Below are 72,089 nucleotides of genomic sequence, written 5' to 3'. Positions count from 1 at the left end.
AATGCTAAGTGTCATTTCTTGATTGATTTTGATAGCCAAGATAAGCAAATTTTACTTATCAATTTTGCCTTTGTGTAGGACTTTTAGAAATTTCAGTTGTTAAGTTTGTTGGTCCGTAGTGGACCCTAAAGATATATAGACTATATTCAACGCACGATGGTTTACTTTTATAGTCAATAGTTATATCCATGACATCATGTGAAAAATTTAATAGTATAAGAAATTGAGAAGAAAAAAAAGTGGGTATATATAAATTATTGTAAAAATTTATTATAAGAATAATAGTATTTATAATATGATAATAATTATTAATTATAGTTTAGAAAAATCAAATTTATTAAAAATTGTCTTATTTTGTATAAAGAAACTTTATTATAATTAAAATGTTATACAACTGATTTAATTAATAAATAAATCAAACATGTGAAATAAACAATTGAATACAATATGCAAAATAGATAACCAACGGAGCACAATCTGGAGACTATAGAAATGATTTTTTCTTCTTCTTCTTTTTCTGCAAGACTTTCAAAGTGAACAAAATTGGAACGTTTAGCAAACGAATACACTATACATTATTTCCAGATTCATTTTCCAATTATCTGAAAATGACATCTACCATCAACATAAAGAAAATAAGAAGGAAAACACTTGTCATAAGAGGTTATTATATAACATATACGCACAAAAGCAATCTTTTTTTAGGGCACAACCACGTTGAATTTAGACTAATATGACATCAACTTAACCTGCAATTATCTTTCTGAAGGTATCTTCAATTAATATTTAAAAATTTCAGTCAGAGAAACACACTGATGAAGATCGAACACTTGTCATGTGTCAGACATAATATTTTACGTCTTATTTAATTTTTGTCTGTTATTGAACCAACGTGCATTCACATTTGCAGTTGAATTTTACGCATTAATTGAGAATTGAGATTATTCAACGCCTCGGTGTGCGGTTCATTGGACTTAAAGTACTCATAAAAGCACCACTATGAGGACAACACCGTTCGAAGTTTAAGTGAGACTTCAGTGGTCACAACTAAATTCAAATTCAAATTCATTTAATATTTCTACACTTCAACTCGTCCCTTTGCAATTGCTTAATTTACATTTATTTTTTTCAAAATGATTAGGTCCTCCTTCTCACGTGTCAATGGTGATGATACATGCAATTGATAAGTTCAAACCATGACATAACCATATAGCACCGAGACTAATGACTGTTCTTAGAGTTATTAATTACAAACAAGAAAATGAAAATTGTCAAAGATTGTCTTCAAAATGAAAGAGTTTAGTTGCTGAGTTTAAGGAATGCTACTCATAATTTTCTTCTCCATACTAGATTTATTTATTTGTTTGGTGGTTACTTGAGAGTATAGAGTTCGTTTGAGTCGAATTTTCTTTTCATTCACACAGGTTTGGTGTTCGTTTGGACAATACCTTGGTTTGTTGGATAACCCTTGGATAATGTTATTTATTCCTTAAAAATATTACACCTTTTCATATTAATGTAGTTTGAAGAAAACAATAAGAGATTATTATCCTAACTTTATTTTATTCAAATATCAATCAAAGTATATGTTCACTACAATTTACTTTGTTAAACATGGTGCGCTATGAAATGTTAGGGAGTTATTTAACTTAATTAAAGATCTTGAATTTGAATTTTTAATTATTTAACTGTTCTAAATATTTAAATAGAGAGCTTTGTCAAGTACCGATAATAATTTAATTAGATTCAAAAATAAATTTTTCTTATACATATAACAAAATTTATCAAGTCTTATTAATATATAATTTATCTAAAAAATTGACATTATCATTTACACAAATATATACTAATCTAACATTAAATCATTAGTATATGACTTTAACACATGTAATAATGATTTATATATATATATATATATAGAGAGAGAGAGAGAGGTTCCGTTTACGGTAAGTTTATCAAGACTTATTTTGTTCAATAATTTATATTCTACATTAACTTTTAATGATTAAACAGTTGAAATTAAAGTTCTTAATATATATATCAAGTTTGAATTTTTTTTTTAAAAATTGAGAATTATTTGATACTTTATTTCATTAATTCAAATTAACGTATAAAATGATTTTATAATTATCCACCAATTTGAATTAATAAAATGAACTATCAAATAATTTTTAATTTTTTAAAATTTACAAATTTAATCTATACATTAATTTCAACAGTTGAATCGTTAAAATTTGATATAGAACATAAATTATTGAACAGAATAAATTTCGTTAGATTTACTAATAAAATAAACGAATCTCTTTATATATATATTTACAATCATTATAATTAAATACTAGCATATAAAAGATATTATGTGCTTTTGTGAATTATTTTTAAAAAAATACAAATAATAAAATATTATATGATAACGAGTGATTATTCAAAATATAGATAATTATAAAATAAAATTTATAAAAAAATTAAAATTAAAATTTATAAAAAGATAATTATAAAAGTAAAGTTGTCCAAAAATATAGATAACAAGATAATTTATTTTATTAATAATATAATATAACCATGACTCTTTGTTTTCAAGATAGCATGAAATACTACGAATAAGGACAGAAAGATGAATTAGTCTAAAATTTTTAAGAGTATAACCAATCTCTGAATTTCAATTTTTCATGCATAAATTAGTCTTTCTTCCTAACCATTTCATCAATGAAGCGTGACAAGTATCATCTATACCAATAATAAAAAAATATATATATTTAGTGTCCCACTTTTATTTATTTCTTTTCATTTTGTACTTAATAATTATATATAATTTCTAATGATTATATAAATTATTAGAATAGACCTTCTTTTTTTAACAAAACACGTAATACCTTTTCTCATGCAATCCTAGACATGCATATTATTCAAAAATATTTCTTTTTACAGAATTTAAACTGAATATCCCAATAAAATGTTGAATAATAGTAGAAAGTAAAAATCTGCATGATTGGCAATTGATTCTTCGATCGGAGTGAGTTGGCATTGTTATTATTAAACTTTGAATGATTGAGTGGTCTTGGACAATAAATTAGATAATCCCGACTTTAATTTTAAATCTTTAAACAAATTTAATTAAATTAAACACTTTGCCTACTTTATTGACTTCATAACATTATATTACCTTGTTTAGTATACAAGAAAAATATTCATAAATATTTGTTTTGATGTATGCAAAAATAAAAGTTATCTGATTAACTTTGTTTAATATATGTTGTTCTAAATATTAGTTATTTAATATTTGAATTACATTTTTTTTAAATATTTGTTGATATTTTTAATTGAAATTGAGCATTAATAGGCGTAACAAATACTATAAAATAAAAATTAATGAAAAAAAAATCATGCATGTATCATGCTTCAACAAATTAATTGGTGGTGATGGGTTCAACCACTCGCTCCTTAACTCTAAATAAATCTTTAATTATTCAAATTTTATTCGAGTTGATATCGAGGTTATTAATTTGGGTCTCGTTTGATGGGTCGAGCCAACTATCTTGTAAATAATGTCAAGTTAGATCTTAATTAAAGGGATGGTTTAATAGAATCAGGTTATTTTGTCTCAACTCATTAAGTCTTATAGGTTAAATAGACTCAAATAAGGTTGATCTGTAGGCTTATCACATTAAATTAATAAGTGAAATAATTTGAACTATCATTAATTTTTAAATTTGTAATGTATTATAAAATAATATAATAAAATAAAATATAATAGTAATAGTAATAGTAATAGTCTTTCACTATTTAATGTTCACTTACAGAATTATGATTACAAACTTTGTGTTATGTGGATTGAGAATTGTAAACTGAATTTTTCCTTGTTATTTTATTGTTTGGTGTTACTTTATTGATTGTTGTTGTTACTTGTGAACTAAATTAACAATTATGTTGACTTGTTATTGCTTTATAACTCATTGTTGGAATTGTGAACTAAATGAATAAACTTTTTTAATTTAAATATTGCAGTCATGAATGTTGATAATATTTTTTATAGCGTGGAGGATGATTTAGATATAATGAAACTTCACCTAACATAAAGATTAAAGAGAGACTCTATTATTATTACTACTAATTCTTTTGTCACTAGTATTGGTAATAAAAGTAAGAGTAGGATTATTAATTAATGACTAAGACTAAGATACCGAAAAGATTAAGAAAACTAAACCTAGTACCTTTGTGGTATAAAGTTATTATGAAAAGACTGATCTAGTTGATAAGGTGAATAAATACAAATGTAATGGTTGAAGGAAATTTTATACATGTAAAATTATTAGATATTTCATGACTATATAATATCAATTAATCACTTGAATTTTTTCTTTTTTATTTTTTATAAAAAATATATAATTTTTTAATTATACCAATTTGACTTGATGACCCGACATATAAAAAATGACATCCCAAAAAAAATATAGATCACATAAACTTAACTTTTTTTTTTTTTGAAGGGAACATAAACTTAACTTTTAAAACTTAACTTTCAACGTTCAATGTGGTTATTTTTAAGGTAACTTTTTTTATTTTATTTAACTACCTTAAGAATTTATTTTATTAGACTTGTTTGGTGAAGTAATTTATTTTCGAATCTAGCTTGTAACATTTTGGTAATACTTTTTTATCTTATAATTTTTTTCCTATTTTATTCTCTTCATCTTATAATAACTTTTTTTATTATGTTATTTTGGATCCGGTTTTGTAAACAATTTAAGTAAAACCTTGTTACATAAGTATATGTTGCATATGCACTCGTGTTATGTTCTTGCATCTATAGAGGTAATAGGGTACCGGTGAACAAATTTCAAATAAGCTGTAAATTGTTTTTATTTATAAGCAACTTTAGATGACTTTTTAAAATAAATTAAAAATAACTTATGAACATATCATATGCTATTTTCATAAATTATCTCAAATATACTTATATAAGTACTTATAACATAAGATAAGTTTAAATAAATTATAAATAAATTTTTCCAAAATCTAAAGGGGTCTTTATCAATTAATTTAGTAAATAATTTAACTTTAGTTCAATTGATTATTTTGTTAGCTTTTGATTAATTTATATGTATTTTTTTAATAAAAGGTTTAGCGTGCTAACCATCACTATAAAATTAAGACATCTTAACAAGGTTGACACCTTAAAGTCTATCAATCGTCTCACTAATATATATATATATAAAAGAGGAAAATAGTAACAATAACATGGGGGACCATACTAAAATTCATGTAGGAATCAACAAAAATGAGAAAAAAGTATACCAGATCACGAAAACAAAAATATCTCCCAAACAAAAGAAGACAGAATAAGCCACCATTTATAAAGAATCTTATGTTTTAAATCAAAATCAAATAATTTTTCTATACATATTGATTTTTCTCCTATAAATATGAAAATGAAAAAAATAAATATGTGAACAAAATGAGAGACAGTGTTGCTATCTGTCATAGATGTCCCAACGAAACACTTTGAATGTTTCCAAAAAAAAGTTTCCAAAATAAGCTTAGAATCACACTCTAACCAAAGCTTGCATCGCCCACCATGCGCATGTTCAATAGCACACATAAAAACAATAACCTCAACATGCAAAGTGATCTTAATACTAATGTAGGATACAAATCCACCGAAAAAAAGTTATGCTACTACGATCTCTAAAAAGACCACCATATGCAACATGATCAAGGGAACCTTTAGTACCACCATCTGTGTTACACGATATAAAATTGCGAGATAGAGGGTGCCAATTGACCTATTTGATCAAAGTGGACTTTAACAAATGAATAGTGACCATGATGCATTTCAAGAGATTGAAATCCTCCATGGAGCGAGAACCCGAACCAATTGAAAATTTACCTATCAAAAAAAGGGTTGAGATAGCCACTGAAATCGAGTGTTGGAACGAAAAGGCTCTATTGTTGAAGCGCAAACAATTTCTCCCTAACCAGATGATCTAAATGACATGCACCACCACAGAGGGCAAAACATCCGTAACCTAACTATTCCAACTTCTTTCTAGGAAACGAAAAACAAGATGGTGGATGACAAATCAATGGTAACCTGTATCATGTCTTGCAACCAAGATCATAAAGTTTTAGCAAAGCTGCATTGAAGAAAAAATGATCCATGCTCTCATCTAAAGACCCACAATAACTACTCATAGAAACTATGATAACACCCCAAGATCTGAGATTCTCATCAATTGGAAGCTTTTTGTGCAACAATCTCCATAAAATGCTAGACCATGAGGTGGGGATGACATTAGACCAAATGAATTGAGTCTAAAAGACTTGTTGCTTTGGTGACCTAACATAGTGAAAAGCATACTTTAGAGAGAGGACCTCATTACTAGTAGGACACCAAATCAGCTGATCTTTTCCAAGTCCACAATGGGTATAAAGATTCGGCAAGGCATAAATCAAAACAAAAAGACTGTTAAAGGATTAATCACTACAAGAAAATGACAATTTTGCGACGGTTATATGGCCTACATTGCAACGGTTAGAACTGCCGCAAAGACAACATTGCGACGGTTTGGGAACCGTCGCAGAATTGTCTGTCACCAGGCAATTTTGCGACAGTTATCAGAACCGTTGCACAAACTGTCGCAAACTTGGAATTGCGACCCTTTCATCAACTGTCGCACCAACTGCTTCTATATTAACATTGCGACCCTTTCATCAACTGTCGCACCAACTGCTTCTATATTAACATTGCGACCCTTTCATCAACTGTCGCACCAACTGCCTCTAAATTAATATTACGACCCCTTTTTTACCCATCGAAAATTATAATTTTTTTTAATTTTAATAAATTTATTAATGTAACAATCCTCATATTTGGTCTCTCAAGGGTTCTATTCCACGATATTTCACTATTTAGCGTGTTTTATCCTTACTTGTGCAATTTCTGGGAAACTTCCCAGAAGGTCACCCATCCCTGTACTACACCAGGTCAAGCACGCTTAACTGTGAAGTTCTGATGAGTAGGCTACCGAAATGTATATGTATGTTGTCAGTATAACTTGTACAAATTAATTCATTTAAGTCATCCTCAAATATACAATCTCATATTTGTACTATAATAATAATATATAATAATTTTATATTACAAATAATAATAATAATAATAATAATAACAACAATAATAATAATATATTTAGTTATTCTTTATTTATATGTACTTACTTTTATAATTAACATCTACTTATTTCTATTTAAAATTATAATTTAAATTATTTAATTTTATAATTTATAATAATAATATAATTTATAAATTATAAATATTTATTTATTACATACTTATAAATTAAATTTTAATATTTTAAATAATTATTAATTAATTTAATATATTTATTTACCTTAAATCAAACATATAAAATTCAAAAAAATGTATTTATCCTTGTTTTATTTTTTAATTATCAACTATTAATAAAATACTAACTTAAAATCTTATCTAATTATATATAATATTCTCATATCAAATTTAAAACCAGATATTAGTTAACAAAAATATTAAGATCATATAGTAAATTGTCAATAAGATTTTAGTGAAATAATTTAAAATAATTAATGTTTCAATTATATTGTTAATTAGCAAATAATTTATTCCAAAACTAATTAACTTTTTTATATTAATTATTAGTAAAATTTAATAACTTTTAAATTAACAATTAATTGGATCGATGAAATTCAACACACACCATGAGTTATTGAGCGGAATAACTTTACCAAGAGTTATTTTGTAAGCTATCTTAAATCAAACATATAATATTCAAAAAATATATTTATCCTTGTTTTATTTTTTAATTATCAAGCATTAATAAAATACTAACTTAAAATCTTATCTAATTATATCATAATATTTTCATTTCAAAATACACTAAAATATAAACACTTTGATTACCTTTCAGTTGTTCAATTTTAACAAAATTTGATATACAATTATAAAGTGATATGAACTTTCAATTTAACGGTTAGATTTACAAAATTCACATTTAATATAAAGTTATTGAGAGACATAATACTTAGTGAAAATTACACCGATATAATTATAACCCCCTATATATATATATATATACAAGGACGGATGCACGTTTGGAATAGTGGGGCACTTGCCCCCACTACTATTTGACATATACATAATTTTTTATCTAAAAAATAATATATTTTAAAAAATAAAAATTATATTCTAATAAAATAAAATACAGATTCATAAAAAATGTTTATTTATTTGATATCTGTCAAATTTTTGAAAGAAATTAATTCTCATGTGATAAAAAAAATTTCTTAATAATGAATTAATTTTTTAAAAAGTTTAATTATAATATATATTGATATATATATATATGTATATATATGTCTTAATATTCACATATATAATGTATTATATTAAAATAAATAATTTTTTGATAAAATAAAATTTGTACCATGCATGTTTCTCTTTTGTGTTTTTTATTTATTGTATACGTTGATTGAAAAAATCAAAATAGTAAAATTGTATATATTGATTAAAAAAGTCAAAATAAGAAAAATCAGAAGATTTATGTTCCATTTAGAATTGTTATTATAAGATATATTTTAAAATAAATTATCATTTATAAATATATATTAGATATTAAAATCATATTTATATCATAAATAAATTAAACTGGATTTTTATAAAATTTAACATATTTATTTTTATATTTTTAATAGTGTTAAAAAGATGGAATTTAAAATAAAATTTATAAAATTTAACATTGTAAATTATTCTATAATATGTGATCTGATAACTCAAAAATTAAGTTATAAAATGATAATTATATTTATTTATATATTCTAACACATCTTACATACAAGATAAATTCATAAGTTTGTTGAAAGATAAATTTATATTCTAGTCACAATTTTGAAATTATATAAAGAAAAAAAAATTGTGTACCTCATGTTTAAAGGAAGTATATATAAAATTGTTAATAAAATATAAGTTTATTAAGATAATATACATAATACTTCAAAAAAAAATTTAATTTTAATAAAAAAAATTGTCTTGTAGATTGTGACGGTTTATAGTAAACCGTCGCAATGCTGAAAATTTTGCGACGGTTTATGACTAATTGTCGCAATGTTAAAAAAAATTTGCGACGGTTTATCATAAACCGTCGCAATGTTCAACAAATTTTGTGACGGTTTACGATAAACCGTCGCAATGTTAAACAATTTTGCGACGGTTTTTGATAAACCGTCGCAATGTTAAAAAAAATTTGCGACGGTTTATCATAAACCGTCGCAATGTTCTACAAATTTTGCGACGGTTTACAATAAACCGTCGCAATGTTGAACAATTTTGCGAAGGTTTTGAAAAACTGTCGTATGAAGGGTCATAATATTAAAGCGACGAAGGTTTCTAGATAACCGTCGCAATTTATCCGTCGCAATTTATCATTTTCCTTGTAGTGAATTATGGAATAGTCCAAGTAGAGTGTTAAACTTATATGCTCATTTTACCTAATAGTGTTAGATTGTGTGAGAACATAGAGAGAGAGAGAAAGATAAGGGTTTAAACGACATTAATGTAATTTTTACCAACTATTACATCATTTAATAATTTTTAATTAAATTTGAATTTTTTAAAACTTACAATTAAATTGAAAGTTCCTTACTACTAGATCATATATACAAATTCAAGATGATTTGATATCTCATTGTTATAGAATAAAATCTATGTAATATATATATTTCAAAATATACTAAAATATGAATACGCTAATTACCTTCAAATTATTGTTCAATTTTAATAAAATTTGATATACATATACAAAATGATATGAAATTATAATTTAGTGGTTGGATCGACAAAATACACATTTGATTAAAAGTTACACCAATGTCGTTTGAACCTTTCTTTTACACACACATATATATATATTAAATAACTTTTAGTTTTAGAGAATAATATTATACGTCTTTAGAAAATTATATGATTGATTTTTCGATTTAGGTTTTTTTTATAAATGTTATGTTAGTAGAATCTCAACTTTTGCTCCAGATTGTTAGAAGTATTGGAAGATATATAAATAAAGTGATACTAGAGTTTACATTATTAAAATTATCTAATTCATGAATTTTTCCTTATTTTTTTGTTTATTTATTCTCATAGATTAACGGATTTACATGATCAAGTGATATTTGACTCAACTCTTTTTAGCTTGGTCTCAAGCTTAGTTTTGTGAATGAAAAAACAAATGTGTTTGGAAGAAAAAATTTCACTAAAGGTGATTAGACAAATTTCTCAACAAAAATTAATCATTAATAAAATTTGTATTTTGTACCAATAACATGGTTATAAAAAAAAACTATTGGATTCACGTGTTCAAATTTGGTTAGCCATGTTTAAATCCCTAATATGCATGGAGAAAATGTGGTGAGCCTTGTACATGACACACATACATGCATGCGCATGCACCCACACGTACACGTATATGCGCGCGCACACGCACACACATATATATATGATGTATGATGTATATGGTAAAAATGACATTTTTATGTGAGAATTAGAATTATCACTTTTAACTATCAGATTAAAAATAAAATATCATGATTAAACACTTATTAATTATATCTTAGTCTATTACTTAAAAGAATAATCTTTCAACTTGTTCTGTGAAGAAGGTAACACAACTAGTTAAGTTCTTTTGCTGCTACTAGCTAGGACTTGCAATCAAATCTGACTTCTCTTGTATTTTATATATTTCTATGCGAACATGTGTTGGAGATGGGGTAGGCGGTAGGTGATCCCACTGAAAATATTCAAAAAGGTTGGTAATTAACTCTAGCCTAGCATGGAGTTGTGTTTTACCCTAATATAAACTTTTTGTAACAAAAAAAAGTCTTTCAAATTTCTCTTACTCCCTTACCCTTCCACTATCACCACTGTTGTCATCATTATCACAACCGCCGCCACTAGCAATGGTGGTAATGATGATGATTGTTCCAATGATAGTAGTGACAACAACAATGTTAAAGATAATTATGATGGTACCGATAGATAGTAACTTAATTTTTAATCATTTAATCTAAGTCATTTATTTTAATTTAAAGGTTGAGATTAAATTTTCTCATTATAAAATTGACTTTTTTCTTTTAATATACGCTTCATATATGATAAGTGAATTTTTTCGATCCAAATGTTGAATTATAACTTCATGTCACCTTGATCTATGTATTAATAACTTTTTATTTATCAGTTGGATTGTTAAAATTTAATTTAGAATATGAATTATTGAGTAAAATAAGTATATCAAATGTGGAAGAATATATGCATAAAGTTTTGATGATGCCAAAGTATTGTAGAAAATAAAAGGTCAAGTTAAAGCAATTTGATCAAGAAACAAGATCTCAAAAAGTAACTAGATAAGTCTTGTCAACTTAGCCTAATATGTAAAATTAACTTTTAGAAATTTCAAAATTTACTTGGCCATTAAAACTATAATTTCAAGAAAACCTCAAATAATCTTTTTGAATATAAGAGTAAGTTTTTATATCTTTTTGAAAAGAAAGTAAAAAAGAGTGTTCAAAATTTTACAAAAATATTTTTGACTAAAAATTAGAAGTTTCCTATAATCAAAAGTTTGTGTAACAAATATAGTAATATTTGTCTGGTAACCGATTACCAGCCTAAGTAATCAATTACTAGAGCAAGGAAACTTCAAAGTTCAAATTTCAAATACAAAAATGTATTCTGGTAATCGATTACCAGATCTTGTAATCGATTACAAGAAGAGGGAATTTCAAAATTTGAATTTAAAGATATAACGTTTAAATTATTTTGAACTTATAACCTTTGTAATCGATTACCAAACCCTTGTAGTCGATTACAGTGTATATTTTTTGAAAAATTATCAAGAGTTACAATTTTTCATGAGAAGACACAACCAGAGGGATACTTCTCTATAAATACCTATAATTTTTCAGAAGAAGGTGATGAACTCTATTGTGAAAAAGATATATACAAAACTTCTTGGCCAAAATCATTTGCATTATTCTCTAAAGAGTTCATTAAGATCTTCAAAGTATAATATCTACTCTTCAAAGAGAGTTATTCTGTAATACCCACTTGATCATTTGATCTGTAAAGGAGAAATAGTTTTTCTCCTTGTTGGTTTTTGAATCTAAACACAAGGAAAGGGAGTTCCAAGGTGTTGGAGGATTCAAGTCTTGTAAGAATTACAAAAATAGTGGAAATCTCAAGTTAGAGACTTGAGGAATCCAAGGTAGGATTGGTCAAACCAGTATAAAATGAGTTTGCAATTTATATTTCCCTACACTTTTAATTACTTGTTATTAATTGTGCTTGAGTAGTTTGCATCATCATTAACTTATACATACAAATTTGTCTAAGTATTGAATTTATATGAAAGTATTTCTAAAAAATTATAAAGGAACAAAAATTGATTAAGTTAATTCACCTCCCCTCCCTCTTAAGTTAATTGAGGCTACTTGACTAACACTTCTAATATATATATATATATATATATATATATATATATATAGATAGATAGATAGATAGATAGATAGATAGTGTTTCAAATGAAAGCACTTCTTATATTGTGAAATGAGAACAACTAATAACAACCATTAAAGTAAAATAGACAATTTTAATTAAAAGACTAAACAAAAACTTCCATGTAGTACCACCATTTTAAATGTGTTTATCATTGTCATCATTATCATTACACCATCATTAGTGCCACCACACCATCATTGTCATTACCACTATACCATCATCACCACTACTTTCACCACATCATTGCCTCCACCACCACTATTATTGCTATAAATATCACTATTTCTGTCATCGCACCATAGTCACTATTGCCTTTACAACTACCACTACCACAATTGGTGGTGGTGGTGGTGGTTGTGGAAGTGATGATAGTGTGGTGGTGGTAGTAATGGTAAAACATTATGGTATTGGCAGTGGTGCAACAATGGTGTTGGTGATAATGATGCTAGTGGCATGGTGGCGATAGTAGTGATGGTAGTGATATTGGCAGTGACAACAATAACGGTAGCAGTGATGATAACAATGATGATGGTGACAACGATAGTTTTAATGGAAGTTATGATGATGATTATGACACAAGACAATTGCAAGGGTTGTAGTATGTGGTAGTTTATTTGTAGTCTTTTAATCTATGTTGTCTACTTTAATTTAATAATTGTTATTAGTTGTTCTTATTTCTCATTATAAAAGATGTTCATTTGGAGCACCCTATATATGTTTTTAAAATTTTTGGTCATAGCAATGCATGAGTTATTATTTTTAAAATTTTGAAGTTGTTATTTTTCATTTAAGTTTATTGCATACTATTTAATTGTAATGAAACATAAAATTTAGGATTTGACTTCTTTAAGGGGAGAGAATTTCACTTTAGAGAATAAACATTATAATAACTATTAGTTAAAAGCTCAATGGTTGCGATTATAATTAATTTTAGATTTTATTTGAAAAATTTAGTTATAACACACTAACTTAAAAGTTTTAGTAAGATCAAACATATTCATATGTAATAGTTCTAAGGGTTTAGAAGTGAAAATAACATTCTTAGATTTAAAATATGTTTTAATTATTTCTATTTTTGACAGGCTCTCAACAGAGAAGATGAATATTCTATGAAATCTTAGGTAGTACTTTTACTAAACCCTTTTTGGTTAATTTTGAAAATTGTTTCATATTGACATGCCCAAATTTTTTGTGCCAAATCCATCTTTCATCTTCTTTGGAAACTAAATATGTTACACTCTGCCCAAATTTTTCTAGATTAATCTCAGAGATTATTTTCTCTAAAAGTATTAAAAAAACATAGAACTATCGTCTTGCTTGACTATTCATGCATCTTTGTCAAAAGATACAATATATTCGTTGTCACAAAATTGACTTATACTAAGCAAATTATACTTTAATCCTTCAATGTATAAAATATTATTGACAATAGGTATATAGTTCTTTTACCTATCTTACCTATACTTTTGATCTTTCCTTTTTCGCTTTCTTCAAAGGAGATAGGCCTTTCACGAGGTTGAAGGTCTAGGAAAATAGGTCTTTCTCCCATCATGTGTTGTGAGCAGTCATTGTCCAGGTAGTTGTGTGAATCCTTCCTTTTTTGCCACCAATGATATTTGTAACATAAATTATCTGAGACTTTGGTACTCAAATCTTTTTGGGTCTTTTCCTGTTAGTACCCACAATCTTAGACTTGTCTTATCATTTGCCTAGAGTTTGTCCTCTTTTTCCACTAGGTTTTCTAAAAGTGGTCTTAGGTTTGGATTGAGATGTCTTAGATCTAGGATCAAAGCCAAAAACACTTTTATATGATGGAAACCTTCGATATTTTCAAAGCATTTTTAGTATAGAAGACTCATAAACAAATTTAGCTAAGTCTTTCCCGAGTTGTATGTTTTCATCCTCTAACATTGTAACCTTAGGTGGGACATTGCTAATGATCTTTCCTTTGAGAGTCTATATCTAGCTATTAGGTAGCTTCTAACATGTCTTTCTTGAGTTTATAATTCTCATTTTGTGAAAATTTATATTTCTATTTTAATTTCTTATTCTCAAAAAAGATCATGTGAGAGTTTGCAAGGAGAGTTTTGTAAGACATATTTTCCTCATTAGAATAAGATAAACAGGAGTTGGAATCAGAATTTACCTCAATCTTTGTATCATTTGATTTAGAGTTAACATATGCCATGAGACAAATGATGACTTTCTCCTAGTTTGAACTACTACTACTATTTTAGATCCTCCCAATGGGCCATTAAGCTTTTCTTAGCCTTTTTTTCACTGGTCCATCACTTTCTAAGTGTAAGACATTCACCCTTCATATGTCAAGGCTTCTTATACTCATAATAATTGACCTTCGTGTTATCGTTTTGACTAGGTTTCTTGAACTTATCTTTCTTCTTATGGAAGCTCTTTAGAATTTCTTTCTTTTTTAGCATGTCCTTGATCTTCCTGAACATGTGAGATATCTCATTGCTTGTCGAGTTCTTAGAACTATCATCTATGCTATTAGGCTCAGACTCAACCTTTAGAGCCTTTTCTTTCTCTCTTCTCTTGTTGGTTTCACCACTTCTCAAATCATCTAACTAACTAGCTTTAAGACTATCTTTTTTGTTCAGGTGAACTTCATGAACTCATAGAGCTCCAAGAAGTTCATCAAGAGTAAAAGACTTAAGGTCACACGCTTTTGAAATTGTTATGGCTTTGGGCTCTCGGGCCCTTGGAAGACTATCCAAGATCTTGATATTGTTTTAAGCTTTTGAAAACTTAGTTCCTAGGAATTTTAACTCATTTAGAATTGTTTGCAATCTCCCAAACATTTTGTCAATGGTCTCATTCTTCTTCATGGAGAACAACTTCATGGTGTCCCTGAAGAGTGGTAGCTTGTTTGAGTTTGAAATCTTTAATACCTCTATGAGTTATTCTGATGGCTTCCCACATTTCTCTGATTGTTGAGTAGTTGCAAAACTTGTTGTATTTAGTTCTAGACAAAGAGCATGCCAAAATGTATTTGGCTTTGTGTTGAGTTGTAGAATGTTGTAGTCATCCTGAGTATATTGGTTCTTAAGTTTGGTAGCAACTACATCTCCTTGTGTGATGATCTTCTAGAGTGATATATTGTGTGGATTTAATGCATATCTTCATTCTATCCTTTCGATACGGGTAGTCTTCTCCATTAAAGGTTGCATGCCTTGTAAGACAAGCTCTTTCTCGTAGGTCTTGGCCTTCACTACTTCCCACAAGGGATCTTTTTCCCTTTAGCATGATTAGATGCTCAACCTTGTCAAAAGCTTAACTTTAATACCAAATTGTGGGAAAAATATAGACACTAGAAAGGAGGGGTTGAATAGTGTCAATCATTTGGTAATCTAAATCCTTTACTCCACTTCAAAATGCAGGAATACTCAAGTTTATATTATAATGAGGAAGTTAGTAGAGTGAAAATCTTAAATTACAAAACAAATACTCAAGTTTATATTATATAAGTAAATACTATTTTTAAAAAAATTTAATATGTCAAATGTTAACTTGTAAAATAACACCAGTATTTATATAGATAAATATATACCCAGATAGATAAATAAATTATTGTCTTAATATCTAAACTGAAAATTGTAGTATTTGAAGTACTTAGGATTTACTTTGATCAAAATCTAATACAACTTTGATTGAAGTATGCCCTTTTATTGATTGTTCACATTACATGCCAAATGAGGGTTCTCCTTTTTGGATAGTTGTAAATTAAAGAGATTTTATGATCAAATAAGTGTAATTTTGACAACTGGACAATATATACATCGTTTGGATATAGATGTAGAATAACTTTTTAGAGAATTGAATCAAAAAATTCTTAAACTGAATAAAAAAATCCTTAAATTAAATAAAAAATGTAGTAATCGAATTACATGTAACTCTTACATGCCAACTTTTAGAGCTCGAACATACTAATCTAAAGAGTTTGGATAAGTTAATCTTGGATATTTACTTACATGTTCCTATGTGTATTATATAGAGGTTAAGCGGTTTGTACTCAAGAAAAAAACTTAACAACCACACCTTGATCATGGTTACAAAGAAAACTATGGAAGTTAAGCAATTAATAGGTATGTTATATATTCCAAGGTACAGAAAAGAAAAAGATATACTGACTTAATCGTCGGAGTCTTCCTTTTGTAGGTATTCACCTATTTCGACCAAGATCAAAGGAGACTTTGAAGGAGATTAGATGAAGAGGGAGATTTGAAGGAGATTGAACAAACAGAGAGGTCTAAATGAGGTTTGACGAAGAAAGAGATATAAAAGAGATTGGACAAAAAGAAAGATTTAAAAGAGATTATCCATATGAAGATTTAAAGATTCAGTACTTGGACCTTATCATATTCTTGTACGAATAAAAAAAATAACTTTTTTGAGTCTCTTATGAAAATAAAAAGTTTTTTATTTATTATTTTAACAGAAAAACTCATAAAAATTATTCTATTTATATCTAAACAGTTTAATGTGCACACTTGATGCATTGATTATATCGGAATAGTCTCGGGTTGTGGTGTTGATTTCAATCAACAATTTATATTGGTGAACAGACTTTTCTTTTAAGTAGAGGTAACTTGTATGAATCGGACCTTAAGCTCGGTTTGTAATAATTGCCTCTCAGCTCAATGTGCTTCTAAAATATTAGAAGCATCTCTACGATTAATATTTTCTTTCTCATACATTAAAAAATATATATATATAAAACTAAAAAAACACTGTCATTTAATTATGAATACTGGACTCCAACAATCATACGACAACAGAAAATCCTACTACATGGATCGGTTGATGTGATTCAATAAGTAATTTATTGGTCAAACCAATGCCCTGTTATTGGGGTTCGTTTTCTATCATTAAAGTTAACATCAAATTTTATCAAATTAATAATAAAATTTAAAAGGAAGCTAGGTGTGATTAGTCGTTTTTAATTTTTTTTTATACAAGTTTAAGACTTCAATTCGAAGGGATAGAAAGTCAACTATAGAAAAAAAAAATTCAATCTTTGAATCATCTACTTCCCAATGTTATTGAGAAACCATGTATTTAAATAGTTATAAGCAACAATGGCACCAGCTTGGAATCCCCCATTATTTTCTTTATCCCCTCCTTTTCTCAAAGGCAACGGCATTGCATGTGATTCTTAGAGGAAACTCATCATAAAAATAGTGACTATAAGTTTTCTTTGCATGTGAAGTACCATAGTGGGTATTGCAAGTTTGCAACAACTAAACAACAAAACAATATGGCTGTACCATCGTCATTATTTGGTACTATGATGTATACCTACCTCCTTGATCATTGATCACTATGCCCCCAACTTTCGTGGTATTTATCATTTTTTAAGTTTACTATTGAAGCCTTACTTCTCACCACTTTAATTTATAATAATTTATCAAAGCATGTTGAATTTCTTCTCCCAATTATATTTACAATAATAATAATAATATTATTATTATTATATAATGATTTGTGTCAAAATTATTGTATTGATTGTTTTTTTTTTATCCGTAAATATTATATGTCAAAACTTAATCTCAAGAGTTTGTACATATTATGAGAGATCCAACATAGAATAGAAATAAAGTCATACCAATATATATATAAATGTGGAATAATCCTCACTTCACAAGTCAATATTGTAAGATTAAATTAAGTCCAACAATAATTAATAATTGTTAGGATAGACTTTGATATCATCTTAAAAAGTGGATTATGAACTTATTAAGCTACCCGCTATCAAGTTGTTATTAGACCACCAAAAGATGTTCTATCTTACAAACTTCACACTCAAAATGTTCAATCATCAACATGATGGGGTATATTGAAGATCTCACATCAATTAGAGGTAAAACCATTCTATTGTATATAAGTAAGGAATAGTTCTTACTTTATAAGTTAGTATTGAAAATTTGAGTTAGATTTTTAATCCACTTCTTAAGCCATATTATTCCAACTTCACCCTTAGGTCAACCCTAATGGTTCATCACATTGACTGTTTAGTTTTCAAATTTTGGATCACTTTTCTCTCAGTTTTTTCCCTCAAGTTTCAATCCATATATTTTTCTATTGTTGCAAGATATATCATGATTTGTTGGAGGTATCCTTATACATTATGAAACATAAATAAGTAGGGATGAGAATGGGTAGGATTGAGACAAGTAGTAGACCTCGCTACGCATTCCATTTAGTGTTTGTGTATTCATTTAACAAATATTTATAAATTTTTCATATATCTGCATGTATTTGTGGATATTTGTTAAAATGTAAAATTTTAAATAAAATGTAAAAAATAATAAATAATAAATAATAAATAATTTTAAAAAATATATTTATATTTAAAAAATATTTTTAACATATGTTTATATCAAAATAAATAATTATAATATATATAGTAAAAATAATTAAATCAAACTACTTTACACATGATTAATAGTATTTTTTAATATTTTTAAAGTGCGAATACTTACACTATGGGAACCTTATACCCTCCCATGCCCATTATTAAATTGATACATATTTAATTATTCATTTACAACTCATAAGATATTAGTAGGTACGAGCTTTTCTTTCATCCATAAAATAAGTTTCTATGTTCATTCTTATATATAAGATCTATATACTTAATTCATCAAAATTAAGAAAAATAGTTAATAAATAAAATTTTTCTTATTTTTATTAAATTTTTCAAAACTATCCTTAACTATTTTTCTTTCCTAATTAAGATTTTTCTTTCTTTTAACCAATTAAAGTGCATGTCCTTTACTATTTCTCTATCTTAATTAATATTTATCTCTCTTAATCAATTAAAGTACATGTCATTTAGAGAGTATAATTAATATATTTAATTAAATCAAGAGATCATATTTTAATTAGAAACATTTTAGTTTAAAAATAATTAATATATAAAATAATATGAATTGAGTCTTATATAAAAGATTAAATGATTATTTTAAATTAAATTTTATAAATAAAAACATAGTTAATATTATATTTCTTTTGGTAAAGTATGAAAACTAAAACAAAGCAGACAACTCAAGACATAGAGTCTCTCCTTAACGGAAGTAGAATAAAATCTGGAGGACTCCTCCAAAATACATTGGAACCTAGGTTCCGTACACCCCAATTAGCAAGCGTATGAGCTACTGAATTTATTTCGCGAGGAATATGACTTACGTAAACTACCCAATCCCGAGCTAGCATTCGCTTAACACGACGAATAACATCATAGTGCTTGTGCAGGTAATCCCTATCCATTGGCCGATCTTGAAACAACGTAACAGCTCCCAGGCAATCACATTCGCAACTCACCTTCCGAAACCCACCTTCCCAACAAAACAATAGGCCCTCCTCCAAGGCCAACAACTCAGCACGTAACGCATCACCATGTAAGGCTCCACGCGAAAAGCCCCCCCCGCCACATACTTGCCCAATCACGAATTACTCCACCCATCCCCATAGCAGAAGTCTCACTCAACCAACTCCCGTCCGTGTTTAGCTTGACCCACGGGTGCTCCGGAGGCCTCCAAAGGGCTTGCTCCACCCATAAGCGCCTCTTAGCGTTATACACACTGTTCTCCACCGTAGATAGTATCACCTTTCGACGGACCGCCAAAATCTGCCAAAGCTCGTCGTGAAACACCATGTTATTCCTAAAACGCCAAACCCACCACAAGGTGATGGATTTCTTAGTACATGCAACTTAGAATAATATATTATACGTTATTATCAATTTAAAGTAATTAATGATATGTCAACACTTTAATACTAATTGGTTCATATTTTAATCCAATTGAATTGAACTAGTGCCAGAGATTGCAGTAACTTTTGCACTGTATAACTAAGTTAACACTTTTAGTTACATTTTGTTCATATAAGTAGTTAATTGCAACAATATCTTTTAAGAATATAGTTTAATTATACAAATAATATTTATTTTTGGTATATATCACATATATCTCTTGCAAGAAGAAATTTTGTTCCATCATCATAAACTGCAAAACTCTTTATTCGAATATTTAACATAAATAAATCTTGAAACACCGGTTAAGTTAACCCGACTATGCTTTCAGTGGTAAATAATGTGAAAAAAATATGTTAAAAAATATTTTTTAATTTGTTAATGTATTTTTTTTATTCATAATTCATCGTAGACTATATTGTATAGTTTATTATCAATAATTTTTATTATGATGAACTATAAAAATTGTGAACTTTGTTAATAATGTAACATTGTAAGTTTTGATAGTGCTGTATTACTTCTAGTTGTATATGCAATTAAGTTCCAATGTCTATGTTGAGAGACTCGTGGGTATGAGAATTCCTCTAGAGCTTTAGTGGTATTGAGAAGGGATTCTTTGGGAAGACACCTAGTTTGACCCTAGAGGGAAGAGTATATAAGATTTTTATTTTGAGTAGAGTCTTATAAATTATTTTCCTCAACATTCTAAAGAGAGGATTCTAAAGAGAAGGTCTTTGGTCTGTGAACTCTTTTTCTCTTAATCTTCTTCTCTTCTTCTTCCCAATTCTCTTCTAAGTGGTGGTGTTGTGATTTAGGTAGTGGAAACCTCAAATCAAGTCGTTGAATTCGTTGCGAAGCCGATCGTTCTTCTTCTACCTTAGAGTAGCTCAGAGTTCTTCGGTTTCACTTTGTTCCGAGGTAAGAGAAGCTGGAATCTTAGGGTTTAGGTTGAAATTTTGGGTTGTTGAATGAATTCAAGGTTTAATGTTGATAGAATTGTGAAATTTGCAGTTGTGAGGATGGATTCAAAGGGGTTGCATGTTGAAAATTGGGGATTTTGATGTTCTTGATTAGAGGTTGAAATGTTGATTTCTTTGAGTCGTGGTTGATGCATGTTTCTTTTCTTGTGATTTCTAAGTTGTATGTTGTTAGAGTTGGAAGATTTTTGGGGTTGCATGCCTTGATTATTGCATAGGTTGAGAGGATTTGGAGATTGGGTTGTTCATCTACATGTATGAGTTTCTGGGTTTGGGACAATGAGCGTGAGTTTTCACGCTTAGCGTGAGAATTTGGAAGTGTTGCTAGAAATATAAGGTTGAGCGTGAGTTTCAGGTTGAGCATCAATTTCACGTTGAACGTGAGAGTTGAGATGTGTCTTTGAAAGGCTGAGACTGAGCATGAGTTTCACACTAAGCGTGAGAGGTGAGATGTGTCTCTAGAAGGCTAAGGCCAAACATGAGTTTAACACTAAGCGTAAGAGTTGAAATGTGCCTCTAGAAGGCTGAGACTAAGTGTGAGAGTTGAGATATGTCTTTAGAAGGCTAAGGTTAAGCGTGAGCTCTGCAGTTAGGGTAGGGACAATCAAATAAATTTCTTTTCAAATTGAGTTGGTTGCTTGCTTGATGAATGAGTTGTATGTTGAAAGCTTGTTGTTTGAGTTGTTTTATAGGCAAGTGATGATGAATAAGTTGTCAAGATGTTGTATGATAAGGAACTTTATGTGTTGAATGTTGTTAAGTTGTATGTTGGTAATTATGTTGTGAGTTACTAGTTAAAAGTTAAGTAGTATGTTGTGAAGTTGTGTAGTTGTGTTGGGATTCTATATGAATAGTATTGATGTATTGTGAGATGCATGTTGATAGTAGTGTTGTAAGTGAGTTGTGATGATGGTGATATGAATTCAAAAGTTGTGTGTTGATTGAGTTGCTGTGTTGAAAAATTATAATGAGTTGTTATGTTGTTGAGTTATGTTGATCACTTAGGACTAGAGGAAATATTTTTGAAAGTTGCATATTCCATTTGTGTGGATATTGTGTTGTGGTGCTCTAAAAGCCTAGTTTATTGAAAACCCTTCTTGGAAAGTTGACCCTTGAAATGGATGTTGTGTTGTTTCTCCTTTAGGACTTTGTTGGTACCGTGTGTGAGCAAGGTCGAGGCACACATATATGAAGCGACCACAGTATAAGAGTCAGGTCGATCTATACTGATTACAAGTACCAACTGAGTAAAATACGAAGTCAAAAACTTAGCTCCTAAGCGAGTATCGAAAGGTTATAGTATTTGGAGGATAGTCGATGGGCTAATCCCAAAGAAGGATTGGTTAAGCTAGTTAATATCGTGATAGGCTCATACCCAATTGTTCTATTATGACATTAGGTATTATACTTCCTTACTTAAATGGCAACATCCGAGAAATCGAGTTGTTGTGTTGTGAATTTTTATCCAATTTGTTGTTGATTTAGCTAGCCCAAAAAGATCACCCTATGTTGTTGGTTCGATAGGATCAAACTGCTTAAACTATTCATTCTGTATTATAGGAAATCTTAGTTGAAATGCATTACGACACATATAGTTGTTGTATTGAGCATATGATGTGTTGAGTTAATTGATTGCGTTATTCACATGTTATGATGAAATGTGTTGTCATGTTGAATCAAAGTTGGATTATGTTGACCTATGTTATAAGTTGTGATGCTTCGTTGTTGTGTTGTCAAAGAGGAGATGACGATATGATGTTCCTATATTGTGTGAGTGTATATATGTGTGTGTGTGTTGTTTCTTTTTCCCAACTTACTCTTATGTGTTTCCATGTGGTTTGAAATGCGATGATCATACATGGTATGAGAGTAAGGCATGAATAGGGTTGAAGTGTTGGAATGGAGCCCATATAGTAGTGATGAAGCTGGATGGTTTTGATGAGTACTTGGTGGTAGATATGCATAGATAATTATAGTTGATTGACTGACAACTTAATTATATATTTACATTCACAGGATTATTGTATATATATTGCACATATTGGAATAGTTGTTTCATTCTTATATATATGTGATACAGTACATATTTTAATATTTGTAGGTAATATGATTTTAAATTAATAATTGTACCGTTTAGTACATGGATCATGGTAGGTCGTTAAACTCATTACAAGTAAAGTTATGGTTAAAAAATTATTAATGATGACTAAATTAAAGTAATTTATTAAACACTTAATGACGTTTTACCTTTTAATTAGTTTGCAGATTTTTAGTGCTGAATTCTCAATTCTTTCATTAATGTCCCTTTTGTTACTGTAACGTATAAATAACGTGCATGATAAATAATGTAATTTGCAACTAATTTGCTCCTCTCGTCAACGAGTTTACGGGGATTTTTCTAAATTTTTGGGACAAAATATCTTTATCTCTTTTAATTATTCTTATGTAATTTTTCCTATGATCTCTTACCTTATTTAAATTTCTTTATCTTTTACCTAATTTATGTTTAGGATAAATTATAATTTTATTGGTCTCTATAATGTTAAATTCGTAATTATGACCTTCTGTTTTTTTTTAATTTTGTAATTTTACTTTTCAATTTTATAACATTTTCAACTTTGATATCCTTGGGGAGTATTACTTCATTGATAACAAATTATAATGTTAAATATAATTTGACATTAAAGAGATGACATGATAATAAATATGTAATAATATTTAGATTAAATTGTTTTTTTAATTTATATTTTTATCTTATTTTCACATTGTTTTACCACTTTTATGAGGTATAAGGTGAATTAAAAGTTAAATTTAGTCAAAATATTATTAATTATTAATTATTATATTATTTACTTAATATTAGTTTATGAATGTAATTAATATTATAATTTTAACGATTAATAGATAAATATTTAATAAAATGATTAAAATTATGAGTTTTATATAATTGAATGACTAAAATTATGAATGTAAAAATTAAGGATTAAAATTGTGAATTAGACATTATAAGTAAACTATAAGGGAATTAAAATTGAAATTTAACTTTATATTTAATATATTTTATTATCTTTATTACCAAATATTGAAATGTATTCAAATCCAGAATTATTATTATTAAACTTTCATTATTTAATACGTTGACAATTATTATATTCAATGTTTTTACGTAAATAAATTTATTAAAATTTCATACATTTGATTATTTCTACTTTAATCATATGATACGATTTTTTTTTTTTTTTTTTTTATCTTTTTATTGTAACGACCTCGGACCTGTCATGATCCTTACACTTAGTGAAATCGCATTATTATCAGTGAATTAAGAAAAATATTAAACTGGATAACTCATACATACATATATATGAAAAAATATAATAATAATTAAGTTTCTATGTACAAAATACAACACTAAATATGTACAGTCATCCCAAATAACATCACCGTAGTGTCGGTCAAGCACAAACAACAGCTACCTAAAAAGGTAACTCTAACACTAGGACAAAACTCTTCAACTCGCAGCGGTCACCTCAACTCCAAGCTAGCCCTGACCTGCTCCTATACAAGTATGATCATCACAGTCCATCCACATGGAAACAGAAGGGTAAGGTAGAGTTCAAAAACAACCATACAAGCATAAGAATAAATATTTATGCTACTCAACTATCAAATCATCTAATCATGAAGTCAAACACCATACACTTCGTTATACAACATTCATGCAATTAAGTAACACATGAAAGATATCAAATGCATATCTATCATCTAATGCGTCGTCACGCATACACCTAGGAGATCTCCTTAATAGTAGAGTAATATAAGTGACATCCCAATCCTATTGAAACCACCCCAACCGTTTTCATGCCCAATGCGCCCGCTCGGTCATAGCTAATCAGGATATAATCCTCACTTGGGTTTACTCGGATGATGTCACTTACATACTTGAAAGTCCGATTCCATCGACAGGTATAACATAGTTGGATACAGGCTTACCACGACCTTAGTATGCATTACCAAGTCACTTATGGAGTTTGCCTACCGACTATCTGCAAGGAACCACGCACCTTTCCCAATACTTGGATAAGGGAATAACCCTTGACCTTATACCCCGGTCCAACACCAGCGAAGGACTTAGAGGAGACTCACCCCAACCAGTGGCCTACCTGAGCATCATTCTCACCCAAAACCAGTGGCCTATCTAAGCACCACTCTCATTTATATCAGTGGCATATCTAAGCACCACTCGCAAGAAACTCTATGTGAACTCTTCCAATTCGAAAACATTTCCCTCTCCTCAAGTCTTAGGCTAGACACATGCCATAAGGCATCACATGCAATAATGCATCATACATCATACATGGTCAATCCACCATTATGATCAATATCATTTTCATATGAACATATACACATGTCATATCATATTTAAACATTCATATATATCATTACCAAGCATATATATAAATCATACACCACCATACATCATATATCATACATATATGATCAAATCTTCAACTTTAAACATGCATAAGCATCATTTTTAATCAACCACATCAACCACATTCATGCCCGGCGCAGCCAATTCGCGCCCTGCCAACATCCAATCTGAAAGCCCTAATAAGCTCTTCCACGCCCGACGCCCTCAACTTGCGCCCGGCCTAAACCCAACCAAAGAGTCTTAAAACTCATCCACGCCCTGCGTGAAATCCCCACGCCTGGCGTCCTTGGAATAGAGACTCATAGGAGTCTCCACGCCCGGCGCGCTTTGCCTGCGCCCGGCTTCGACTCAGACAGAGACCTCAAAAGGGCCTCCACGCCCAGCGCGTCAACTCCGTGCCCGGTGCCCTAACAGGCAGAGACCTCCAAGGGTCTCCACGCACGGCGCATCATTGATGCGCCCGGTGCCACATTAGAAAAAAACACCAAACAGGTCCACCATCTGATATCGCGCCCCACATGGTTCTTCCCACGCCCGGCGTGACCCATCCAGAGACCTCCATCTCAATTTGTGTCCGGCGTGAATTTGAAATGGTTGCCTCTAATGAATACACGTCCGACGCTAAGAACTGCGCCCAGCGCAAATTGAAACAGCAACCTCCAAAACATCAAAAATTTCCTCCAACACTTGAAAATCAAAAAACCCAACCACATGCAAACCAAGTAATACAATGCATGGGCTCCATATAACTCGAAAACAACCTCGGATCCAACATGCATCTAACATATGCATCAAAATCATCAAAAACCCTTATTTTTCCCAAACTCCCGAAAATGAGAAGTTTCTCCAATCCAATCATGGATTCTCCAAATCCATGCATCAATTGAGTTCCTAAAGTTACATGCAACCAAACAACATACATTCTATCTTCCCTCACCCGAAGATTGGCTCAAAATGGCCAAGAACTGAGAAGCAAAGAAAATTCTCTAGAGCTTGACTCGCGAACTTCAATCCTCCAGAAACAAGCTTCCTAGCCTGAATTCCAAGAAATGAAAGAAGGAGTTGGTGATCTAGAGAAGAAGAAGAATCAATAAGAGAAATTTAGGAGAGAGAGGAGCTCACGGACCCATAGTCTTTCTCTCTAAAATCTCTCTCAGCTTTCTTTGAAAATGAGCTTGTAAGACTCTATTATCAGAAAAAGCCTTATATATTCTTCTCTCTAGCACTCACTAAATCCTGTACCAACATACTACGTTACATTTATGATACACAATTTTTAAATAATAAATGAATAATAAAAAATTAAAATTAACAGTTTTAGATTTATTAAAAGCTAAAAACTTATTGTATATCAAACTATTTAATGTAAAAAAAAAAATCAAAACACTCTTTATGTGCCCAAAAAAAATATGTAAAAGAAAACACACTCTTTAGTCGATGTAAGTTATTTTATATTTTATATCAGAATTACATTTTTGCTTCCATATTAAAATAAGTGGCATCTTATCTGTATTATAACCTGCACTAAAACGAATCTGTATATCCTTGTTAAATTCCTATTATTCAGGAGAAATAATCGGGACAATGAATACAAAAGGATTTAAAATGGAAAAAGAAAAAAATTAACCATGTTCATAATTAGTTTAAATATCTAGTAATTAAATTTAACATAAATTTATTTTTAATTTCTTAAATTTAATTTTTTTTTAATTTTATAATTTAAAAAAAAATGTTTAGTTCTTATATTCAAATTTTTGTTAAAAAATCTATTAAATATTATTACATAAAATTTATTATTGATATCTCTTTTAATAAAACATCATATTAAATTCAATTGATAATATATAATTGTCTTAATTTATCACTTTTAAATATATTATTGGTACTAAAATAAAATTTTTAAAATTACAATAATTAAAAAGAATTTTAAATTTAAAAAATAAAAAAAATTTATCTTAAATTTAAAAGATTGAAAATATATTTAATTCACTTAATCATGTCTATGTGCCTCCTCAACGCAAAATGGGGTTGTTGACACTATTGAATGTTATTGTTTATTTTTCTGAAAGTAAAGATATATATGTTTATTGTTGTTGAAGCTTGCACTTACAATATGCATCACATGTGCAAATTTCTTAAAATATTTGCCATTCATTTCATGTCAAAGCACATTGTCGGCATTTAAATGGACCATCTAATTAGGATGGAAAAGTGATTTGTGGTTTAAAGTTTTCATAAAGAAAAGTTGTGTTTTGTTTGATTATAAAATATTGTTTATTTTGAAAAGTAGTTATAAATTTTATATATTTTAAAGTTTATCAAAATAATCGGAACTTTATTTATTTTATAATTTTTATAGAATCTCAAATAAGTAAATTACTAATTTTAATTATTTTCAATATAAAATTATTTTTCGTAAAAATTATTTAAAACAAATAGACTCATAACTAGATCTCTTGTCAGCTTTTTAGCTTAGGTTTCAGAGTCATTATGTTTGGTGATTCAATTTATTATTTATTGTGTTGGTTCTTTCAGAGAAACAGAGTCTCAGGTAGGTGGAGAAGTCTTTTTTTTTTTTTTTTTTTCCTTGAAGAGTTAAAAAAGTTCAAAGCTTATCCTAAAAAATAAAGAAAGTTCAAAGCATGGGATCATAAGAGTCGTAGCATTTGGGATCTGTATAGTTTTCTTTTATTTTTATCTTATTGCTGTGATCGTAATTAAAGTTATATATTTTTCAAGATTCAATAATAAATAAAATATCATTCGAATTTAAAATTGTATATAGCTGACACTTTAATTTCTGATAAAACACTATTTAAATATTTAAAAATGTATTTTGTTGACATTTTACTCCTTAAAAGTATAAAAATTTAAAATGAGTGGTTAAAAGTGAAAAATATTATTCACTTTATTTCATAATTTAAAAAGTGCATGTGATTCATATGATAGTATTAATACATATTTAGGATTAAAGTAACGATAAGTAATGATTTATAAGGATTTAAACAAAATAATAGTTAAAATGTTTTTTTTTAGTTTCTAAAGTTTCATTTATTTTATTTTTTAATACTTAAATTTAAAATAAATATTTTTAATTTTTATACTTATTTTTTTTTTTTAATTTTTTTTAGTTCATATAGTTTAAGATATATCTTTTTAACTTATATATTTGCAGTTTTTTAATCTTTTAGTTTTTAATTTTAGTTTTTTTAACATTGTTTGTTTGGTATTGACAAAGTAGAAGTTTTCAATTTTGTAAGAGTAAAACAATGGTCTCAATAATAGACGTCACAAATAAAGATAAAAAAAGATACAAAATATCAAAAACTTAATTTAAAATAGTTTCAACAAAATAAATTTGATATTAACACACGAACTGAATTAATACTTTTGTCACGTAAACATGAAAAAAAATAATTAAAAAAATTATTGACAAAGACAAAAATATATAGATTAAGAAAATATATTTTAAATTATAAAGGCTGATTGAAAAAATAAATACAAGAACTAAAAATATTTATTTTAAACTATAAAAATTAAAATAAATGAAACTATAAAAGTATATTTTAGTCTAAAACAATTAGAACATAATTTCCTTATTTTACAATAGTAAAGTACTAGTCACATAAATAGTATTTTGGCCATTTAATAAGTGCATATTTCAAGAGTTGTACTTGTATCATATATTCCAATAAAGGACAATCATATAGTTATAGTGGTGCACTTAGAAAGAAAGGTGAAAAGAAAGGAAAAAATTACAAAAAGAAGGAACAATTAGTTTTTCATGACATGGTTGTTTTGGCATGGGAATAAAAGCAGTATGATGTTGTGAAAAAGTTGTTGCCTGTCATAGTTTGCGAAGCATGGAAAGTTGATGGGACGAACGATAGTACCCAGGTGTCTTCCAGAACGCGAGTTTTGGAGCCATTGTGCCAAAGTGCGTTTCAATTCATGTAGATATACGGGTGATTTTTATTTTATAAGGTTGGATTATTTTTTATGTAACTTTTTATTTGTATTATTATAGTACTTTTAAGAATATTAATTATTTAAATGAATTCTTTATAATTATCTTAATATGAGTGATGATATTAGTAGTAATAATTGATAGTGACAACAATAATAATAGTATTAATAATGATGATGGTAATAGTGAAGTTATAATTGTTAGTGTCAATGATAGCCATGGTAGTAACAATGATAGTAAGGATGAGAAAGTGGTGTTCGATGACAATGGTGGTAAGTGTTGGGTCACAACGATAGTGGTACACAATGACGATGTGTAGAGAGGGTGGTGGTGGTTGACAAGAGTGGTGGTAGGCAATGATGATGATGGTAAGCATTAATTGTGGTTCTGAGCGACAAAAAGAGTGATGGGCAGGGGGAGGTGGTGATGGTCGATGATGACAATGGTGGTAGGTAGCAATAAAGGTGATAGGTGGTGACAATGGTGTTCATAGATAATGGTTGTGATAGGCGATGATGGTGTGGATAGCGACAACAATGTGTTGGATTGAGTGCTTATCACTAGGTTAAAGTTATAGTTGATTGATAAATCAATTTTTGTATATCTTTCTATACATGATTTTTTATTTATTTGACTTTTACTAGTATCATATTGTGATATATTAGTTTTAATATGTTTTAGTAAGTCATTTTGGTTTTAGTTGTAAATTCTAGTTAATTTTTGTAATTTTTCCTATTTTGACACTGTTTTTTGTGCAAGTTATATCTAGAGCTCCCGACATCAAATTTGGGCATTCTTGGTGTCCTTGGAAAAATAAGAGAGAGTTCTACAACTTCTCTATTGGGAGAAAAGGCCAGTTCAAATGCTAAATAACCCAAAATTGTGTTGCAAAGTTGTGGCCTTGCATAATATTTTCCTTTTCTTTTTAGATTGTAATGTTAGGATTTATTTAATGATATAATTAGTTAATTTAGTGGACTAGACCTTTATTTACTCAGATTAGGCCCATTAATGCGGTCTATAAATAAGTGTAACACATGTACACTTTACACTTTACACTCATTTTTCAGATTTTAGAATTGTTTCCTCCACAAGTTTCTCTAAATTCTCTCTCTCTCTCTCTTGGATTTTCTCTCTTGCTTACTCGAATTGGATTGCTGCAACATGATTATGATGTGTGACTAGTTCATTAATCAATTCTAGATTTCAAGAACTATGGTAAAATTTGAGTTCCCGATCTTTTTATTGAACGAATTCTCTATGTAATTTCTTCTCTATTTTAGGTTTTTCTTTTGTTTTTCATGATTGTGAATTTCGTTTTGAATTTAGAACAAAGATTGAAGATTAATTTTAGACTTATATTTAGACCCAAAATTACCTAAATAGTCTAATTTAACCATTTATTGTTCTTGAATTTTATTAAAATTGTGAGATCGCGATTATGTTTCATGTTTTGGGAATCCATAGATCTAGATTTAAATCTATATTTTTATAAAGCTATGCAAACAACTAGGAGGATGTTTATTTTTGTTCTTCAAGGGATATGTTTGTTTGAATCCAAACACTAGCTTACCTTAGCCATCCATTCTCTCTAAATCTCCCTTTGTAATTGTAACACCCTAGTTTTCATACCTTATAACAAAGGAATGGACTTCTATTATCAAGGAAAGGAGCTCCCAAAACATGGGAACAACATGTTATGACATCAGAAGGCCCAAAGCTCAATAAGGGTATTTTAGTAGCCTAGAACGAGCTGTTCCCAAAACGGAACGGTCCGTTCCCAAAACTGGAACGGGGTGTTCCCAAACTGGAACGGTCCGTTCCAAACTTCTAAAAAGGTATAGAAACCTAGTTGAAAATGGGTCGTTCCAAATATGGCCGTCATGAGTTAAACTCAACTCCAGAACGGGCCGTTCTGGTTTAAGAACGGGCCGTTCTAGATGCGAATTTAACACATGATGAAAGGATCCAAAACGGGCCATTCTGGATCCGAAATGGGTCATTTTGGCCACTTCTGACATCTATAAATAACAGACTTTGACACTGCTCCTGAAAGCACTCTCTGAAGACCAAGGAGAACCAAGAGAAGGAGATCAACCAAATTTTTTCTAACTTCATCTTCTGCTTATCCATGTAAGGGGAGAGTGAGAAACCTCGCTCAGGGGTGTGGGAATAATTGTTGGGTAGTAGGATTGGCCCCCAATCCCTTGCCTGATGCATGCTTCTAGGAACAGGCAAAATATCAATATTTTGTTTTATTTTCTAAATGTTCTATTATGTTCCTTGTGTGATGTTGAGCGAAAATATGTGTTTAATTTCAAAAATAGACAAGTTTTGATATGAATTAGAGTGCTCTGTGGGTTCTTGTGGGAAACACTATGAAGTAAAATTAGAAATATGATCTTTGGATGATTTTGAGGCATTATATGTAAAATTGATGATGGTTTCATGTTTTGGATAATTTCTTGGTATGATTTATGTACTATTTTGATGTATATGACTACGAGAAATTCCTTGTGTGATAAGTGAAATGTTGAGTCAATGAAATAATGAATGCGTGACATGCATCATGTGCATATATGACTCCAGGTGTGCTGTTTAGGCCGCATACCAGTGATGTAACAAGTTATTCTAGGTGTACCTTGGGTCACTAGTGATGAAAATATCTATTTTAGGTGTGCCGCTTAGGTCGCATACCAATGATATAACAAGCTATTCCAGGTGTACCTTGGGTCACCAGTGATGAAATGGTCTATTCCAGGTGTGCCACTTAGGCCGCATACCAGTGATGTAACAAGCTATTCCAGGTGTACCTTGAGTCACCAGTGATGAAATGATCTATTCGAGGTGTGCTGCTTAGGCTGCATACCAGCGATGTATTGAGCTATTCTAGGTGTACCTTTGGTCACCAGTGATGTATTCATGAATGAACATGCCCCTAGGTATGCTGCTGTAGCAACATATCAGTGATGAGAAATGTGAAACTTCTGTATAGCGCCACATGTATGCATTTATGAGTCAAGTCCATGACATCATTGCACGATTAATGAGTGTACATGTGATACTGATTGTGTATGTGTATTTTTTACATGTGATTTGTGCTTGTGACTTATGCTTGTTGTGTGTATGTTATCTAACCTTATTTCTGCACCTGAACCTGAGTGAGATGTTTCTCACTCCCTTGTTATTCTTGTATGTGTTTAAATTGTGTTGCAGGTGATCATCATCATGAAGATGTTGGTGATGAGGCTTAGGCTTCAGTTGGGAGTGCTCTGATAGGATATGTGACATCGGGGCATAGTTAGGCTTAGTTTGAGAATTTAGTTTCTTTCTTTTGTTTTGGAAAATCTTCAACTTTATTTCTTCTGTAATTTTTGCAAGTGAGTTATGATTATGTTTACGAATGTGAATTCTCTACTCTCATGTTAGTGGAACCATGATTTTAATTCAAAAGATTTATTTACTCCAAGAATATGTTTTCATAATTATTGTATATGTATGTTGGGGTAGAGGGTGTCACAATAATCCTTCTCAAAGCTTTTGATTTATAATAAAGATACCTTTTGATTCTTTCACTTCTCTTGACCAACACCCTTTTGAACATAATCTCTTATAAAGTGATGTTTAATTTCTATGTGTTTTGCTCCAGTATGCAATACGAGATTCTTAGACAAGTTAATAATATTAGTATTATCAAAGAGTTTAGGAATTTTACTTTCAAAGATGTTGTAATCTTCAAGTTGTTGCATGATCCACAAAAGTTAAGAATAACATCCATCAACAAAGATGTATTTTTCCTTAACTATTGACATAACAATCATTCCTTGTCTTTTGTTGGTTAAGAGACTATATATGCTCCAATGAAGTGACATCTTCCACTAGTTTTTTTTTCTTTTAATTTTATCTCCAACATAATCAACATTACAATAGCCTATTAACCTGTACTCTTTATCCCTCTTAAACATCAAACCTGTACTCTTTATCCCTCTTAAACAATTAAATGAGTTTCTCTAGCATTTGATTAAAATTGAGCACATATGAAAGCATTGAACATGTAGTCAAGTCTAAATGTTGTTAGATATAATAGTGACCCAATCATGCCTTGTATAGTGTTTGATCTACCATTTAATTAGATTCATTCAATCCAAGTATTGTTAATGGATACATAGGAGATTTTATAGGTTTGTATAATCCATATTGAGCTTTATTTAAAAGTTCTTTGGCACACTTTGTTTGATGAATATTGATTCCTTCATTAGTTTGCTTAACTTGAAGTCCTAATAAGAACTTTAATTCTCCCATCATTCTCATTTTGAATTCCTTATTCATTAACTTAGAAAATATCTCATGCAAAGATTCATTAGTAGCACCGAAAAATGAGCTTAATCTTTCATACCAAGATCTAGAAGCTTACATCAAACAATATAAAGACTTTTTCAGTTTGAAAATGTGTTTGAGCTAAACCATACTTTCAAAAACATGTGGATGTTTAACATAAACTTCTTATTATATTATACCATTCAAGAGAGCATGTTTTACACCCTTTAGGTAAAGTTTAATATGATTATGAGCAACAGAAGAAAGTAAAATGTGAACAATTTCCAATCTAGCAATTGGAGAAAAAGTTTTTGTGAAGTTTATACTTTCTTGTTGAAAGTAACCTTAAGCTACTATCCTTGCTTTGTTTCTAAAAGATTTTCTAGCCTCATCTAGTTTATTTGTGAACACCCATTTCGTTCCAATGATAGATTTCTTTGGTAGATAGAAAAAAATCCCACACATCATTTTTCTAAAATTAATTTAGCTCTTCTTACATGAATTTTACCCAACTTTCATTAGATAAGACATCATTTATAGTCTTTGGTACCAATTTTGATATGAGAGAAACATGAACTTGATCCTTGAATGTTGACCTTGTCCTAACTTTATCTTGGATCCTTTCAATGATTTGATCTTTAGGGAAATAATTCTTCAATTTCCAATTCTCTCCTATGGGTTTAGGTTTCTCTTCACTCGTCAGTCCAACTTCATTTGACTCTAATTTTATTTCAACTTTCTTTATATTTAGATAAGCAAAAACATTGTCTAGCTCTGATAGTTTCTTATTAGGCTTGTTTCTATTAAATCTTACATGGATAGTTTATTCAATAGTTAAGGTTTTTGAGTTATAAACTCTATGATCCTTAGGAGTTTCAAAGTATCAAGCATAATACCACAACAACCTTTGGGTCAAACTTTCTCAAATTATCTTCGGTGTTTAAAATAAAACATTAACAACCAAAAGGATGACAATAGGAAATCTTGGGTTCTCTACCTTTCTACAATTCATAAGGAGCATTTTTTAACTTAACTCTGATATATACTTTGTTTTTAAGATTGCAAGCAGTGTTCACTACTTTAGCCTAAAGGTGTTTTGGAGTGAGGTTGTCATTAAGCATGGTTCTAGCTATCTCTTGTAATGATCTATTTTTTCTCTCTACAAAACCATTTTGTAGTGGTGCTTTGAGTGAAAAGATTATGAAGAATACCACTTTCTTCACAAAACTTTTGAAAATATTAATTTTCAAACTCATCTACATGTTTTTTTTATTGAAATAATGTGCATTTCTTTTCATTTTAAACACGTTTACAAAATATACAAAAAGCATTCAAAGACACATCCTTGTGGCTAAGAAAATAACTCATGTTTATATAGTATAACCATCAACTACTACTAGCCCACACCTCTTTTCACTAATAGAAGCAATTTGAGTAGGTCCAAACAAATCAACGAGAAATTTCCTTACCTGTCCAACTTCTAATGAATCAAGATAACCATTCATTTCGGTATAAATAGTTATTATTATTTAAAGTAGCTTTTTACTTGCTTTCCTTTTTGACATGCTTCACATAAATCATTTTGCTTGAATGAGACATTTGGATGTCTTCTTGAGACATTATGCCTTTTTAACTTTAAGATTAATCTCAAGCTTGTGTGTCTAAGTTTCTTATGCCATGTTTAATGTTTATTAGTAAAAGATATTAAGCATCTGACACTTTGATTTATCAAATCACTCGTATTGATTTCATAAAGGTTATTTTTCCTTTTAGCATGAAAGAGGAATAAACAATTAACATGTTTGATTATACATTCTTTTTTGTTAAAGGAAACATCATAACCATTGTCACACAATTGGCTTATGCTCAGTTGATTGTGGTTCATCCCTCTAACATGTATGTAGACCCCTAAAATTGTCCGGGTCGGAAATAAGACTCGAAGACTCTCAAAGATCGAAAGAAAGTCAGCTAGAAGGACTCCTAGAAGACCATAGGATGGCTATATGTAGGTTTAGAGGTCTTAGAGTACCTAAAAATAAGGAAGTGGGAGGTTTGGAGCTCAATACGGCCTCCTTGGAGTTCAGTACGGCCGTACTGCACATTTTGTACTACAATACGGCCGTACTGAAACCAATACGGCCGTATTGAAGTTTCTGTATTTCAATACGGCCGTACTGAATTCAATACGGCCGTATTGAAGTACAAAATCTCAATACGGGTCGTATTGATCCCAGGGGCCGTACTGCGCCTCATCCCTATAAATAGGACGTCATTTGGACGTCATTTGACACTTTTACACTGAGTTTTAACCCTCTTCTTGAGTATTCTGGGTTTTTTTGAGCAGTGCTCTGCCTAGAAATCACTCGGAGAGTTGATCCGACAAAGTTCTCGAGTTCTGAGCTTTTTGCTTGAGTCTCGAACTGAGTCGAAGGGAAATCCTCTGGATTTCCATAGTTAAAATTTTCTAGGAGGGAGCGAGCGGGCTTGTAGAGCGAGGGAACGCCAAAAAGCTTCCCAGTTTTACTTGAATATAAAAGCACGCTTCAAAGGTTTCTTCTTAAGTCCTTCCTTTTACTGCTTTCTGTGTGTATATTTAACTGTCATCATGTAGATAGTTAAGTTATAATTGTTTAGAATAAATAGGGGTAATTTAGTAATTTCGCACTATTATTTTTAGAAATAATCTGTTATAAGGGAACCCGAAAAGGGCGCTGTGGGGTGCTAACACCTTCCCCACGCGTAACCGACTCCCTTACTCGACTCTGGTTGTCATGGCCGAAGTCGATTTTTGAATCGATTGCCTTAAACTTCTTTTTCCAATGTTTTGAGTAAAACATTGGTGGCGACTCCATGAACCCTTCCTTTTTATGAAAACCGCTAATCCATGGAGGGTCCCGCTTGGGATTAACATGGATTGGTGAGCCTTTTAATAAAATTGCTCGTTTGACAAGGTCTCAGTTTGAGAATAAGTCATTCTAGCAATCCATATTTTTAAACAAATAAAAGAGTCCAACCATCCTTCGCGATTGCCAAGGTCCGTTTCGGGCCGGTGGCGACAATGTAAAACATTATCTATATAAAGGAATGAATCTTTACAAATTTTACATATTCTTTCTATTTTGCCTTTTTGATCACCTCCAAAGGTGACCCATCCACCATCTTTAATTTTAAGGTCTCGAAACACAACCCTTTCTTTTATCAAGTAACACTACAATAAGAATAATTAATTTCTTAAGTACCCAAATGGTCTTAGGTCATTTTTTGAACTAGAACCTTTATCCTTATAGAAATTTGACACCTTTCTATGATTGTCTTAGTTGTTTGGATTGTGTTCTAGGACCCTTAACAATGTGAGATTGTGTAGTTATGTAGTGATTCGAAGCCTCAGGGTTGAGAATTAGAGACCTCAGAAAATTGGTGTGATGTTCTTTGAAAGGTCTTGAACTTCTTCTTCTCCCTCTATTTTAGGGAAACAAAGGTAAGGGAAGCTATAACTTGAATTTCTAATAAATTGTGGAGTTGTATGTTGCTTGATTTACACTAAATTTTTTGTTGTGTTGATGATTGAGTGGAAAATCATTATGTTGTATGTTTTAGTACTTTTGAACATGTTGAGATGAATTAGTGACTTTTGTCATAGATTACATATTGAACTTGTGGCTTAAAATTAGTTTCTTATGTTGTGTAGTTAAATTATTTGTCATTGCATGTTGGTATTTTATGAGTTTCAGGTGGAATTAAGCTAAAATGTGAATCTTTTAAGTGTAGAATTCATCATCACATTGGGCATCAGGCAAAATCTCTATGCCTAAATGAGGTTGTGTGTAGGTTTAACCTGCTAGACATGATTGAATTAAAGGCTTTATGCCTTATTTACGTTGAACACAGGTAGAATAACGTCAAGACTAGGTGAGCTAAAGTCTCTTTACTTTACCTCAATGAGGGCATGAAAAAAATGGCATCATGGGTTCTTAAATGAAAAACTTGTTGTTTCTTTGACTAAGTGTTGAACATGTATTAGTTGATTAGATTACTCACATGATACACCTTGATGTATGATTCTAATGCTTTATACATGGATGTAGGATGATATATGTTGATGTGTAAATTGTTAAAAGTTATAAGATGTTGAATAATGGAATGTTGCAAGAGTTGTATATTGTGTAATGTTGAGTAGTTCTAAGTTAGTTTATCTTCCATTATATTTGGTTTTCCATATATTGCCTTCAATCTTGAAGCATATTCCTTCCTATTGATATCTCTAATGATGATATGAGTGATCAGGTCCAACAATAACATTTGCTTGTGCTTGTATTTTAGTTGTTGTTTATAGTCCATGCATCATTGTGGAAACATTTCAATTGGTAGTTTAGATAAAAACTAATTAGGCAATGTGATATTTTTAGCCTTTAAATCTTTAAACAGGTTATGGTACTCATTGATTTGATTTTTGATGTCTTTGTCTTAAATCATTGTCCAACAATAGTAGTTTCCAATGATGAATCGTTTCCTAATCATGTCTTGAGCAATATATTTAAGGATGAGAGATTCTTAAATATCCTTGCTTTCCTTGTAGGAAAAATACATATTGAACAAATCATTAGATAATGTACTTAGTAAAGTGTGACAACATCCTTATTGGCTTGGTTCCAATCTTCAATATGTTTGGTTGTTGCCTTAAATCTAGTTTCAAAATGGTAAGAGTGAACATGAATTCGTACATATTGAGTAAGGTATGAACACATTCCTACCAATGAATTCAATTTTGGAGACATCGGGCTGTGGCTTCACATATGGTAAGGTAACGACAACAGTAGCAGAAGTAGTTGGTGAATCGAGAATCATGTTCTCAACCATTTAGTAAGTCTTTCAAATTATAGTAAAATAACTAAGAACAAATGAACTCCCCGAGGCATGTTGAGCATTGTCCTAAAGGACATGTTTGCAGTATCTATATGATCCCGCTAGGATACAACAAGAACTTCTCAAATATCTAATAGAGGCTATAAAGCTGGCAATTAGAAAAGCTCAGCATCTAGAGTAGAGAAGGAGAGAGAGAAGAAAAATGTATGATGGATGACCATCCAAGGAGGATACATACTTGAAGTTCATTGGACCTTTAACTAGGTCCATGGTTAAGAGGCTGGAGGAGGCTTCTATAGAGGAGGTGTTGCTTAGACCTTTGCTCTTTATGAGCATTGAGTATGATTCCTCTTATTAGTCTCTTAGACTCCATTGTATATACATTGTATGATACCTGTACATAATAGTTACTTGTATAAGTGTATTTTGCCTTTTATTTGTAAGGCACTTTCTTTCTTTTCTTATAGGTTATCCTTTAGGATTTTAGGGTATGTTACTTGGAGAATTTTGCTCCATTTGACCTTATTTTAAGGGTCATTCATTTACATATTTTCAGTAGTAGAAGTGGGGTGACAAATAGTAAGGTGTGTAGGTGCAACTAGTAATTGGGTCAGGATTGGGCCTAGGCTAAATTTTACATATTGGGCTTGTTTACCTCCATATTTTCCAAGGAATTGATTTAGCTAGGTCTCACCATCATTTGGTGAACCTAACTAAACCAATTCCAAGATTTTTGGGTTGGATTACATGTTGGAACAAGCCTTGGCCCCCTAGCTTGTCCTCCTTGGCCGAATTGCTTGGCTTGCTTTGGAAACTTGGGAAGCTTGTGCTACAAGCTTCTAACTTAGGTTTCTTTCCAAGCTTCTAAGTTAGAAACTTGTTCCACAAGCCTCCTAAACTGACTAGGCCGGTCATGCTATGCTAATCATGGTTCTCTTGAACCATAGTTAGCTTAGCTTGCACCACAAGTTTCCTTACTCTATATAAACCTTTTTCTTACCTTTGTAATCACTTTTGAAGCATATATTTGAAGTTAGATGGAAAACTCATATAAGGGGGGTTGAATATGTGTGTGTGTGTGAACAAAGGAATTTTAAAAACATTTTCGCAAGAAGACCATTTTTTGTCCAGTAAAATAATATTAGTGAATGCTAAACTGGAACTGCCCAGGATTGGTTCAACAAAATGATTTTGCGTCTAGGAATTTATCGTCTACTTAGGGAAAATGTTTCGAAAACCATTCTTTAAGATAACAAATTAAACAAGTGATGGCAACCCTCCTTGCATGGATTGAGTTAGGAGCATCAAAGAGGGAAGACCAGACTCCTTGGATCATGGAACTCAAGGTTTCTATCCTTGGTGATGGAAGTGGGCGAATGGTGTTTATGGAGGCTAGGTGTTTGATGAAATGCTAAGGTGGTACTCTAGGGTTTCGGCTCACTTCATTGATGGATGAAGGACACTCCTAAAGGTGAGAACACTCACGGTGAAGAAGAGAAGGATAAGTGGCCGAAATGACCAAGGGGACTAAGGAAAGAATATTAAGGCTCAAAGGCTCTCTTAATATCATAAATTCCAAAGTATTTACAAGGTTGCTAGGCTAGGGTATTTATAGAAGGGAGGATGCATTTAGGGTTACATTTGAGAGTGTTTGGCTGAAAAATGTAAGTCAAATGCACTTCAAATGAAACCTAAATTAACCCTAGATGCGACTTGGTGGCCAAGGATGAAATCTTTGGGTTTGGTTAAGCTACATCTAGACCATGCAACCTAGGTGTCCTCCACTTGGGACTAAACCTTGCCAAGTCCAAAAATAAATCCAAGGCAACCAAAAAACACATTTAGGCCTTATTTTCTTACCCTAATAAAATACCCTAGCTATAAAATAAAATCCTATAATCTAAGGCACCCCATAATACAAGGGTAAGATGGGAAATACAAGTAAAAATAAATCTTATAACTAAGACACCCCAAAATAGAAGGGTAAAATAGGAAATACAAGAAAAATAAATCCTATGTCTAAGGTACCTAAAATACAAGGGTAAAATAGGAAATTAAAGACAAGGGTAAAATAGGAATAAATCCTATACTAATAAAAAAAAAGTAGGAGCTAAGGCCCAAAAGTAGGTCCACTCCTCTTAAGGTTTTCAAAACTAACCCATTCCTCTTGCCTCCTTCAATATATCACCTCTTAGTCTTCTTGGCCTTAGTGTGATTCCATCAACAAGTGTAGTTTTCGTCTGAAGATAGTTTTAATAGACGATAAGCATTAGACGAAGTTTTTAGTATATTAAATCAACCAAATAAAAGTTCGTCTAAAAAATAAAAATAGTGTAAGTATTTTTATACTGGTTCGCTTAAACTAAGCTATGTCCAGTCTCCTTCAAATGAAGGGTTTCACTAGATGTTCAATGAAGTACAAGTATTATATGTTCAGTCTCTTCAAGCTTGTAGTGAGTATTATAGACCACCCAGGTCACGAACACTCCTGGTCCTAAGTATTCTCAACCACTCCTAGCTCGTCAACTTCACTTGTTGACGCTAGTATTCTTTGATCAACCACTTCTAGCTCTCAGTGAGTATTATCGACCACCTCCTGGCCCACTAACTTCACCATTAGCGCTAGTATTCTTTAATCAACCACTTCTGGCTTGTAGTGAGTATTATTTGACAAGCGTCTCCAGGCTTTACAAGTATTCTTTCCCTAACCTCTTTAGGGATTACATATGATAACTAAATAGGTTTGGTTTGATTGTTTAATTTACTCTCATAGAAAGGATACATATGTTTGTACACTCACTAAGGTATGCAACCTTAGTCTTACAACGATTGAGTGTTTGGTTTACTCTCACGGAGAGGATACAAAGATGAACACACTCACTAAGGTTCATGTTCCTAAGTTGCACTTGGAACTCCTTAGTCTATCGAGATGAATACACTATGGTATATTTGACTCTATACGCTCTATCTCTGGTTTCTTCACTTCATGTGCTTGATATCACTTTTTGCTTGTTTCGCAAAGCCAACCTTTTAAGGTTTGAAGTAGTGATATATATATTGTCCTATAGAATTTGTCCATTGCAAGTGTCCATTAAAGCAAATATAGTCGTTCATGACTAGTTTGATCTTTCATTTAATGCTCAAGATATTACATTAAATGTTGCTTCTTGTTCATGGACATTGCGTGAAGTCTTCTTTGTCTTGTTAGTAGCTGTGTCTGAGTTTAGTAGAGACATAGGAACTTTTTTGTCATTTTTCAATCGTGTAGTTGTAGGGCGTTATCCTTATCTGAAAAAGTAATGTACTTTTTTCTGACACATACATGCTTTTGCGTGCTTTTCTTTTTTTTTCTTTCATCATGCTATCATGTTAAGAGCATTTATATGATCGTAGACGATGCCTGAGTTGTCCTTGGAGAAATGATTCTTTAAATGCTTTCATGGCTATCTTCCTCTGCGTCTGTTATTCTTATGCGTCTCAATCTGTGACTTTCATCTGAGTATTTGACATTAATGTTTTGACTCTCTTTTGGTCTGGTCAACATTATAGATGGACAAACTTTGTTTTTGACCGAAATATCTTTTAGTCTATGTTGTCCTTCATCTTATGCGTAGTTGACTTTCTTTTGATCTTTGACTCATGCTTCGTCTAATTTCTTATGTTGCACTTAGGGTTGTTCTTGACACACCTTCGTCTGATATTAGACTCATAGTCGTCTGACGCACATAGCATACTTTGTCTATTCAGTTAGTCTGACTTGTGTGATTCTCATGATGTGCCTTGCCTTGATTATTCTTCATCTGAGTTAACCATCTGGTTTCATCTGATGTTTAACCCATTTTTGTCTTGTTCTAGATTTAGCCTTGTTTTGACTTTTCATCTGATACTTCAAGGTTTCGACTTGTAGTAGGCCTCGTCTAGTGTTTGTTGAATGTTCTTCTGTCTTTGATCAGGCCTAATCTTATTGCTTGACCAACCATCATTTGATTTTCTTGTTTAGTTCGTCCAAGCTTCGTAGATCTTGTATTTAACGCATTTGATCTTGCATTAAATGTTTTCTTGCCGAATCTGTGTTACGTGAAGTCTTTTGTATCGTTTGTTTACTTCTATGTCTGACTTCAATCATAACCTAGGCATATCTGTACTTTCCTGGCATTGTAGCTTCAAAGCATTGTCTTTTACTGAATGGTAGGTGTACTTGCTCTGACACAAGCAACTTTGACTTGTGGATAAGCGCTAGTCCATTTTTCTCTTCTCTTTTCTTTTATTTTTGATGACTTCATGTGTTTTTCTAAGAGTGTGATGATAAGGAGTACTTTTCATTAGGACTTAGTAGACTTCAGACGCAATTCAACATTCCCCATTTGCGTCTGGAAATTTGAGTCTCCGTCTAAGAGATATACTTTTGACTTCTCCTTTCATCTTGTGTATGTCCATCATCCGTGGTCTTGTATTATCTAAGGCTTCATTATTTTCCTTCTTGTGCTGGGCTTGGCTTCGTTTGATCTCTTCATATGATGTCTTGTAGCTTTTACCCTTTATCCTGGTTGCTTGAGGTCTGTTCTTTATTTTGCGTTGTGTTTGTGTTGGGAAGGAAAGATTCAATTTGCTGTAATGCAAGGTTTTTAGTTTGTGGGTAGCTTTGTCTGGTGTATATCCATCTTTTTATCAGACTTCATCCAGGGCTTAGCTCACTTTTGTCTTGGTTCTAGTGTAGAGAGTGGTACATGCATATACTCTAGTCTTCAACTTGCTTGTACTTATGTTTTGTTGAAACACTAATGCACTCATTAGAAATAACAATATACATTATATTTGTCTCATTCAAAACCTTACTGGGAATTGCTTCGTCCGACTTAACAATATTAAGAGAATTACGAAATTTGTTCAGATTTTCTCTCTTCCAAAAGTCTCCAACCTCTTTGGTATTCATCCAATTCTCTTATCCTCTTCAAGCAAGAGTATGGTGAGGATTGAAGTGGCTTATCTCTTCCAAGGAGTGGCACCTCTTGAAGAGTGTTCTTCACCAAACCTTGGTGAAATCCAAAGCTTCTCCTCCATTGGAAGCTTTGGAAAAGCTTGAGAAGAATCAAGGAGCCAAAGGTCTAGGGAGAAACTTGAAGAGGAATCAACATCAATTCAGTTCTGAAAGCAAGTTTCCATCAATGTGGTTCTCAAAGTGTTTTTTCCTTCATTAGAGAATGTTTCATATAGGAGGTTGGAGCATTACACAAATTAAAAGGTAATCAAAGCCAATGAAGGGTAATTAGGCACCAATTGTTAGAAAATTAAAAAAAAAATTAAAAGGGTTTTACGAGTAATAAATTTATTAAGATGCTAAAATTGTTACTCTCCTATAACTTTTTAATTATCAAAAATAATTTCAAAAGACATAAAAATTGCTAGAATCTCGTGCACAGGGATGGAGTGGGGCAAAATCGATTAAGTGTGACCCTTTTTCCTATCCTTTTTGTATGCATAAACCATTCTCTGAAGGCAATACTAGTTGATGCGGGACTTCTTCCTTTTGTAATATTGTTGAAAAAAAATAGACACTAGAATGAAGGTTGAATATTGTCAGTTAAAAACGTGCATTTTTTTAAGTAATGAAGTAGTAACACTAATAGTAAAGAGTGCTAGAAAAGAGACAGACGAAACATTGATATTTTCATACTAATTCATCTCAACTACCAAGACTATAAAAATATTTTCTCTTATAAAAATATTTCATTTGTTATCATTAGAACTTGAAAGCTTTAAGGATTCAAAACCGTCTTTTGACTTAACAAATACATATATAAAACAATAACTTTGTTGTCCTTTTGGAATTTTCTTTGAACCCTAGGCTACTACGCTAATATATAAACAACAAAGCAAGCAAGAATATCATTTCATCCAAGATAGTTTAATTATCACTAAGAATAAAATTTCAAACAGTAACCAATTTAAAGAAGCAATAAATCATTATGAGAAAGGTTCTCCTAGCTAACTCTAAACACCAATATAATGTAGGTTCTCCCACACACCCTATACCTTAGATTAGTGAGGGTTTAGTTGTAGTTGTTTTAGCACCCATTGTGACTTTGCTGTTTTTTTCTCTCAAAATTCAAGAAGTTTTTATTTCTTCCCTAGTAGTCAAAAATAAGATAAAGATATGTCAAATCAAAAAAGGCAATGACTAAAGGGTGAATATGGCCTTGCATGTGGATTTCAAGGCATGAAATGCCATATGCAAGCCAAGCTATTGTGATCAAGAGGTCATAAAGAGTAAAAATACATACTTGGTTGAACAAAACAATAAGTGTTTGACTTACTTTTTCAAAAGACAATGTCTTAGAGAAAAAGAGTAAGAAAAGGTAAATAGATTCAATCATATATACTAGAAGTGATGTCGAGAACTTGTTCTAGAGCTCAAGTAGAAATTGATTTAGTTAACAACTCAAAGCTTGGACCTTGAAGGCCACATGAATACGAGAGAACAAAAGAGAAACATGCCTGATGGAATAGTGGCTAGCTTAGAATGCTTAGTGTGAGCTTGAGATAAAAATGTTTTTAAGTGTTGGTATAAAGGGTGTGAATTATGAATCAAATAGTACGAACAAAGGGCTTAGACTCGCACACAACACTGAGAAATCAAGGATCTCTCAACTAGATTCACACCCAACATGGTAGTACCTGCACTCGACATGAATAGGTCTAGGACCTCTTTACCTAATTTGTGCCCATCATGGGTGCCCCCATGCCCAACGATAAGGAGTCAAAGACCCCCTTAAAGCTAATTCACCAAGTGTGATATGAGTCATGCTTGTCGCCACCGGCCCGAAACAGGCTTTCGGCATTCGCGAAGGATGGTTGGACTCTTTTATTTGTTTAAAAATATGGATTGCTAGAATGACTTATTCTCAAACTGAGACCATGTCAAACAAGCAATTTTATTAAAAGGCTCATCAATCCATGTTAATCCCAAGCGGGACCCTCCATGAATTAGCGGTTTTCATAAAAAGGAAGGGTTCATGGAGTCGCCACCAATGTTTTACTCAAAACATTGGAAAAAGAAGATTAAGGCAATCGATTCAAAAATCGACTTCGGCCATGACAACCAGAGTCGGGTAAGGGAGTTGGTTACGCGTGGGGAAGGTGTTAGCACCCCACAGCGCCCCTTTCGGGTTCCCTATGACAGATTATTTCTAAAAATAATAGTGCGAAATTACTAAATTACCCCTATTTATTCTAAACAATTATGACTTAACTATCTACATGATGACAGTTAAATATACACACAGAAAGCAGTAAAAGGAAGGACTTAAGAAGAAACCTTTGAAGCGTGCTTTTATATTCAAGTAAAACTGGGAAGCTTTTTGGCGTTCCCTCGCTCTACAAGCCCGCTCGCTCCCTCCTAGAAAATTTTAACTATGGAAATCCGGAGGATTTCCCTTCGACTCAGTTCGAGACTCAAGCAAAAAAGCTCAGAACTCGAGAACTTTGTCGGATCAACTCTCCGAGTGATTTCTAGGCAGAGCACTGCTCAAAAAAACCCAGAATACTCAAGAAGAGGGTTAAAACTCAGTGTCCAAGTGTCAAATGACGTCCAAATGACGTCTTATTTATAGGGAACAGGCGCAATACGGGCCCTGGAGTCAATACGGTCCGTATTGAAGTTTTGAACTACAATACGGCCGTATTGAATTCAGTACGGCCGTATTGAAGTTCAAAAAACCTCAATACGGCCGTATTGAGTTCAGTGCAGCCGTATTGAAGTTCAGAAACTTCAATACGGCCGTATTGAGTTCAGTGCGGCCGTATTGTAGTTTAAAATGTTCAATACGGCCGTACTGAACTTTTGGGAGGCCGTATTGGGCTTCATTCCCTCCACTTCCTTATTTTGAGCTATTACAAGACCTCTAGACCTACAGAGAATCCTCCTAGGGCCTTCCATGAGTCCTTCTGGCTGACTTTCCTTCAGTCTTCAAGAGTCTTCAAGCTTTATTTCCTACCCGGACAATTTTAGGGGTCTACAGCTGCCCCCCCTTTACTTAGTCAAACGGTCTTTTTGGTGTATCGATTGACAAGTAAAGGAGTTGACCCAATTGTCCGGGGAATAAGCCATCCTTCCGACTTGTAGTGTCTTCCGGTGGAAAATTGTTGAGTAGCCTCTCCAGGTTGAGTATTAGTCGTCGCCTCTCCAGGCTCATTGCATACCTCGGTGCTCTCGACAACTGGGTAGCTGAGTACCGCCTCTCCAGGCTTGTGCATACCTCGGTGCTCTCGACAACTGGGTAGCTGAGTATTGCCTCTCCAGGCTTGTGCATACCTCGGTGCTCTCGACAACTGGGTAGCTGAGTATCGCCTCTCCAGGCTTGTGCATACCTCGGTGCTCTCGACAACTGGGTAGCTGAGTACCGCCTCTCCAGGCTTGTGCATACCTCGGTGCTCTCGACAACTGGGTAGCTGAGTATTGCCTCTCCAGGCTTGTGCATACCTCGGTGCTCTCGACAACTGGGTAGTTGAGTATTGCCTCTCCAGGCTTTGTGCATACCTCGGTGCTCTCGACAACTGGGTAGCTGAGTACCGCCTCTCCAGGCTTGTGCATACCTCGGTGCTCTCGACAACTGGGTAGCTGAGTATTGCCTCTTAGGCTTTGAGATGATTTTGTCTCCACAGTCCACGATGCTGCTTCGACGGTTTTTCTGATTTTGTGCCACTGAGGGCTGGATAACGCAGGGATCCGTCTAGGGGATGTGCAGTCATTCATAGGTTCTTGTGCCCCAACTTGCATTTGCATAGTTGGTACCCATGGGGAATTTCTGACTCCTTGGGGTGTAGACACAGATGCTCTTCTTGAATTGAGCGATGCCTTATGTTTGGCTGACGTCCTTTGACGTTGGTGGAGTATCCCGATTATCCTTATTCGGGTGTCTCTCTTTGATTTTCTGATTTTGTAGCCTCTATGTAGGCTATTATCCACTGGGGGATTCTGTCATTCAATTCTTGACTGGCCTCTTCTGTTAGGCAAATCATCTTGATGTTCGGTGTTTGGCTAGATGCCGAATTCCGCTTGGGGAATATTTATTGATATATTTTTTTATTTTTCTCCTTTTGTAAGGGTGCCTCTTGAGTAGGCGACCGGGGATTTGGGGATCTTATGTATCCCAGAGTATTATTTAGGAAGCCTCTGCAGGCTTAGCCTCACTCAGCGCTCGAGTCAGAGAGCTATCTTCCACTGAGGAAGTTTCAAGTCCTTTGACTGAATATTTTGCTTTGGATGATCGCGCTTCCATTGGGGATTTTGACGATCTTGCTTTGATAGCTCTCGCTGGGGATTTGTTCCATGAGCTTAAGCTGAGGTTTCTCTGGGGAGTATTATTTCTGCGAGCCTCTCCAGGCTCAGTTATTCTGTGGGAGTATTATTTCGGCAAGCCTCTCCAGGCTCAATTATTCTGTATGATGAATTGGTTTTTTGTTCAATGCGAGCTGAGACGTCTTTTGGAGAGTATTATTTCGGCAAGCCTCTCCAGGCTTAGTTATTCTGTATATTTTGTTGGATTTTCTGTATTTTGCCTTTTTGTTGATTTTGGCTTTTTCTGTGTTTTTGCCTTTTTTGTTGATTTTGGCTTTTTCTGTGTTTTTGCCTTTTTTGTTGATTTCGGCTTTTTCTGTATTTTTTGTTGATTTTGGCTTTTTCTGTATTTTTGCCTTTTTTGTTGGTTTTGGCTTTTTCTGTACAGAAATGTCTCTGAGGAGTATTATTTTGGCAAGCCTCTTCAGGCTCAGTTATTCTGAGAGAGTATTATTTCGGCGAGCCTCTCCAGGCTCAATTATTCTGAGAGAATATTATTTCGGCGAGCCTCTCCAGGCTCAGTTATTCTGAGAGAGTATTATTTCGGCGAGCCTCTCCAGGCTCAGTTATTCTGAGAGAGTATTATTTCGACAAGCCTCTCCAGGCTCAGTTATCTTGAGAGAGTATTATTTTGGCAAGCCTCTCCAGGCTCAGTTATTCTGAGAGAGTATTATTTCGGCAAGCCTCTCCAGGCTCAATTATTCTGTACGTTTTATTGATTTTCTGAATTTCTGCATTTTGTTTGCTGCTGTCATACACAAGCAATTTTTCTATTTTTTCTATTTTATGCGACTGCCTCATGATGAGGTCTTTGAATGTGCAATTAATGTGCGTGATGCACAAAATGCAAGTTTAATTATTTTATTAATTTGTTGTTGTTGTTGTTGTTTTTTTTTTTTTTTTTTTTATAGAAAAAATGAATGGCTCCCCCTATCCTCTTCTTCTTGGAGGAATTTTGTCATCGACGTGAGGGAGGATTTCTGTTATTGCCAATACGGCCGTTATTCATTTCAGTATGCCCGTGTTGAATTGAAAATTTGTTCATAACCCTAATTTTGGTACGGGCATACTGAACATGATACGGGCGCATAGTTTTTCTGAAGTTTATATTTTTTTGTTTTTTTTTTTTCAATAAACAGAGAATAAGTGATCTTCCATTACACCTATCATCTGTATGCATGTATGCAGTATGATGCACCTAATTCTATTTGATTCACTTTTCAAAAGAATTAACCGATGCGTTTCTCTGTTTGGATTTTTGCCATTCCTCTAGACGGGCTGTGTGCTGCCGATTTCTGTAACCGAGGAATGATGCATGTTATATTGAGATTTGGTGTCATCAACCAAATGATTTTCCTTTCCTTTAGAAGATGTGTCAACCCTCCTATTGACTACTATATCTCCATGTTTCCACTAGATTATTCAAAAATCGTTTGGGACAAGAGAGAAAAGAAGGAAAGGATATTTTTTTCGAAAGTTTGTGTTTTAGAGGGGATTATTTATTTTTTGAAAAATGGATTTTGTAAGAATGGCTTGGCCAATGGTAGGCTTAAGTGTTTAGGCTTGTTTGATTAAACACTTATGAAGTTAAGCACGTCTTGGTTATTAACATTTGTGATTTGACAACTTGGATAGCTTTTCTTGAGCCCCTTTGTTGAATTCAGTTGGTGGTACCATCATGGATTTATTCTATTTTTCGATTGCCCTAACTTTTGCCTAAAACACCCATTTGTGGAGTTTTAGCGGGCTTTTGTTTTTGTTCATTATTTTGTAACCCTAATTTTTGCCTAGGTCACCCTTTTGTGGGATTCCTAGCGGGTCTTTTGCTCTTATTTTTGCGCAGTCCCCTTTTTGGGTTTCCTGCCGAGCTTTTTGTTTTTTAGGATTTTTTTCATGAATGGATTTCTTTTTATCCATGACGGCACTTATTGAGGCCAAGGAAAGGTGCTCTAAGTTGTCACGCACACTTCCACATAAAAATGATGTGGGTTTATTGTTATTAAGACAATTTTAACCTCATTCATGCTTATTCAAACAGGGTTAAAAATAATGTGGTCTAGAGATTTATTGCAAGCAAGAAAAGAAGCAATAAGAAAGAATAAAGAATGATTTTATTATAATCATAATGGAAACATGTGCCCTATCGAGGCTCGGGGGTCGGGCTGTCCCCGAGGAGTAATCTCTAATAGTCATCAGGTTTACACATCCCTATCCGAAGGAGGAGAGCACTTGATGACGACGACCGGCCTCGATGCTTGTGAACCGGCCTTCCTAAAGATCTGGCTTAAAGAACGTCGAGAAGGATCTTGATTCCTCTTCGTTCTTTGATCTTTAACAGGGTTGTATCCTAACCCTTGTTTCCCCGGATTATCCTTGATAATAGGTAGCTCGGGAATTCCTTGGGAATCCTTGCCAAGTCCTTGTCTAGGCAAGTATCCGTTCTTGGTAAGCATGTAGGCTACCTTCTTCATTTCTTGGGGAAACGTTTCAACATTGGCACTTTCCAATGCTTGGAAGGCGGTCTCTAGATTTTCCTCCTCGGATTCTTTATTTTCCTTTCCTTTATTCTTGGGAGCTTTTATCATGAAGATCATTGGGAGTGTAAATCCTGCCACTCCTAGGCATGCCCCCAAGTCCAGCGATGTTGGAGATATCGCTGTCGGCAGAAGAATGGATGTCATATATCCATGGCACAGCCTTATTTGATTCATAGGGAAAAGTCCTTGGAGTAGTGATCCTTAACAGTGTCGGACCTTCCCCTTTGTTCGTCTTGATTACCAACAACGAAGTTGTCGTGTGCTCGCTTGGCGCAGTTGTTGGTTTGCATTTGATAACAAATGGCGTGCGATCCACTCTTTGATTATACGCATCGATTAACTCTTTCTTTTTATTAATGTTTATTATTAAATTACTTGGAGAGATGTATGCAAATGAATGACTATGAAATGCAAGGGCAATTGAGAGATTTCATAAATCAAAAACTTGATTTCATTGATCATAGAAAGTGTACAACTTATCATACGATGCTTTGAAGCAATTTTTTACAATATGAGAAAAGCCGGTAAAAACCCACAGGCGGGTTCATATTTCTTCTCCATTCGTCTTCGGCTTCCTCTACATGGCGTGCCATTGCTTCAACTTGCGTATGGACCGCTTGGCTCATATCATCACTGATCTTCTGAGCGTCCTTCGCTTTTTGAATGTGATAGTTGATCATGGCCTGCAGCTCATTGAGCTCGTCTTCGGCTCGATCCTTCTCCTCTCGGAGTCTAGCCATTTGTGCTAGTCCTTCCCTTTCCCTCTTGCGGAAGTTGGAAAGGCTTGCGGTTTTTTGTTGAGCAACTTCCCGCCATTGTTGTGCGTCAGATCGAGTCAAGAGCAGATCGTCTTGCATGTCCTTGATCAACTGTGCCTGCCTTGCATGCTCGGCTTCAAGGCGTGCTATCTTTGCGTTAATTTCTTGGAGTTGACTACTCGGTTCAACCTTTGGCATTTTGGATGCCCGAGTAGCCTCCTCATTGAGGTTAGCACATTCATCCTTGAGCCGCTCTATCTCGTGATCTTTCTTCTTGCATTGCCTTTGTAGACCATCAATGATGAAACTGGATTCTTCATTTTTCTCTTCAAGAACTCTCATCTGAGCTCCCATAATTTCCAGCTTCTTGGTCAAGGCGTCGACTTGTTCTTGCATTAACCTCCTTGTGGTTACGGTTGCGCAAGAGGTGGATGGTTGAGACACCCCCCTCTCGCTCCTCCATATCTCGTAGTCGGTGGAGGCGGATACCCGAGGCTTTCCAAGCTCTCGATCTCCCTCATAGATTGGCTTCTCCCACGCTCTAATGACAGCGTGCATATCCCTCTGATACTCGGAATCAAAGGAGAAACACAACCCTCCAAGCTCCTCTTTAGTAGGAATAATTTGAGTCCTCATTAGTTGTCTCATAACCAATCTAGGTGAGTAGGCTATGCAACCTCTGAGGCCCATCAATGGTATGCTTGGATAACTGCCACATCTTGTCAATACATTACTTGGACGGAACCAAGGACAAACCCACGTGAAGTGCTCAATACTCCACTGTTCCATCTCTTCCTTCCACTCGGAAGCATATCGGCGGCGTACGGGGATCTTCGAAAAACTCCTCAACGGGTCGGGCAAGGTCCCCATGTGACTAGAGGCATAGAAGTGTGTGATGCCCCACACATACAACAAGGAGGTGCAGCATCGGATAGTCTTCCCTTGCTTCTGTTGAGATAGGTTGACAGAAAGCAAGGTGTCGGCAAGAATGGTAGGCACGGGACTCTTCATATGTACGTCCCAAGCGAAGAAGGCGTCCATAGCAGCATGGTCCACTGTGTTAGCGTGAAAGGGGAATAGGATCGTCCCAAACATGGCTAACGCTAGAGTCTTGTTGAAAGCTAACCAATCTCCCTCACCAGCCAAGGAAGAAAGGTGGTCTTCAATCATCGCGAGTGTCGCCACCGGCCCGAAACGGGCTTTCGGCATTCGCGAAGGATGGTTGGACTCTTTTATTTGTTTAAAAATATGGATTGCTAGAATGACTTATTCTCAAACTGAGACCTTGTCAAACGAGCAATTTTATTAAAAGGCTCACCAATCCATGTTAATCCCAAGCGGGACCCTCCATGGATTAGCGGTTTTCATAAAAAGGAAGGGTTCGTGGAGTCGCCACCAATGTTTTACTCAAAACATTGGAAAAAGGGATAAGACAATTGATTTTATAAATCAACTTCGGCCATTACAACCAGAGTTGGGTAAGGGAGTCGGTTACGCGTGGGGAAGGTGTTAGCACCCCACAGCGCCCCTTTCGGGTTCCCTATGACAGATTATTTCTAAAAATAATAGTGCAAAATTACTAAATTACCCCTATTTATTCTAAGCAATTATAAATTAACTATCTACATGATGACAGTTTAATATGCACACAGAAAGCAGTAAAAGAAGGGATTTTTAGAAAAGAAACCTCTTGAAGCGTGCTTTTTATATATCAAGTAAAACTGGGAAGCTTTTTGGCGTTCCCTCGCTCTACAAGCCCGCTCACTCCTTCCTAAAAATAATTTTTGACTATGGAAATCCGGAGGATTTCCCTTCGACTAAGTTCGAATCTCCAAGCTAACTGCTCGGAATTCCAGAACTTCGTCGGATCGACTCCCAGAGAGATTTCTAGGGCAGAACACTGCTCAAAAACCCCAGAATACTCAAGGAGGGAGTCAAAACTCAGTGGAAAAGTCCTATGACGTCAAAATGACGCCATATTTATAGGGAACAGGCGCAATACGGGCTATGGAATCAATACGGCCGTATTGAAATTTTTGAACTTCAATACGGCCGTATTGAAATTCAGAAATTTCAATACGCCCGTATTGAGTTCACTGCAGCTGTATTGAAGCTTCAATACGGCCGTATTGATTTCAGTACGGCCGTATTGAAGTTTCAGAAACTTCAATACGCCGTATTGAGTTCACTGCGGCCGTATTGAAGCTTCAATACGGCCGTATTAAGTTTAGTACGGCCGTATTGGGCTTCATTCCCTCCACTTCCTTATTTTAAGCTACTCTAAGACCTCTAAACCTACAGATAGCCATCCTATGGTCTTCTAGGAGTCCTTCTGGCTGACTTTCCTTCGATCTTTGAGGGTCTTCGAGTTTTATTTCCGACCCGGACAATTTTAGGGGTCTACAGCTGCCCCCCTTTACTTAGTCAAACGGCTTTTTGGTGTACCGGCTGACAAGTAAAGGAGTTGACCCAATTGTCCGGGTGATGTGCCAACCTTCTGACTTGTAGCGTCTTCCGGCGGAAAATTGTTGAGTAGCCTCTCCAGGTTGAGTATTAGTCGTTGCCTCTCCAGGCTCATTGCATACCTCGGTGCTCTCGACAACTGGGTAGCTGAGTACCACCTCTCCAGGCTTGTGCATACCTCGGTGCTCTCGACAACTGGGTAGCTAAGTATTGCCTCTTAGGCTTGTGCATACCTCGGTGCTCTCGACAACTGGGTAGCTGAGTATTGCCTCTCCAGGCTTTGCATACCTCGGTGCTCTCGACAACTGGGTAGCTAAGTATTGCCTCTCAGGCTTGTGCATACCTCGGTGCTCTCGACAACTGGGTAGCTGAGTACCGCCTCTCCAGGCTTGTGCATACCTCGGTGCTCTCGACAACTGGGTAGCTGAGTATTGCCTCTCCAGGCTTGTGCATACCTCGGTGCTCTCGACAACTGGGTAGCTGAGTACCGCCTCTCCAGGCTTGTGCATACCTCGGTGCTCTCGACAACTGGGTAGCTAAGTATTGCCTCTTAGGCTTGTGCATACCTCGGTGCTCTCGACAACTGGGTAGCTGAGTATTGCCTCTTAGGCTTGTGCATACCTCGGTGCTCTCGACAACTGGGTAGCTGAGTACCGCCTCTCCAGGCTTGTGCATACCTCGGTGCTCTCGACAACTGGGTAGCTAAGTATTGCCTCTTAGGCTTGTGCATACCTCGGTGCTCTCGACAACTGGGTAGCTAAGTATTGCCTCTTAGGCTTGTGCATACCTCGGTGCTCTCGACAACTGGGTAGCTGAGTACCGCCTCTCCAGGCTTGTGCATACCTCGGTGCTCTCGACAACTGGGTAGCTGAGTACCGCCTCTCCAGGCTTTGAGATGATTTTGTCTTCACAGTCCACGATGCTGCTTCGACAGTTGTTTTTGATTTTGGTGCCACTGAGGGCTGGATAACGCAGGGATCCATCTAGGGGATGTGCAGTCATTCATAGGTTTTTGTGCCCCAACTTGCATTGCTTAGTTGGTACCCATGGGGAATTTCTGTTTCCTTGGGGTGTAGACACAGATGCTCTTTCTGAGATGAGCGGTGCCTTATGTTTGGCTGACGTCCTTTGACGTTGGTGGAGTATCCCAGTTATCCTTATTCGGGTATCTCTTTTGGGTTTTCTGATTTTTGTCGCCTCTGTGTAGGCTATTATCCACTGGGGATTTTGTCATTGATTTTGATTAGCCTCTTCTGTTAGGCAGATCATCTTGACGCTTGATGTTTGGCCAAGAGCCGGATTCCACTTGGGGAATGATTATTGATCTTTTGATTTTTTTCCTTTTTTGAAGGAGTGCCTCTTGTATAGGCGACTGGGGATTTGAAGTTCTTATGTATCCCAGAGTATTATTTAGAAAGCCTCTTCAGGCTTAGCTTCACTCTTCGTTTGAGTTGGAAAGCTACCTTCCACTGAGGAAGTTTAAGTCCTTTCGACTTGGATATTCTGTTTAGATGATCAAGCCTCCCTTGGGGAATTTTGCTGATCTTGGTTTGATAGCTTTCACTGGGGAATTTGGCCCGTGAGTGGAAGCTGAGATATCTCTGGGGAGTATTATTTCTGCGAGCCTCTCCAGGCTCATTTATTCTGAGAGAGTATTATTTCGGCGAGCCTCTCCAGGCTTAGTTATTCTGAGAGAGTATTATTTCGGCAAGCCTCTCCAGGCTCAATTATTCTGTACGTTTTATTGATTTTCTGAATTTCTGCATTTTATTTGCTGCTGTCATACACAAGCAATTTTTCTATTTTTTCTATTTTATGCGACTGCCTCATGATGAGGTCTTTGAATATTTCTTTGTGGCCAATACGGCCATATCTATTTCAGTACGCCCGTACTGAGTTGAAAATTTGTTCATAACCCTGTTTTTAGTACGGGTGTACTGAACATGATACGGGCGCATTGTTTTTTCTGAAGTTTATATTTTTTGTTTTTTTTCAATAAACAGAGAATAAGTGATCTTCCATTACACCTATCATCTGTATGCATGTATGCAGTATGATGCACCTAATTCTATTTGATTTACTTTTCAAAAGAATTAACCGATGCGTTTCTCTGTTTGGATTTTTGCCACTCCTCTAGACGGGCTGTGTGCTGCCGATTTCTGTAACCGAGGAATGATGCATGTTATATTGAGATTTGGTGTCATCAACCAAATGATTTTCCTTTCCTTTAGAAGATGTGTCAACCCTCCTATTGACTACTATATCTCCATGTTTCCACTAGATTATTCAAAAATCGTTTGGGACAAGAGAGAAAAGAAGGAAAGGATATTTTTTTCGAAAGTTTGTGTTTTAGAGGGGATTATTTATTTTTTGAAAAATGGATTTTGTAAGAATGGCTTGGCCAATGGTAGGCTTAAGTGTTTAGGCTTGTTTGATTAAACACTTATGAAGTTAAGCACGTCTTGGTTATTAACATTTGTGATTTGACAACTTGGATAGCTTTTCTTGAGCCCCTTTGTTGAATTCAGTTGGTGGTACCATCATGGATTTATTCTGTTTTTCGATTGCCCTAACTTTTGCCTAAAACACCCATTTGTGGAGTTTTAGCGGGCTTTTGTTTTTGTTCATTATTTTGCAACCCTAATTTTTGCCTAGGTCACCCTTTTGTGGGATTCCTAGCGGGTCTTTTGCTCTTATTTTTGCGCAGTCCCCTTTTTGGGTTTCCTGCCGAGCTTCTTTTATTTTAAAGGATTTCTTTTTATCCATGATGGCACTTGTCGAGGCCAAGGGAAGGTGCTCCAAGTTGTCACACACACTTCCACATAAAAATGATGTGGGTTTATTGATTATTAAGACGATTTTAACCTCACTTATGTTCATTCAAACAGGGTTAAATAATGTGGTCTAGAATTTTATTGCAAGCAAGAAAAGAAGCAATAATGAATAATGAAGAATGATTTTATTATAATCATAGTGGAAACATGTGCCCTATCGAGGCTCGGGGGTCGGGCTGTCCCCGAGGAGTAATCTCTAATAGTCATCAGGTTTACACATCCCTATCGGAAGGAGGAGAACACTTGATGACGACGACCGGCCTTGACGCTTGTGAACCGGCCTTCCTAAAGATCTGGCTTAAAGAACGTCGAGAAGGATCTTGATTCCTCTTCGTTCTTTGATCTTTGTTAGGGTTGTATCCTAACCCTTGTTTCCCCGGATTATCCTTGATAATGGGTAGCTCCGGGATTCCTTGGGAGTCCTTGCCTAATCCTTGTCCCGGCAAGTATCCGTTCTTGGTGAGCATGGAGGCTACCTTCTTCATTTCTCGGGGAAACGTTTCGACATCGGCGATTTCCAATGCTTGGAAGGCGGTTTCTAAAGCTTCCTCCGCTGCATCCACGTAAGGTATGGTGGATGGTTTGCTGATGAGTATGTCATCTTCAGCTTGTACAGTCACCAGTTTGTCACCCACTATGAACTTGACTTTCTGGTGGAGCGTAGAGGGTACAACTTTTGAATCATGAATCCAGGGTCGGCCGAGGAGACAGCTGTATGCGGGAGTAATGTCCATCACTTGGAATTCGACATTAAAGATAGTGGGTCCAATTTGGATTGGAAGATTGATCTCTCCCACCACTTCTCTTTTAGAACCATCGAAGGCTCGAACGATCATGTTGCTCGGGCGCATTTGGACTCCCTTGATTGTCATTTGGTCGAACGTTCTCTTTGGCATTACGTTCAAGGAAGATCCATTATCTACCAAGACTTTAGCGATGTGATACTCCTTGCACTTTACAGAGATGTGCAAGGGCTTGTTATGATTCGGTCCCCCAGCGGGGATTTCTTCATCGGTGAAGGTGAGGTGATCACTAGCCGTGATGTGACTAACAATCCCCTCAAACTTGTCTTGGGAGATAGTGTGCGACACATATGCCTCGTTCAAGACTTTCGACAGAGCTTGCCGATGCGGTTCGGAACTTAGGATCAACGACAACAGCGTAATCTTTGCTGGCGTCCTATGAAGTTGATCCACGATGGAGTACTCGCTCTGTCGGATAAACTTTAACAGCTCGTCTGTCTCCTCCTCGGATTCTTTTTCCTCGGTTTTCTTTTCTTCTTTTTCTTTATTCTTGGGAGCTTTATCATGAAGATCATCGGGAGTGTAGATCCTGCCACTCCTAGTCATGCCCCCAAGTCCAGCGATGTTAGAGATATCGCTGTCGGCAGAAAGGTGGATGTCGTATATCCATGGCACAGCCTTATTTGATTCGTAGGGAAAAGGCCTTGGAGCGATGATCCTTAACGGTGTCGGACCTTCCCCTTTATTCGTCTTGATTACCAACAACGGAGTTGATGTGCGCTCGCTTGGCGCGGTTGTTGGCTTACACTTAATAACAAATGGCGTGCGATCCATCTTGAACATACGCATCGATTATTTCTTTCTTTTTATTAATGTTTATTAATGAATTACTAGGAGGGATGTATGAAATGAATGACTCCTAGATCCCTCCATGATCTATATGCATGATATGAGATGATGACGATGAATATGCATGCATTGTGTTTATTCAACTAAGCATTATCATGTTTTTAGGATGTCCCTAAGATGATGCATGATATTGCTTGGTTTTGGGTAAATATCATTTTTCTTTTGGATATTTAATTTGTATCTTTTTTGTATTTTTTGGGTGAAAAGGGAAACTACCTATATGAATGCAATGAAGGTAGATGTTAACACCATGTACTAGAAGATCTTTATTTCTATTTATTCTTTTTATTTAAAAAAGAATGTTGTATGTTTAAAAGGTGCAATGTATGCTCATACAATGTCACATAAAAATGCACAAACAATTCACTCATCCACGAACAGTCACGAGCGAATCACGAGGTAGGGGTATCCTGCAGAAAAGTGCATATTCAAGGTGGTTCTAACTGTTCTCACCGGTCTGAGGCCCCCAAGGTGCCCCCATTATAGGGACCCAATTCCTCTCGTCGTAAGTCGATGGAAAGCTCCAACGCACTGTCGGACTCGAGTTCATGGTTATCACCTTGAGTGATGTTTTCCGACAACGGTCTACGGGCACCTATAGACCCATTCGACAACCGGCCGTACTAACATCCACTCCCTATGGTTAATCACTCATGCCCCCGGGTATAGAGGGAACTGTTGTGTGCTAAGGTTTGTGTGCAGTTTTTATTTCAAACAATTGCGTAAATTTAAAAATACAACAGTTATTAAAGCCAAATAGATAAACATGTTATCATACAAGTGAGGGGTAATAAAGTAATTTTAACTATTATTTGTTAAAAATAATCTGTCACTAAATGGGACTGACTCTCGAGGCTTCCCCAGCGGAGTCGCCATCTGTCGCCACCGGCCCGAAACGGGCTTTCGGCATTCGCGAAGGATGGTTGGACTCTTTTATTTGTTTAAAAATATGGATTGCTAGAATGACTTATTCTCAAACTGAGACCTTGTCAAACGAGCAATTTTATTAAAAGGCTCACCAATCCATGTTAATCCCAAGCGGGACCCTCCATGGATTAGCGGTTTTCATAAAAAGGAAGGGTTCGTGGAGTCGCCACCAATGTTTTACTCAAAACATTGGAAAAAGGGATAAGGCAATTGATTTTATAAATCAACTTCGGCCATTACAACCAGAGTTGGGTAAGGGAGTCGGTTACGCGTGGGGAAGGTGTTAGCACCCCACAGCGCCCCTTTCGGGTTCCCTATGACAGATTATTTCTAAAAATAATAGTGCAAAATTACTAAATTACCCCTATTTATTCTAAGCAATTATAAATTAACTATCTACGTGATGACAGTTTAATATGCACACAGAAAGCAGTAAAAGAAGGGATTTTTAGAAAAGAAACCTCTTGAAGCGTGCTTTTTATATATCAAGTAAAACTGGGAAGCTTTTTGGCGTTCCCTCGCTCTACAAGCCCGCTCACTCCTTCCTAAAAATAATTTTTGACTATGGAAATCCGGAGGATTTCCCTTCGACTAAGTTCGAATCTCCAAGCTAAATGCTCGGAATTCCAGAACTTCGTCGGATCGACTCCCAGAGAGATTTCTAGGGCAGAACACTGCTCAAAAACCCCAGAATACTCAAGGAGGGAGTCAAAACTCAGTGGAAAAGTCCTATGACGTCAAAATGACGCCATATTTATAGGGAACAGGCGCAATACGGGCTATGGAATCAATACGGCCGTATTGAAATTTTTGAACTTCAATACGGCCGTATTGAGTTCAATACGGCCGTATTGAGTTCAATACGGCCGTATTGAGTTCAATACGGCCGTATTGAAATTCAGAAATTTCAATACGCCCGTATTGAGTTCACTGCGGCTGTATTGAAGCTTCAATACGGCCGTATTGATTTCAGTACGGCCGTATTGAAGTTTCAGAAACTTCAATACGCCGTATTGAGTTCACTGCGGCCGTATTGAAGCTTCAATACGGCCGTATTAAGTTTAGTACGGCCGTATTGGGCTTCATTCCCTCCACTTCCTTATTTTAAGCTACTCTAAGACCTCTAAACCTACAGATAGCCATCCTATGGTCTTCTAGGAGTCCTTCTGGCTGACTTTCCTTCGATCTTTGAGGGTCTTCGAGTTTTATTTCCGACCCGGACAATTTTAGGGGTCTACAGCGAGCTTCCAACCCTTGATACTGCCGTTCCCCACTAAGGCAGATAATCGTGATGGCAGTTTGACTTGAGTTGCGACCCTCTCTACGGCCACATGATTTCCATGGAAGATATAGACCCCTGCTGATTTGGGCCATCGTAGCATGAGCTCATACTCCTCGAGAGTAGGAACTAAGTCAAACTGGGGGAACTCGAAACAATGCAGATCGAGACTCCAAAAATGGACCAAGGCTCTCAGAAAAGCTGGATCCACACAAATCTTCATCAAATCGAGAACTCGTCCATAAGATTTTTCAAACTCCAAACGAGCCTCTCGTGGCATCAAGGAACAGAGGTGATCCAACCTCTCGGCACGGTACAATAAGAAGTCCACTTTCTTCAATTGCCCTTGTATTCCCCTAGATCCCTCCATAATCTACAATAAAATGCATGATATGAGATGGTGATGTTGAATATGCATGCATAGTGTTTATTTAACTAAGCATTATCATGTTTTCGGGATATTCCTAAAATGATGCATGATATTGCTTGGTTTGGATAAATAACCCTTTTTTTTCTTTTTTTTGGGTATTTTGTTTTTTGTATTTTTTGGGTGAAAAGGGAAACTACCTATATGAATGTGATGAAGGTAGATGTTAACACCATGCAATGGAAGATTCTTATTCCTATTTATTCTTATTTTAAAAAGGAATGTTGTATGTTTAAAGCAATGCAATGTATGCTCAAACAATTTCACATAATCAATGCACAAACAATTCACTCATCCACGAACAGTCACGAGCGAATCACGAGATAGGGGTATCCTGCAGAAAAGTGCATATTCAAGGTGGTTCTAACTGTTCTCACCGGTCTGAGGGCCCCAAGGTGCCCCCATTATAGGGACCCAATTCCTCTCGTCGTAAGTCGATGGAAAGTTCCAACGCACTGTCGGACTCGAGTTCATGGTTATCACCTTGAGTGAGGTTTTCCGACAACGGTCTACGGGCACCTATAGACCCATTCGACAACCGGCCGTACTAACATCCACTCCCTATGGCTTTCCACTCATGCCCCCGGGTATAGAGGGAACTGTTGTGTGCAAAGGTTTGTGTGCAGTTTTTATTTCAAACAATTGCAGAAACTAAACATACAACAGTTATTAAAGCCATATAAATAAAGCATGTTATCATACAAACAAGGGGTAATAAAGTAATTTTAACTATTATTTGTTAAAAATAATCTGTCACTAAATGGGACTGACTCTCGAGGCTTTCCCAGTGGAGTCGCCATCTGTCGCCACCGGCCCGAAACGGGCTTTCGGCATTCGCGAAGGATGGTTGGACTCTTTTATTTGTTTAAAAATATGGATTGCTAGAATGACTTATTCTCAAACTGAGACCTTGTCAAACGAGCAATTTTATTAAAAGGCTCATCAATCCATGTTAATCCCAAGCGGGACCCTCCATGGATTAGCGGTTTTCATAAAAAGGAAGGGTTCATGGAGTCGCCACCAATGTTTTACTCAAAACATTAGAAAAAGAAGATTAAGGCAATCGATTCAAAAATCGACTTCGGCCATGACAACCAGAGTCGGGTAAGGGAGTCGGTTACGCGTGGGGAAGGTGTTAGCACCCCACAGCGCCCCTTTTGGGTTCCCTATGACAGATTATTTCTAAAAATAATAGTGCGAAATTACTAAATTACCCCTATTTATTCTAAACAATTATGACTTAACTATCTACATGATGACAGTTAAATATACACACAGAAAGCAGTAAAAGGAAGGACTTAAGAAGAAACCTTTGAAGCGTGCTTTTATATTCAAGTAAAACTGGGAAGCTTTTAGGCGTTCCCTCGCTCTACAAGCCCGCTCGCTCCCTCCTAGAAAATTTTAACTATGGAAATCCGGAGGATTTCCCTTCGACTCAGTTCGAGACTCAAGCAAAAAAGCTCAGAACTCGAGAACTTTGTCGGATCAACTCTCCGAGTGATTTCTAGGCAGAGCACTGCTCAAAAAAACCCAGAATACTCAAGAAGAGGGTTAAAACTCAGTGTCCAAGTGTCAAATGACGTCCAAATGACGTCTTATTTATAGGGAACAGGCGCAATACGGGCCCTGGAGTCAATACGGTCCGTATTGAAGTTTTGAACTACAATACGGCCGTATTGAATTCAATACGGCCGTATTGAAGTTCAAAAAACCTCAATACGGCCGTATTGAGTTCAGTGCAGCCGTATTGAAGTTCAGAAACTTCAATACGGCCGTATTGAGTTCAGTGCGGCCGTATTGTAGTTTAAAATGTTCAATACGGCCGTACTGAACTTTTGGGAGGCCGTATTGGGCTTCATTCCCTCCACTTCCTTATTTTGAGCTATTACAAGACCTCTAGACCTACAGAGAATCCTCCTAGGGCCTTCCATGAGTCCTTCTGGCTGACTTTCCTTCAGTCTTCAAGAGTCTTCAAGCTTTATTTCCTACCCGGACAATTTTAGGGGTCTACAATGCCCAACATCACTTCTTAAAAACAACATCAAACGGTGGGTAAGACACCACTTGCTTAGCATAGAGAAGTTAGGAACCTCTCTAGGATTCTTGATCCTGACGTGTCCCTTTCCATGCCCAGTGCATGAATCTAGGTTCATTACACCTAGCACCATGAAGGCGCACTAGGCACTACCAAAGATTCTACACTTCAAAGAATCGTGAGCTTTGCAATATGGGTTTTTTCAACTCATTCAAAACCTTAACAAAGTGTATTTTAATGAATTGAATGGTAAAGCAATCAAATAACATTTGTATAACAACACAAAATCACTAAATCATTTAGATTCATACATTCAAGTCAATAACTTCAATCTTCATAACCATAACCTCCAAACATATCAATTTATCATCAAACTAATCTAATTAGAACATATGCATAAATTTATCAAAATAATACAACATTACAACAACAAATTTCATACATAAACATCCATGGAATTTTAATTAGAAACCTAACAGTCTTAACGATCACCCATTTACCCTTATCCCTAATATGTACCTAAAGATGGGATATCTCACTCCCCTTTAACTTGAGTGACAATTTCATAGTACAAAGAAATACCTATAGCTTTAGTCACTACTTTGCAATCTGTGGTAACTTTCCCTAGGTTCTCCTTTACTTGTGCTTTTAGGCTTTAAGAATAATGCGTAAAAAAAAACTCTTATTTTTGTTTTTAAAAGCATTAAGTCCAACCCAATTTCTCTTCTTTACTTCACCCCTTTCTTATTTTAATTTTATTAATAAAATATTATTTGTATTATAAACTCAATGAATTTATTTATTAATTAAGTCCATAATATTATTTTTATTAAAAACAAGTTATTTTATTTTACTTTAGAAAATCTCAAATGTTACAATTAGCAATATGCGTCATTATTAATCTATTATTTCAAAAATTCATCCTCAATCAAAATTTTCAAACATAACTCAAACAATTTCCGTGACAAAATCCAATCATAAACGATTAACCACTTCAAGATTCAATCTTAAAACATCAAATTTATCTGTAATTTCAATCAAAAACCAAATATGTAACCTATGTTTTGATGCATTGAAAATTGAAATAAAGAACTAAAACAAACTCTAAAGTCAAATTTAAAAATAAGTTTCATGATTGAAATCAAATATCATAATTCACACCTATTTCTCCAAGCTTGATAGTTTGTTTCACTTTTATTTTCTTGATCTATTATATTTCTACTTCTTTTTCCTCTTATCTGTTTATTCTCTTCCTTTTTTTCTTCAAATTTAGTTGTTTCCTCCTTGCATTCCTCCTTGGTTGTAGTAAAGATGGAGAATTTGTGAGTGTCTTGTTGGCTTGGTTTATTCCTTGGTGTTAAGTGTTGTTGGGTGAGCTTTTTGGTGTGGTTTCTCCCATTAATACGAGTCTCCTCCTCTATTCTCAAATAATTCTAAATTGGTAGATTATTTTTATATATTCTTAAGATTTTTTAATCACATGGTGATTAAGTTTCCATTTTGTTGAATTATTTAAGTACCTTAATTGGTATGCTTCCAATCCATTTTAATATCATATGATGAGTTAGTGTCCATTTTATAAATTTTTTTAGAACTTTTTAGAGTTTTTTTTATAATTATTTAAGCATTTTAATGGTTAAGCTTCCAATCAGTTTAATTACATGGTGATTAGGAGTACATTTTATACAATTTTATAGAATTATTTAAGTATCTTAAAGTTTAAGCTTCCAATCCATTTAATCACATGGTGATTAGGGGATGAGTTTGAAGAATTTTATAGAACATTCTAGAATTTTGTAGAATTATTTTAGTATCTTGTAAACTAATTAAAATTTAGATAAAGTAATATCGTCATTATAAACAGTTTTATCAAAATTGGATTGGTCATTGACTCGATCAGAGCATTAAGTTAGTGGATCAATAGTTGAATCAGTGAGTTACTAATTAAATTGTATGAATCGGTGTTTACTAAAAGTAATAAATTTTGTACCAAAAAGTTTATATATAAGTTAAAACTCTTGCATATCTAACAAAATAGCTGGTTTTGTTTAGTAGTAGCGGAACTTTTAGTTTTCTCCTTAGCTAGTGGCTCGAATCTTGCTAAACCTATTTTTTAAATTATATTTCACTTGATAATCAATCCATGCCAGAGTCTATGAACACTAATTAGAATACTCACCCATAAAAACATTAGATTCAATGTCTTCTCTTAATTATGCTAACTAATTTAATTTAATTACTTAAATTTGCTTATGTGTCATAATTTGATTGATTGAGACATATATTTTACGTTAAACTAGCTAGTCATTTTTATTAATTTTTTTAATCATACTATAATTAGGATAAAGTTATATAGAATCTATTGATCGTTTTTCAATAATTTTTAGCTTAAGGTGTTAATAAATTAAATTTCTAAAGTTGCATCCTTATAAAAATTTAATTTAGATATTTTCTATCTTAATTGTATATATTCTTAATTTACTCCTAATTAGGGATAGTAACGGGTAGGATTTGGGTAGGATCCTATAGTATTCGTCCCCATACCCACGTTTAAAAATAATACCCGTACCTAGCCTAATACCCTAAAAAGTAGCAATTTTAATTCTCGTCTCCATGTTAGTTGGGTACTTGTGTACCCATACTCACACCCGCAACCCACATTTTACTTATGTATAAAGTAAATAAATCAATAGAAATAATATTTCACACAAACAAACATAATATTAATTTTTCAAGTCTTTAATATTACAAAAAACTAACATAACAATTATTATAAATAAATATTACAAAACATTTAATTCTTGTGAATAAACTTTAAAAAAATCAACATAATAAAAGTCATAATTAAAATTTCACCATGATCATGTTTTAACAATATTCTCCAAGACCTATGAAAAAAAATATATAGAAATTAGTTAGATTAAAATTATAGATTAAATTATATACTATAAATTTTAAAGGTAGTGACGTGAGGTAGAGACGTGAGGTGAAGACATGAGTGACGATGCCAGGTAGAGATACAAGTGGCAACGTGAGGTAGAGACGTAAGCGACGTGAGGAGGAGACGCGAGCAGCAACAATGCAAGGAAGGATGCGAGGTAGATGACAAAGGTGGCACAAGGATATGAAAAGTGACGACAACGAAAGGCAGGACATGAGGCAAGCAACGAGTGACAACACAATGGGTGGGTGAAGATCCAAGATTGTAAGAAGAAAAAATAAGACTAAATAGGATTTTAGATATAATGTCATAATACAATTTAAATAAATAAATTATTAAAGTAATTAATATTATATTATATATATATATATATATATATATATATATATAATTATGGGGTAGGACGGGTTGGGTACCATAGTACCTGTACCCGCATCCATACTCATTAAATTTTGCGAGTCTATATTTGTCTTGTACCCATTCCCACATAAATGGATATTTACCCATCTCGCATGTAGATATTTTTGCGGGTACCCAAAGGGTCCTAGTTCGTTTTTTAATCCTTAATCTCAATCAACTATCATAGAAGTTATAAATCAACTAAATTCTCTAAAATATAGTTATTTTTATACTTAAGAATGTGTATATAATATTGTCATTAAACAATCAAATTATTCAAATAACTCATATCACTATTCTCATAAATTCTTTACTATATAGAACCACATAAGTCGTATTCATAATAACAATATAAAATATTCAATACAAATTTATTACCTAAAAACAAAATAATTTATAAAAAGATTTACATGTAAGAAATTAAAAAAAAAGGATGGCATTACAATCACCCTAAATTCTTATTTGAGAAATTTTAAATCCCATAATTAAAATCTCAATTCTTTCGTAAATTTAATTAATAAATTTATATTAACATATAACTTTTAAATATTGTCTAATCAATTTCTTTCTAGATCGTGGTTTTTGTTGGAGTTAACCTTAGAGGTCAATCTTTTATTTGTACCATGACTTTGATAAATAAAGGTTTTATTATTTATATAAAATGTCAATTATTATGTTATTGATAAAATGGTAACACCCTAAGAATAATTGGTTCAATAAAAAAGATATCAAGTGTAATTTGATTGTGAGATTATATTGAACAAAAGAATACTACTATTAAAATATCCATAGTCAAGTATTATTTTTTAATAGAATAACAATAATACATTGAGATTATTATGTAAGTTGATTATTGACCACATCTCACAGGTCATGAATATGAGATATTAAGTTAACACACGAGTACAAAAATAAGGCATAATATTTATATTAGATAGACCTACTATGAAAAAGCTTCATAGTTGTTACATAAGAGTCATAAGCGCTTTTCATGATAGCCATCATAAGATAGTCCTTCAACTTGAAGTCATTACGATTCTTATATGTCGGAATTGTATGTTTTAATCCTATCAAATGTTATCCATAACAGAATAATTAGAAAGGTAGTTATTAGGCTCACAATGAATCATGTTGGGGCATGTGAGTAATATAAAAAGGATTCATCCTTCATGCATAATAGAAATTATTTCTTAGACCTCTGGACAAAGTGGGATGTGAAATAAGCATGGTCATGCAAGAATGGGCCAATATGTGAAATTTTTGATCCATTTGTGTTTGAACATCTACTCAAGTATCAAAAAAAATAAATGATTGGACTTAATGAGAATGACACCATTGTCTCTCATATTCAATCAAGGCATTAGAACAAAGGGACAAAATAGTTGACGATAATTTTAGTTGTTGAAGGTTAAAATTGAATCACTGATTTTCAAATTGATTGTGTGACAACGATACATTGCTAGATGTCACAATTATTGTTTATAATATGTAATATTATATTAGATATAATGTTTAAATATTATTACCAAGTAAATGAGAACCTATCTAGTCACACACATAGAGTAAATACTTGAAGAAAGAAATTAGAATAAATATGATTTAATTTAATAGTTAATTAAATATGATTTACTCAATTGACTGAGATATAATTAAATTGACAAGTAATTGGACTTGTAATGTGAAAACCTAAGGAGGAAGTAAATTAGGTCAACAATAGTCGATTAAAAGGATGTTAGCATCTCTTTATGATCCATCTAACAAAAAGCTATCAATTTTTGTGTCGTCAAACAAAACCTAAAATTCTTGTCACCTCTTGGTTATCACCAAACCCCGCTTCAATTTTGCTCTTAGTAGCACTATAAGTTTTTGATTAATTATCATTTTTTAACAGTAATTGTGTGTTGAGTTGCTTTGAGGTGAAGTGTTAAGAGACTTTAAGAGTTTAGGAACTCTTGAGGAATCTTTAGGTGTTTTAAAGAGTCTTTCTAGGTAGAGGTCCATTTTAACTCTTAAGGGAGAAGTATTTAAGATTTATGTTCAGGATTGAGCTCCATAAGTTTAGTTCTTTCAAATCTAGATGGATAAACTAGAGAGAAAGACTATGGAATTAATCTTCCTTCTTCTTCTTTCTAGGCTTCCCATTGGAGTAAGAGATCCTGGAGTATTGGAGAGTTGCAATTCAAAGCTACTTGGAGTTAAGAATCAAGTGTAGTGGTGGAGAGTTCCTAGTACTTAGAGTTCTTCCTTCTTCCTCTTCTCTTTTCTCATTTGGCTCAAAGTCGAGGTAAAGGAAGTTAGGATTGATTAATTGTTTTCTTGTTGAGTTGCATGTTGTTTGATTATTATCAAAACATGTCTTTGTTTACAAATTTTGGGATTTGAAGAAATGTTGAACTTTTGGTGTCTTGAACTTGTTGAGGTGAATTTGATGATGTTGGTCAATTTGTGGTTACATGGTGAATTTGAACTTGGATTCATGTTGTTAATGATTTGTATGTATGAAATATTGCCACGCATGTTGGTGTTGATTGATTTTCAAGTGAAAGGAGAGCAATTCGTGAGCCTTCAAGTATAGAACTCATCATCGCAATAGGCATGCCTTCATGGTGTCAAGCATGGTTCAATCAAGGGTGTTTAGTCTTACTCACGTCAAATGTAAGATTGGTGGCATCGAGCGTGAGAAGAAAGGATTATCTTGGGTTAAACTAGCACCAAGCATGGTTTGAATAACGTTGTGTGCGCTGAAAGAATTGACTCTACCTAGATTGACATTAGGTGCCAAGCAAGTGACATTAGGCATGAAGAAAGAGAATCGTCTTGGGTTGGCATTAGCCCAAGTGTGGGACTTTGCCTGAAGGCCTAGGGGGTCTCCACCTAATCCTTAATAAGCACATGCCGACTGGCCCTGGGTGTGGATGAGGTAGAGAACTCCCTACCTCAATGACACCAAATGTAGTTTGGATAGTGATGGGCACAAATTACCTTATTTGAATGTGTTGGTTATATCATTGTTTGGTGAACACATATATGATTGATAAATCTATTACATGTTGTATGTTAATTGGTGATGTAATTCTATATATATTAATATGAGATGATGTATGTAGATGGTTTTGTAGTTGACATCGTTGAGATGCATTGGCATGCTATAAATTTATGAATATTGTTAGATCTATATCCATTGACCTAGGGAAATGAATATAGTTGAAAGTTGTTAAGGTGAATGCTGAGCGTACTTTAGGCATGGTGTATTAACCTATTAAGGTGTTGATACTGAGAATCTTACAGGCATTAAAACATGTTGATTGACTTAGGACTAGAGAAAGGGATGCTTTTGAAAGTTGAATATCCTATTATGTGATATTGGTGTAGTGCTATAAGAGGCCAATTGTTGAAAATTCACTATGAGTAGGTGATAACTCTTGGAGTGGATTGTCGAGTCTCTTCTATGTCCTTAGTCAATGTTGGAGTAGGGTATGAAGTTGAAGGTTATCACCCTTAAATGATTATTGGATAAGTGCCTGGTATTATGAGGATAGTTAGCGGGTTAATCCCACAAGTGACTTGGTTAATGCATACCAATGTCGTGGTAGGCCCACACCTAAGCTATACTTTACCTGAAAATGGCACTAGACTTTTTATTTTAATTGATGACATTCAAGAAATCAAAGAATAGGGATTAATATCTCAATTTAGTACTCAATCTAGCAGGTGTTTAAAGTATGAAAATGATTGAGTTAGTTCGGTAGGGTCAAGCCACTTAAATTGCTCAAGTGTTGTAGGAGATCTCCATAAGTGAATACATGACGATGCCTTAGTTATGGTGTATGCATATGATGTAATGTGGATTAATTTTGTTCATATGCACTGGTGAATACTTTGTTGTATGGTTGGGGTGTAAGGTTAAATTGCTTGGATGTTGAGCTTTCAAACTTATTGATGCTATGTTGATTGTTGTATGATGTGAGCCATGAGATATTGTTTGGTTGGTTTACATGATAGTAATTAGTATAGATTTTTTATTCCTATACTTGTATTAAGTTGTATTTTTTTGAATCTAGCTTACCCTTGCATGTTTTCCTAGTCGTTGGACTATGATGATCATATTTTAATGGGGGGTTTTTTGGGTTACTTTGATGTAACCAATTGTATAAATGTTACTTGGTCGGCAACTTAATATTTATATTTTCAAAGTTGCATTACTGTGCATATACTTATATATATTTGTTTAGTTTAGTTACATTTATATCTGTGTGTGAGAGTGAGTGTGTGTGTGTGTGTTATAGTGTACACATCCATATGTTGTGATTATATTAATCATAAGTATGTTAGTTGTTTATCCGCTGGTAGTCAATGATTTGTAAGTGTAGTGACTATGGCAAATCATTACACTTTTATGGTATTAGAGTTGGTCAAGTCAATTAGGCACTCTTTGGTGGTGATCTCATTAGGTTTCTACTATGAGTTTTTTCCTTTGTGGTATGATGTAGTATGTTAAGTAGTTGTTGTGTGATTGTTGTATAGTATTGTTGAATGGTTTAATGATCTCAATATAAGATGGTGAAACCTCAGCATGATCAGATTACTAGGGCCATGGAGATGACAGTCATGGCAATGAAACAACAAAATGCTCACTTTTTCCCAGATGGAAGCAAGTAGAGTTGCGGTAGAGGTAGCTAGACTTGTGGTGTAATAGGAAGGGAGGGACTTGGCAAAGTTCAAGAAATGTTACCCTCCTAAGTTTAAAGGGAATTCAAATTCTAATGTGGTTAACCATTAGTTAGGTGAAATAGAGAAAATTTTCATAATTATAGGTACACAATTGAGAAGAAGTTAGCTTATGTAGTGTACATGCTTATTAGGGAGGCAAAATAATGGTGGAGAGGTACTCGTTAATTGCTCAAGAGCTAAGGTGTGGGTGTGGATTAGGAGTGCATCAAAAGTTTTTCTTGAGAAGTACTTCTTGGATAGCATGAGATACGCTAAAGGCGTCGTGTTCATGTGGTTGTATCAAGGGAACATCATTGTTTTCTGAGTATGTGGTGAAATTTGAACATCTGAATCATTTCTAATCTTAGGCCATATCTAAGGCTTAAAGGTGTAGAAAGTTTGTTGGAGGTTTGAGGCATGAACTAAAGAGGAAGGTGGTTCCCATGTCCATCATAGAGTTTTGGCCTTGGTTGAGAAGGTGAAAATCGTTTAGAGATTGGAAGGTGGTGGTGGCGGCAAGGCTACCAATGCTTAAGAGGTATCATTTAGATCCAAAAGGGGAGGCCAAAAGACGAGGCCTTATGATAAACCTTCTCAACAATAGGGGGTATTATCACTAGGACCTCAGATCGCTACCCCTCAAGGTGGAGCTTAGACTATCAGATTTTGTTGATGTAAAGGAGCTCACCTAGTTAGAGATTATTCTTATTCAAAGAATATGTACTATAAGTGTGGCAAGCTGGTTCATATTTCTAGAGATTGCCAAACGAGGCCTACTAAGGCAGGGAGTGAACCTAGTTCAACTAGCCCTACAATTGTAGGGAAAGTATTTGCTCTATATGGTGTCGAGACTTCCATTTCATCGGATCTCGTGAAAGGAAAG

This window comes from Cajanus cajan, chromosome 1 (genome assembly GCF_000230855.2).
Source record: "Cajanus cajan strain Asha chromosome 1, NIPB_CcT2T_4, whole genome shotgun sequence".
Taxonomy (NCBI): domain Eukaryota; kingdom Viridiplantae; phylum Streptophyta; class Magnoliopsida; order Fabales; family Fabaceae; genus Cajanus; species Cajanus cajan.
The sequence above is the reverse complement of the archived record's forward strand: the minus strand, read 5'-3'. Positions refer to the sequence as shown.